Source organism: Chelonia mydas, chromosome 7 (genome assembly GCF_015237465.2).
Source record: "Chelonia mydas isolate rCheMyd1 chromosome 7, rCheMyd1.pri.v2, whole genome shotgun sequence".
NCBI lineage: Eukaryota > Metazoa > Chordata > Testudines > Cheloniidae > Chelonia > Chelonia mydas.
Window position 1 is genome coordinate 113,520,891 of NC_057853.1, and position 72,089 is coordinate 113,592,979.

Here is a 72,089-nt window from a genome sequence, read left to right on the forward strand (position 1 = left end):
TTCTATGATTCTGTGAAATACCTGGCGCAAACAAAATATGGCACGGGATGCTGCAAAGCTTTTATCTGGGAACACCACAGAGCCTGGTGAATGATCTGGCCAGGCCATTTTATGGCCGTTAAAATCTATCCATCACTTCTCACCATCGGGGCTTGCCTCATTCACTGCATTTAATGAATGGAGTTAGCAGTGTTTCAGCAGGCTTTTTGCACATGTGTTCTGCATGCTGCACCTCCAGTGTATGTACCCAGGTTACAGGGGAAAGCAAAGTAGTGTGGTTCGTGAGGGGAACACTGCTTCGGAGGTTCAGGACACAGACGCGTGACCGAATAGATATGGTCATGAGAATTCCCTTTCAACCCTGGCAGGTTGGGGCTGTAGGTAATCTGTGTGGAGTTTGCTCTTTCTTAGATTGTGACCACAGATATTATAATAAATGTGCCGGTTCAGTGAATACTGTAAATAAAGCAGCTTAAGGCATTTCCTTAGCTAGCATTCTGAACAGCAGCTGTAAAATGAATGGTGAAATTAGCACGTGCTCCTGCTTTTGTTAGTTTGCCTGCTGCCTCAGTATTTTCTACCAAACTCTTCTTGATAAAGAGATTTGAGATCAGTAGATAATTGTATGGCTATTAAAATGATGTGATGATCTCTACCTACCCACTTAGGGCCTGTCCTCCTCTCCCTTCCACTAATGTTGTGCTTTTTTGTCCCCAGTAACTCACTCTTCATTTCCATCATGGTGAGGTGAGCAGGACGTAGAAGAGGACCCTGGGAAGGTAAGAATATTCTGATGGTGATGATGAATTTTTGCATCTATGGCATCTTCGATTGAAGAGTCAAAAAGAACTGTACAAACATTCTTCATTGACTTTAAACCTCCTGCCACCCCTGTGTGCTAGTGAAGAGTTATTCTCTTCTACAGAAGGAAAAGCTGTAAAATGAAGCTTTGGTTCTGCAACCATTAGCAATAGGAGGGCTTGCACGATCTGGGTAATGGAGTCGGGCCCAGGAGATTTGGGTTCAATTTTTGGCTCTGCTGCAGACTTTCTGTGTGCCTTTGGGCAAGTCATTAAATTTCTGTGTGTCTTTATTTTCCCATCTGTAAAATAGGATTATAATTCTGCTCCTTTCCCCTCTCCTGTGGTCTGCCTGGCCTGTTTAGATTATAAACTCTTCAGGGCAGGGACATTTTCTTAACATGTGTTTGTCCAGTGCCTAGCACAATGAAACCCCATTCTCAACCAAAGCTTGTAGGAAATATTTTAATACCAATAATAAATAATAATACCAAATTTGCTTCTTATTTCAAACTTGGATTCATCAAAAAATTCAATTATTTTTCAGTTGCTCTGGCACTTTATTTATTATTGATGGATTTGAAAAAAAACACCCTACAAATTGATCAAAACCAAAAATCAATAGTGGTCCATTGCCTTTGTAAGCAATTAAGTCAGGCACAAGAACCTACACCTGCCTTTTGAGACTTCTGTGTTTTGTTGGCGACTTTGTATATACAGCCTTTGATTAGATAATGTCCTTAATATTGCATTACCGCAGAATTACCTTTATTACAGTAGCCGTTTGCGGCAAGTATGTTGACAAGACAAGCCTCCCATGTGAACATATTCTGGTCTTTCTAATCTCTTTAGCATCATCAGCAGGGCATTTTATTTGCAATTGATTTTTAAATTTAGGAGTAATTGAAGTTTAAGCGAAGTTACCGCCTTGCAACAGGGACAAGTTGATACTGTTTAAATCCTAATTAAACACTGATTAAAAGTGATTGCATTGCTAAAGTGAGCAGAGGCCACAATTTGCCTCATTCGTAAAGGCCTGCCATAGGGAATTGATTGCATTTCCAGTAAAATGGGTCAACATAAATAGGAAGCAATTAAGAGTTCATTGTTGCATCATAAATTTCCTAACAATTTTTGGAAGTTACTCATGGTCCCAAAAGCAGATATTTTCCAAATCAGACTCCAGTGGTGTCCTTAAAGTGGAGAGGATATTAGTCGTCTGAGGCTGCAATTAATAGTTTTCCCATCTGACTCTGCATTCTTTGCCCATACGAAACTCCCAGACACTTCAATGGGAGTTTTGCCTGAGCGTAGACTGCAGAAGTGGACGCATTATTGGCTTGTAAATATTCAGTATCGCAGTGCTCTAGGTTTTGTTTTTGTTTTCCAAATTTAATAATGAAGTGACAGCCTGCTGATAATTCTCGTGAAGTAGGAAAAACAAAACCTTTGGGTTTTTTCACATAAACAATCCTCATTTCGTAACCTTAAAAAAACCCATAAAAATAGAACAGCAAAATATGTTTATATTAATGACACTGAGAGATGAGCCTGAAGCAAATTCCTGCATCTGGACAGCTTAGAGTTCCAGGTCCGGATCTGTGCTTTCTGCTTGGCTCCAGCAACACCAAACTCCAGATTGAAATAATCTCAAACTTTGAGAACGTCCATATCCAGATCTGGACCTGAACTGGGGGAGCTCTCACCCATTTGTAAACACATTGTGTCAGATCCCGATTCCCATATTCACAGAGAAGTCCGCAGATATCATTTGGGTCTGCTTGATGCTCAGTGTTCATAAGAGTCTCAGGATCTGGCCCAGTGAGATTGTGACAAAACAGACAAAAGCGTTTGTGTTTCTCCTCTCACTTATACCAGTTTTGCATTCACTGAACAGGAGTTACTCTTGCTTTACAGCAGCATATGTGAAAGAAGAATTATGCCTGTGATACACACATGATACTTGACACCCTTTGGTGATTCTTCTAATGACCCATGAAAGAGGGATGTGTTAGCTATTAAAGATGAACTACAAAGCTCACCCCCCTCTTCCTCTTCAAGGTGGCAATAAAAACTTAGGGTTGTGCTGGTAGGCTTCTGCTGACCTTTCCAGAGAAGTGCTGAAGTATGGAAGGTGGGGTTTGGAAGCTTCACAGCTGAGGTACTTATTCCCCGATGTAATATATTTACTTGCAGCATATGATTCTGTCACTAGATATCTCTGTGTGCTATATGTGTATAGAGTTACAGCCAAAGTGTGGTCCTGTGGTAAACAAAAGAGACATCGCTGTCACTCAAGCTGTGTGGAAGTCTGTGTAATTGTAGCTGTTTTGACAGACACCACTTGTTTGAGGTAGCCTGTGAGTCCATAAATCATGACACCCCCTTGTGGGTGTATTAGTGGTTATTGTTCGAGGAGGCAGATAGGGAAGTTGTGGGGAACAGCAGGTCAAGGGATGTAATGTGAATCTGGGGACTGAGCTGCTCCTTAACCCACTCTGTTTTGCAGAATAAGAAGGCTGCAACCTAACTGCGGCACCATTTATTTGTCAGAGCAGTCAAAGGGAGGTGACTGGAATTTACTGACCTTGCCAGTCCTAAGGTCAGCCCAGCTGCTGCTGTTAGTTAAACAAAGCTGTGAATGTTGTTAACCAAAGAGGTGGGAGGAGCAAACCAATTCAGCTGAGGGGGTAAATAGCACTTCGGTCTCCTTCAGCTATTTTCCCCAGCCAACCACCATAACCTCTATCTTGTCTCGATTGAGTTTGAGCCAATTTTCCCTCAGGCCCAAAACTACAGAGAATACCAAGAGACTGGGTCTGATAAGAGAGACATTTATAGCTGAGTGCCATTAGCATCTAGACAGCAGTATTATTATTATCATTGGAATACAGTATCAGTGTACCAGGAATTGTCGCTACCTCTGAACTATTGTTGGTTGTCCCTGTGTATTGTGCAGGCGGCGTAGGCGAAAGTCCTGGCTGGAGACAAAGTTTCTTTTCCTTCTGTTTTGTTTTTCTATACAAAAAGTGCTCAGCTCTTTTCACAGCTTCCACCAGCCCCCTATTCGGGAAAAAGGCTCCTGTCAAGTATAAAGACGGTTGGCAAGCTGGAGTCAACAGATATTTTCATGACTGAATGAGAAATTTGGTGCAGTAGGCAGAACACACAAAAAGAGGAGGTTGGACTATATGACCTCCTGAGGTCCCTTCCAACCCTGATATTCTATGTTTAATACCTTTGAAACAGATACAGCAGACTGTAAATAAGAGAGGCTTCCTGAGGCACAGGGGCGGCTCATGAAAGGAAGGGACTGACGTTGTGGATCAGCAGGAGCGAGGAGCAGCCAAATCAACATTCTTTATACGGCAATAAGGAAGCAGAGAGAGATTAATACGAAGAACTTTACATTGCTGTGATGTTCTTGCTTTTTTTTTTTTTTTTTTTTTGGCATGCATTTTTTTTGGCATTATTCAGGTGCAATGTCATCAGAGACCCTATGCAGAGCCGGAGCCCTCCTGATGCTTCCTGCATTGCTTATTTTATTTCGCTAACTTCCAGTGACGCTATGTTACTCCTGCTGGGGATTAATCCTGTCTCCTGCAATCCAGTGAAATCAATGGGAGTTTTGGGTGTGCAATGAATACAGGAAGTGGTTCCTACTGATTAGATTCTCTCTTTTTTGTTAAACTTTGTGTGTGGATCCAGTAATACAGTGCAAGTCACTGATGTGTTAGAACAACCCTGAGGCTCTCAAGTGTGGTCTACTAAGGAGGAGTAAGGGGTCAGAGGCCTAGGGCTGGCCTGGTTGCCTGATTAGCCCATCTCTGCACCTGAGGAAAGAAGTGGAACTTAATTAGCTGATCCTTATAAGATGAGTGGGAGGGGAAGGGGAAGAGAACATGAGACTGCAAAATCCTCCAGGAAGCAGAAGTGGCTGGGTAGTGCTCCCAAGAGTCTGCCACTGGAGTTATTGCTCCAGAAAATCAAATGGACAACAGAGGAGTCTGACTGGGAAGCCCTGGTGAGTTCAGGCTCTGATGGAAGAGCCAGGAAATCTTGTTACAGAAATTACTGGTGCAAGAGACTGATGTGGGGAAGGGACTGCTGCACAAACTTTGAAGTAAGAGGCTGCAAGGGGTGCGATTGTTTAAGAAGGCTCAGATAAAGAAACTACCCCAGCTCATAGGTGCTGGGACTAGGGGTGCTGGGGTTGCTGCTGCACCCCCCTGGCTTGAAGTGGTTTCCATCATGTACAGGGTTTACAGTTCAGTTCAATGGCTCTCAGCCCCATCACTGTACAAGTTGTTCTAGCCCCCCTACCCCAGCTAAAGATGGATTCCTTGAGAAGCACAAACAATGGTTACCCCAGGGAGTGAACTGACACAGCAGAATAAAGCTTCTTCTGACAGGTGGAGGGTGTTGTAAGGGAACCCAAATCTATTATGTCTACAGAGAGCTGGCGGGTCACATGGTACTGGCTTTTGACACAAGTGTCTCTAATTTCTTTGTAATGTTTTAACATTATTTTGTATGCTACTAATACCTAGAGGCCTCAGATGAGATTAGACCCCTATTGTGCTAGGCCTTTGTGTATACACACAGCTAGAGATGGTCCCTCCCCCGAAGAGTTTACAATTTAAATAGTGCATCACCCAGACAAAGGGTGGGAGAAAGGCAGTATTATTCTTCCTCTTTCACAGATGAAGAAGCAATTTGCACAAAGTTACACAGGGAGCCCCTTGTGGAGCCAGGACTTTAGCACATAATTACTACTCAGTGCATCAGTGAGTGGTACTTAATTTATTCAGCTATTCTTCCTTTTAGAGTAATAAGATATACATCCTCTTGAGCCCATATAAGGAGGAGGTGTCACTATTTACAGGTGCAGGACAGGAGTGTAATCTTCTTTATACCATCTGGCCAACCTAAGTCAACTGGTGGTCTATACTCCCTACCACCCTTACCCTTCTTCTGTGACTGCCAACGAAGACAGCAATTAGCGGCAATTGCAATGTGGTGGTTTTATCTGGATACCTGTGAACTAGTTGTTGGACTAAAATCACCAGTTTAAGGTCACTGGGAGTATTCCTGAGCAAGGACTGAGTAAAAATCTTAGAACTGGACCCAATAATAATGACAGTGTAACCTCAGAAAAATAAGCAATGACCAGAGTGCAGCTCAGATTCAATGGGATTCTGATCTCAGTCATGCTGGCCTAAATCCAAAGTAATTCTACTGAAGTAAGTATCTGGGACAAACACAGAATGATAGGATGTCAGTCACAGTTCCAAACACAATGTGCCATTTTCTGCTCTGTGTTGCCCCAGTTTTAAATCCAGGGTTACTCCCTTGTAGTCTGTGGAGTGACTCCAGTTTCATCCTGGTGTAACTGTTGAGAGCAGAATTTGGTCTGATGGGTGTGAATTCTGAATTTGAATGGTTGGCCAATTGATTTCAGATTAGAATTCATTTTTTCTCCATAGCCGTTTTCTATCTCAATTAAAACATAGACTTTCCCAGTGGCACTACACAAATTGCTACACCATATCATTCCTTATTTGTTGTTAGTGATGGACTAATCTTCTCCAAAGCTATCCTTGAATAATAATGATCAGTTTGCGGGAGTAGTGTCTGTTATCTGGCCTGGGCTTTGCCTCAGGATGTTAATTAACAAATTGATCCTGCCAGGATGTTTTCTGTGTGCATTGTTTCTTAATTGTGTGATTTCTGTGATCCCTCGGGCTCAATTAATCCATTTGCGAAGATGCAGAAAAAGAGAAGGACTAGTGCAGATGAAAGATGCAAGGAAACACAATAGGTTTCCTTGTAAAGGGGAACAGAGCCCAAAGTCATGAGAGATTCCTTTGTCTTGAAGAGTAGATTTTTCACAATTCAGGCTGAATGAGGACCGCTCCCAACTGGGGTTTTACATGGGGGTTTACAGCCATGCGTTCAGATTGAGGGCAATGCAAGTTCCTTAGACAGAAGCTTCTTCAGATATAAGAGGACAAGTGGAATAACACATGTAAAATGCAAACTTTCTTAAGAAAAAAGTGACCTCTCTGACAGCTGGGAATCAGGTTTGTTTACCACTCATTTCAATCTAATATGCTACCCCACCTTGAGTGTCTAAGGTGAAGACCTCACCAGTTAATATTCTGGTCATAAAAAGAAAAGGAGTACTTGTGGCACCTTAGAGACTAACCAATTTATTTGAGATGAAGTGAGCTGTAGCTCGCGAAAGCTTATGCTCAAATAAATTGGTTAGTCTTTAAGGTGCCAGAAGTACTCCTTTTCTTTTTGCAAATACAGACTAACACGGCTGTTACTCTGAAACCTGTTCTGGTCATGTTAGTTTTAAGGCTCTGGGGAGTGAACTTGCTCCAGTTTCTGAATCTTCCGGTTCAGGGTATGACAATACTGGGATTGAGCTTGCCTGAGGAAGGTGACATGGTATCCTTTAGCCTGACCTTCTATCCTGGGAAATACTACAAGTGTGGATTCGCTCCCAGGTCTCAGCCTTCCTGTGATTCCAGCACTTCTGGATGGCTCTGCTGCTGTTCATATTGTTCAGAAGAGACGGTCAGGAGCAGCTGGCATATCTTATCTAGCTCACCCAGTGACCTTGTAGGAAGCATTCAAGGGCCTCCAGAGCAGGGGAAACTTACTAATAAAGTGGGGCTTTAAAAGGACCCTAAGGGATTTAGGCACAAACTCTCATTGACTTTCACTGGGATTTGGGCACCTATCTCCCTTAGGCACTCCCAAAAATCCAAGCCGTATAGTTTTACCTTTGCTGCACTAGCTCCTAAAGCCCTTTACAATCTATCAATCTCCTACAGGTGTACACAAAGAGCACCACTTTGGCTAGCGGGATAGTCCTAGGTATTTTAAAGCCAAATACCCCTGTAATAGCTAAGCTCCCTGGCCCTTGGAATCCCAGGAGAAGTTTACCCAAAAGGAAGGCAGGTGGTGTTGCTGAAGCCTGTGTCCCACCTCCCCCAAGGTTTTTCAGCCAGATGAACAGAGCTTTAATTTCTTCTAGGAACTCCATAGGAACTCTACCATCATCAGATGCAGCTGAGCGATGCACTGAACTTGTGCATCCCTGACCACAATCTCATGATGGCCAGCATCATGCACATTTTAGGCTCTGTTGGCTCCCCAGCAGAGAGGAAGTTGTGGCTGGTTTGTATATTCACAGTCTCTCCACCCTGGTTGAGTTTCCACTGCCAGAGGTCTCCAGGCTCTATACCAGCTTCTGCCAGTATTGACCCTGTCTGATATAAATGCCTGTGCTCATGTGCACACTCGCTCACCAATGGCCTCTTAAGCTCTCATTGGGCTATCCTGCAACTGCCATGTGGTCTAGTGTATGAAATCCCAATGCGTTTAACAATAACACACATCAGGCGAAGAGATGGGAGGAGGGAGGCAGTGCTTGCCTCAGACTTTACGAATGCTCCCATTCATGGTAGTGGTTGGTACTCCATGTGCATAAAGGGAGTAATATGGAACCCATCATTAGTTCAGAGAAGGCTTGATCCAAAGTTCATTCAAATGAATGGGAATCTTTCCTTTGACTTCAATAAGCTTCTTATCAAGTCCAGAGCATATTTGAAAATCTCATGTTATTTTGGTTTGGAACCACAGAAATATTGATAGTTAGGACAGAGGGACTAATAGGCTGGAGGGTATAAACAAAAAAAAAAGACAAGGCTAATGTTTTTCTGTGTTCTCAGAATTAAGAGGATTCCAGCACTAATCAAAAGCCTTTCACACACTTCTTTTTTTTCCCACAATCGCAAATGGACCAAAAAACTGAAAATACAATTCCAAGGTTATTATGTCTGCATTAAGATTTTACAATCCATAAACAAGACCTTTGCTTTGTAAGCAATTTCTGCATGGAAAAAAAAACTGTTTCCCATGAAGAGCTTCACTTGAACAGCATGTTCAAAAGCCACTTTCTATTTATTGCACCTCAGAAGCAAGTCTGACCGACTTCCTTTTAATGAAGAAGGATAAATGAAAACACATGCTTGGACATTTTGAGCGTGGCAAGCGATATGTTTTCACATCTTAAATAGGGAATGGGAGGACAACCTTTGAATCTTTGTAACCATGCCTGACATAGAGGAACTTCAAATTCAATTTCAGTTTAGATAAGCATTCAATGTTTTGTATGTCATCCACAGATTTTCCAAACCTTTTGAATCTGTGAAACTGGTCTGAAAGTCTTGTAACAACAGAATTTCTTGTAGGCTTTCCTGAACTTCTCTTTCTAGTTCTGGTTAGACACAGAAAGTAGTGAAACACAAACTAGTATCCAGATTATTGATGGTCTGAAGAGAACCACCTCACCAGCTGTGAGATTTTTTTATCATACTCAAGAGTGGTTTGGAGCCGAGTTTCATTTGAACTACCAAAATTCTGTATTGGAGAATACACGCACACACATCAATGCTAAGGCCACAAGGAACCATTAGGTACCATATGCTCTCATAATTACCACAGGCTGTAGCATTTCATCACTAATTCCAATAGCCTGTCTTTGTACTGGAGTATATTTGTGTGTTCATACAGTGCTTAGCACAATGGGTTCCTAGTCCCTGATTGGGCCTCCTGGGCATTACCACAATATAAATAACAGACTGCCAGTTTTCATGTAAATATTCTCAATGATCGGAGAATCCACCACATCCTTTGAAAAGGTGGCTCCGTGATGAACTATTCTCTGTCTAAAAAAAAAAAATGCTGGACCAGTTCAAACTGGAAATAAGAGGCTTCAACTTCCAGTTGTTGGATCTTGATATGTCATTGTCAAGTAGATTAAAGAGCTCTCTAGCGTCAGATATCCTCTTCCAATGTAGCTATTAGGAGATGTGTTTAGACAAAAAAAACTTTATCTGTGGCCCATCTTCAATCCAAAAATGCCAGACACACACACACAAAAATTGCTTCAGGAAATGGATGAAGATTCAGGGAAGGCAAGAGAGTCCTTATTTTCTTCCAGCCATCTTGCCCACCCTTAATCCCTGTGTTCTTCTAAGGACAGCTGCAAAGAGGGGGTTTGCTTTTTAAATGTTCTGTAGCTTTTACACCACATTCTTGAGTAGCCCCATTCTCTCAGTATCTTCACTTTCCTCCCTTCAGTTCCTCTCTTTCTTCTCCCTTTCCCTCTCCCCCAGTCGGCTGATCAAAGTACAGCAGATCCCAGAATTTCCCGTTATTTTGAGCACTGGCCCACAAACCTGGAGCACTGCAAGTTTAATGGGTCTAAATGTTGACTTTGCAAGCAACTGAGCATCACCTTCCCCTGTTCTAGAGATAACCGCAGTCACGATGTTGGGGTCTGCCTGCTGCATTTCATGGATGATGCTTTTTGCCTCTGCAGTGGGGACTTATCTAAAATATGAGGTTGACACTCACACCGGATGAATATATAAAAAGCATCCACAGTAATTTTGTAAACTAAAATACCATTTTGTGACTAAGTAGTTCTGATTTACTGTGGCGGTTATGGGCATTATGCTGATAGTGATCTGATAGTCAGATTTTGTGCTCCTCTTATGAAATCACTCTTCCTGAGCGGTCTTTGGCTGCTCTGTACAGAGAATCTGTTTTACGTTAGAACAGTTGAGAAAGCAACTTCAGTCCCCTTGGACTGCCACCAAAACTTCTCAGAAACCCTTGACTACATGCTTCCCAAAGCATTCCTGAACCGATGATGGGCTGTAATCATGTCCATGCAGTACTTAAAATGTGGACGGGAAGGGGTCACAAGGAATCACAAACCTGAAAAAAAAATGTAAATCGAGCCTGGTTGCTGGGGAGCTGGAGGGAGGGATGGACTTTAGGCACTGTCTGACCAAAGTTGCTGCTTCCAGAATGAGAGACCCCCCGCCCCACACCATTACACTTTTTTTCAGATCACTTTCAGCAATTGTTTCCACCTAAGTCCATGTAGCATAAAAAGGCAGCTGAACTTGGACACACATGGCCAAATTTTCAACCATCGCTCTCAAATGCAAACACACACTGGTAGGTTGGGTGGAGGTGTCTTTGGAAATATGGCCAAAAGGGTGTTTTCTTTTGAAAAAACAATGAAATAGTCACAATGCTGCTCCCTTGAAGTGTATGTTCAATCTCATCACAGCATCTAGGATTGAGTGAACTCATTACTGTACCTAGAGCTGTTCAACTATCTGGTTTTGATGGACCTGGCTCAGACTCTATGGGATGCAGTGTGGAGAACAACTCCTATTGTATAGACAATATGGCCCAGAATAATAGGATCCCTTAAAGGTCTTATTTTGCAGTTCTTGAGTTAAATCAGGTAAAGATTTCCATCTGCTCCTTCAGGGTTTCCCCTCATTCTCAGAGCTGGTTTAGCTGTAATTAACAGTTTGTTCAACAACTATAAAACGGTTGAACAGTTTTACTGATATAATTATTATTCATAGTTGATCAATAAGTTTTGGTGCCACCAAACCTCAGCCTATGGGATGTTTGGAAACAGTTTGCTTTGACAACTTGCTAGTCAATGTATACAGTGTGAGAATAGTTGACAAGATAAAATATGGCAGAAACCATTCACAGACATTTCTTTGAATACTTGACCATCTCTATGCACCTCTTTATTCTCTGCTTGTGAAATGTCACACGAACACTGTTTGCAGTGATGTTGGGAGAATGCATGTTCTTTGGCTGAATACCTCCATTTGTCTCTGCACAAGAATATTTGTGTGAGGGGAAAAAGTCTATTTGCTATTCTTTACTCACTATACATTGCTCATTATTATGTTTAAAAACTTTCCATCATCCAGTTAGGGAATAGAAACAATATCATGTGACTTAAGTGATCAGTCACACACCAGGGGTAATGAATAACAACTAGTCAAGGTGAACAATTCACAGACAGCCCATCGACAGACTTTGGAGGAACAATTTTCAATGCTGAAGACTTACCACCAAAGAAAATTTGCAAAAAGGGGGGGAAAACTCCCTATATTCATTGGTTACCTTATTCTCAACAAATAGTAAAACTAGTACTCCTGACTGGCCTTTTTGTGGTATGGTATTTTTTCTACTTGCTGCTTGGATAACTCAAAGTTTATAAACTGGAAAATAACAAATAGTGCATAACATGTCCTCTTGTCTCAGGGAAAATATGGGTGTTAGTATGAAAAAACTACCATTCCCAAAGTGTTCATGAGAACAAAAGTTTAGATGTGCATATGTTAATGAAAAGATGCTTTTCACCCCTGTGCAGAGATCCAACACAAGGCCTGTGCAGCTCTTCTGTCCCACCCTCGAGGGGTTAACTGGGGCATAGGCTGTGTGTTTTCTTTCTACAAATAACAGGGGAAATGAGCATGTTCCAATCAAACTTCTGTATGGAATTCAAACAAATATTTACACACGTCATTTTGAAGAGTTCACCTGCTGTAATCATCGTCCTGTGTTTGTGACATCACATTAGCTACCATGGCAACTATTAGAGCATGATAAATTGAAAATTACGGCGTCCAGTGGAGAATTAACTCAAGCAGCAAAATAGCCTGTTTTTAAAGCAAATGTATGAGCTCCGTGAGAGAATGCCAAATGAAAGTAGAATTATTTCTAAATGGAAAGTTTTTCAAAGCTTTCCATCAAATGCCAGCTTTGCTTTACGGATCTGATCCTGTGCCCATTGAAATCAATGGTGAAGCGGGGACACCCAGATGCAGGAGCCTGATGACATCAGAGTCATTCAGAGACACATCTAATTTATTATAGTTGGAACTGGTAGGCAGCTGGCGGCGGTGGTGGCAGGAGTAGACTGGGACAAGTAGCCTGTAATTAAAGAGTCAATAATATAATTAAAGACTATCATTCAAAATGCATATGTACAAGGGGTTTAATTAATGTGTTTCAGCAACTTTGTCAGCATTTCCTAACTTTTGGGTTCTTGACTTTGTAACCTTAACATTCTTTTTATGTAGGTTTGTGTATGTAATATATAGATAGAAGGAGAATCTGTATGTATTTATATGTAACCTATATATATGATTGTGAGTGTGTGTATACATAGACTTTATATATATATAAAGGCCAAATTCTTTCCACAACATTGGCTACCATTTGTTCCTGATTGTTATAGTTATAAACTCACAAAGAAGGAGAAACCACAGGATTGTGTTTCTTTTGTCCCTACATTACATGACACATCAGAGCTTGGAAAAGGAAGAAGGAAATAGCTATTTATCTGCTAAGCCCAGTGGAAAAAAGAATTAACAATTTCCCCCACCCCCAATCTTGTAATTAAAACCTGTTTTTGACAACCTCCTTTATTTTGTTTTTTAGCAACCCAAGGAGCAAAATAGTTTTCTGACAACAATGTAATAATCTCAAAGGAGATATTATTTTAAGCCATTTTTATTGCCAGATTTATAAAAAGACAAAAGTCAAATATTTTTGGTACATCAGCTCTTAAACTAATAGACTAGATTAAACATATAATTTTGTTTCAAACTATTCCTGAAGAGCTTATATGCCTAAAAATAAGTATTTAGACAATCTCTGAGGTAGAAACCAACTTAAACCTCTTGACTTTTGGCGATAACATATGTTAGACAATAACCTCATTTGAAACAAACATGCAATGTTTCCTTTAACTCTTGTGTTCAGAAATGCAGCTGTATGTCAGGGAAATTCACAACATGAGGCGTATGCACTGGGAATGAGTTTCTGTTTAACACTTATCTCTAATGAAAATGATCTCTTCATTATAATTATTTAAATTACTGTTGCACCTAGAGGAGCAACCTAGATGAGGTTACCATTGTGCTAGACACTGCACAAACACATAGTGAGAGACAGTCCCTGGCCCAAAGACAGACAGAGTGGGAAGGGAAACAGTCACAGATAAATGTAGGAACTTGCCAAAGGTCACACAGCAAATCAGTGGCAGAACTGCAAAAAGCACCTAGGTCTCCTCACTCCCAGCACCATGGAACTATCTGCTTCTTTGCTTTCTTCCAGTTCCCTGGAGTGATCATGTGCTGTTATTGATGTTCTTTAGAAGGTTGGAGCCACTGAGTAGCACCTTCATGGAATCATGAGTTTAAAGCCAGAAGAGACCACCAAATCTTCTAGTCTGACTGTATAGCACAAGCCACCAGTGTCCTGCTGTCTGGTGTGCATCACAACCATGAGCCAACCTCAGGGCAGACTGTCAAGAAAAAGGGCAAAACCCCAAACTGCTGTGTGTTCTATACTTAGATTTCTCCAACCAAGTCTCAAATGTGAACTCCTAATACACTGTAATAGCCCTAAAATAGTGGTCCTCTTGGGCACTGTAGTCTATCTTACCACTCAGGCAAGCCTGCCTTTTGTGGTAGATGGTCCATGACACCAAAAATCACAGCAATATCCAGGTTACTCCCAGTCCCAAAGGACCAATAACTTACCCCAGGTGAACTGTACTTCAGATCTCAAATCAAAGACAACGCTTGGAGCCAATCCTGTAATAAACTAACTGCAGATTTATTAATTAGGAAAAAGAAATAGGAAAGTTATTTGCAAGATTAAAGTAGGTAAACACACACACACAAAAATAATTAAAGTCAGGTTTCAAAAGGTAATAGAAACTGCTGTAATATGCCAGCTCTATATGTCCTTTAGGGCTAACCCAAGCTAAACAGCTGGGACCCTTTGCCTGTGCTTAAAAATCTTTGTCCCTCACTGTTCAAAGAGCATAGGAATTAAGTTTCTTCTGGTCAGCCATATTTATTCCCTTCCCCCAGTGTTCAAACTGTGATAGGACAAGGCTTTGTGCATGGACTCTCTTCAGGGATGTTGGGGGAAGCACTCAACAAAGTCTTTTGTTCATTGCTGTCCCACAATGGCTTGTCTGGTATCTATAGGCATTCTTTTGTTGAGGAGGAGATAACACCTCCTGTAGTAAACTAGTATTTTGCACCTGATAATTCTTCTCCCCTGAGTGGGGGAGGTGAGAGTTTACAGTTTTAGCAAACATTTTTATAGTTACAGAGCAAAACACTTAATTATTACCTTATACCATGGGATATAGCTATTATAAATAAGATTAATACATTCAGCATCTTACACATATTTCATAAAGTCTAAACACTAATCACATTCTTATAACTCTAATATCTCTTTTAACAATACTAACACACAGTTGAACCAGACTGGTTTCCAGCTATGCATTTATCAGAGACTGGTGAGGCCCAGCGCCTTGGCATGAGCTGGGACCTGGTCTGCCAGCGTGTATTTCTTGAAAATATGTTCTTTAGAAGGTTGGAGCCTGATTCGGCCACCTTTACTCCGATTGAGCAGCACCTTCATGGAATCATGAACTTAAAGCCAGAAGGAACCATCAAAGCATCTAGTCTGACCTGTGTATCATGAGCCACCAATACCACCCAGCCACCTGCTAAGCTCAGTTACTAAACTCAGCAACTGAAGTTTGATGTTAATTCCCAAATAATCCCTCCTGTGGGCCAGAATCTGATTCCCTTACTCACTCCTTTCTCTCCAAGTACTCCTATTGTCACTGGTGTGGAGAAAGGGGAATCAGGCCCATTATTTCTGATTTAATACATTATTTTTAATGCTTTCGTTGGTATCCAAGAGCAATTGCTTCTTATCTTCATTGTCACATTTACCTACCCAAATCATATTCACCCTTCATCAGTCTCTTGTACCATGCCAGTTTAAATTCTTCTGCTCTTTCCTCATCGTCATTCCCTCCCATATCATGTCAGTTGCTCTTTTATCTGTTTCTTTCTCTGTGTTCCTCAAGTGGGTTAGTTTGAATAACCATCCAGAAAATCATATTCATGCTGACTTTCATCTAGGATTGAGCTGAAAATGTCCAACAAACAGTCTCCCTTGCAAGATGCATCTTCCTGCCTTGGGTCAAGTCACTTTCTCCCAGTGGCTTAGTGTTTCTGCTTCCAGTGCTGGATAAAGGCAAGATGTGCAAAGACAAAGTGGAAAGATGGACTTTTTCTAACATCAAAAATGATTTGAGTTGAGTTTTGAGGAGGGGGGATAATTACTAATATCTGTTAGTTGTTAAGCATCAGTAACTTACTACGGCTGTAGATGGCACTGTGTAGACTACCATTACCTTGAAAAACATTACTGTCTAAAGGATCAACATGCAGAAAACAAAAGTACATTAGCAAGTCCAGATGAAGGGCATTACTCAAGGACACATACTTTATTCAGCTGTATTTACATGTATTTACTCATCCTACTGTATACTCTGACTGCACACTACAACTAAAGCTAGGCATTTTTTTTCCTCTCTTTTTTCTTTTTGTCCAACAGTATCAGATGGAAGCATGAATTTTTTGGTCAATCAAAACTATTCCGTAATTTGGGTCAATTTCAGCAAATAACTTCAGCCAAATAAACATTTCTTTAATCATAATGGACCATTTCAGCATTTTCAAAATGAAAGACTTCAGATTTTTGTTTTGAAGTGATGTTTTGTTTTGAAATTTAGCTAGATTTGTGTTAAAAGGGTAAAAAGCACCTGAAAATGTAACAAAACAATCAATTTTTTTGTTTCAAGTGGAACAAAATATTTTGTTTGACCCAAAATTAAATGGGGGAGGGGACGGATAATGAGGAAGAAAAATAAGTTTTGGTTCAACCCAAAACAGTTATTTTTTTCAGATTTTTTGGATTGGCCACTGACCCAGAAAAGTAATTGTTTGCTCCACTTTACCTATGGCACTAAGTCCTTTCAGAAGTGGAGCAGAATGCAACAGTTTAAAGGCTTTGTTTGAAAATGCTTTGCAACCTTTATTAGATTGTAGTGATTTAGCAGCAGGATTCCTCCCTCTCCGGGTCCATGGGAGGCCACTCCGCCTCACTACATCTCTGTACGTCGCCTATCGTGGGGAATTAGTGGGGCGACAAGAGTCCATAGCTTGGGTCTGTGTTCAGAGCCAAGCAACAAACACAGTTAAGTAGCCCGTATCCTTAGTCAGGGCAGGGCAAGGAGAGTCTATAGCTCAGGCCTGTGATCAGGGGCTGAGCAGCAAGGGGTTCAGGCATCCTAGCTCCTGTGGATAGCCAACCAACACTGGCTCCTTGGCCTAGAGAGGGGAGACAGCCATCAGCAGGGATTCTGACCACAACACATTGACCGGATCTACAGCAATAATGCAACCAGACTAGGGTAGGCTGTGCCTGGGCCACTTCCTAACTCCCCCTCGGGGTGTGCCTGGGTTTGAAGAGGGCTGTCCAGATCATCAGGGTAGAAGGCCTGCGATAGTCCTGGCCACTCCTCCATGGCCTGGTCAACATCTGGCTCTGGCCGGTCCTCAGCTCCACAGGGGCCTGCAGCAGTCTCCCAGCTTGAGAGCAAGCAAGAGGCATCTGGCTCCTCCAGAGGCTGCAGCACAACTGAGCGCCTTTTATACTTCCTGTCCCGCCCACTGACTTCCAGCGGAAGGGGTGAGCACGGCCTGGCTCCGCCCACCATGGCTCAGTGGGGGGTTCCTCCATCTCTGGGTCCGTGGTAGGCCATTCTGCCTCACTATATATATCTTCCGCATTGTATATATCGCCTTTGATCTCAGCTAGGACTTCACTGAAGGGAGCCTGGCTGTAGTGTGGATGTTATCCTAAAAGAGCCAATAGCAGGGGTTATTTGTGGTTCCTCTGATTATCTCATCCTCCCGTGATTACACCCAAGCTTGATTGCTGCTGATGTGAGAAGCCGAAGCTTGACAATTCTTTAAAAGTGCACTCTCTTTAGATTGCTAATTAGGTTTTGCTTTCCTTGCTCGGGTGATTTTTCAAGACTACAGCATGAGTAGCTTTTATCTCCTTGGAAAATGAATTTTAAAACCCATGACTTATAAGGGGAGCAAGTGAAGCATTACCTTACATGGATTGTCAGTTTCCAGAACAAGAAGTGTACAAAGTTCTCAGTCAGTCTTGAACATACTTTGTGGGTTGTTGCACTGCCTGTGTTCAGTGGTACTGAAGGGTGGCACGAGGTAAAATTGTTGAACAAACCAAATGCTCTTACTTGACAGCAGCATTGCCCGGAAATTAATAGAGTCTCAGAAGGACTGTCAAATAAAGACTTGGAAAGTGGTGTTGTAATAATCGGGCCTATAAATGTGTCCCACTTGTAAACTTAACTATGTGAAAGTGAATAAAAGTTTATAAAGTGTCATAATAACCTACAACAATAAATGTCAATGGGAAAAGGTGCAAAAAGAAAACAGACTGCATCAGTCCAAACAAAAGGGCCTACTAATATAACTTAAGGACTGTGTTAAGATCATGGCTGATAACCAAAAGAAATGTGGAGCTGGAAATCAGTGACTCAGAATGTGCGTGTTGGAAAGTAGGCCTGGTTGGTTGGCAAATGAGAGCATGGGCTATTCCACCCAACATTATGTTTTAGGGCCCTTAAAAGAAGAGACTCTGGGGGACAAAGGAGGCTATTGCAACACTGGCTGACTGGAAGAAGGAGGAGGAGCAAGCTGCCATCATGGCTATCAGCCCTACCATCCTCTGGGATCCTGGACCTTATTTGTCCTAATCCTGAGAGAGATTCTCAAGCAGACCAGGCCACAGAGAGGGACCCAAATGACACCTCCCAGCTCCTGCTAAATCCTGGAATGTGAAACTTTATCCCTTCCCCCACCCCAAATGTGTCCTTTTCCTTCCCCATCATATTTCTTCTCTTTCCTATTTAAGAACATAAGAACGGCCAAACTGGGTCAGACCAAAGGTCCATCTAGCCCAGTATCCTGTCTTCCAACAGCAACCATTGCCAGGTGCCCCAGAGGGAATGAACAGAACAGGTAATCGTCAAGTGATCCATCCCATCGCCGATTCCCAGCATCTGGCAAACAGAGGCTAGGGACACCATCCCTGCTCATCTTGGCTAATAGCCATTGATAGACCTATCCTCCATGAATTTCTTTCTTTTTTCTTTCTGTCTAATAAGAGTCTGGCTTAGCTGGTCAAGAGTACATATTTTGCAACATTGCAGTAAGCCTGGCAGCTAAATGCAATGCCCTAAACTGCCCAACACTGGTGCAAATTTCCCAGGACTTGGAGTGGCTGATAAGACTACGTGCTGGGCCTGTGTTTTTCCAGCAGTGAGGTTGCACGTGAGAGTCACCACCAGAGACAGAAGCCACGTTTTCTATCTTTGCTGGCTTTTTCTTTCCCTTTTTGTGTGTGTGTTTGTCTTGTTTTGTCATCTATGAAACAGTACTGGACTTTAACAACAGCAATAACAACAGCTCCAGCTCATTTCAACTAACTTTTCTTTTCCCCAAAAAAGATAGTTATTACCATCTTTAATGCCACCTAAAAACCTGTCAGACAAGGGGGTTTTATGTCTAAAAGCTCTCTACTGCTAAAGGGAGAGGGATCAAGGAACATTGATAAAATAAAGGCCTTACTTAATTCTTTATATTTCAAATGCTTTAACTGATTTTCCTGTACCTTTGACTCTTTGAGCCTCTTTATTCCATGTAAATTAACACCACAATTTTGTCAGCAAATCCAAGACGTGGCAAAATTTCCCAAAGTACATTAAATCTCTCTCTTTAATTGCTTGTTGAAGTAGGTGACCAATACCTGGAAATCATGAGCACAGACAGGAATCCTCTGTGGAAGTCAGGTGATAGGCATTGTGCTCTGGCTGGTGAAGATCTTAAGTTCTGTCCTTTCTGATGACCATGATGCAGCCACTCGTTTGTTATAAACTGCTGCTTAAACTTTTATGGTCTTCAGTCACTCAGGACTAGCCTCAAACATGGGATGTATGCAATAGATTGGCCTAGAGCACAGGCCAAGTAATTTTTAGTTAACCTCATTGTAATCATCTAGGCGTTCAGATACCATGGTACTGAGCATGGTGTAAGAACCCAAATAGAATAGAAATGTTGTCTTCTCCTTCTTCTCCTCCAAGACCTTGGGCTGGAGGACACACCTTTGTGAACAGCCCATCGACTCTAGCTAGTCAGCCAGCTCTCCAACCTCCGTCAGGGCTTCTGCCATAAGATGGATAAATTACCATGGCACAGTTGTAGCTCTGTGCTTTTGTTTTGCTTCTTTTAATAGAAAAAAAATTCCTCCACTCTCTGAATTAAAAAGTTTTTGGGGAATGAATTTTTTATTAGGAATTTTTCACTGTCAACTGCCGTTCTCCATCCCAGTCAGGCCTGCCTGTCATTGCATCCTTCCTGCAAGCCTTAGAGATAACGCAGTTAGCACTAAAATAATCCCCCCACACACACTCCTTTCCCAGAATGCTCCTGTTCTGGCCAAGCTACTTTCACAGGCCAGAATGAGCCTTGAAACTGATTCAGTGAGATCAGCTAACTAAGAAGAGAAATAACTACTGCAGAGTTTCCTTTGCTGACTTGCCTGAATTTGTATTTTGCCTTCATCCTGTAGGATTGTGTTGGATTTCAATGGTTCCTTACTTTTTTCACTGTGGGTTGTTGTTACATGGTGAGATTTCCACACGCAGGGCTGTGTGTTTCTATGGCAGTTTCTCTGTGTGTCATTCTGAAATGTAGAATCTATAGAATTTTTCATTTGGATTGATCATTATGTCTTGAATTTTATATGCAGTCCAAAAATCTCTGCCCTGTGTTATGCAGGAGGTGAGACAAGATGATCAAAATGGTCCCTTTGGCTTTAAAATCTATGAGCCTCTTAATTCCAGGTTAAAAGTGGTAGGGTGGTCCCAACTAATTGGTTGAAGGGATACTATTCTTGGTTCTAATGTAGCCCAGGTCAGCACTGAACATCAGTTACCACCATCTGTTGACCTATGTGAAATGTGATAGTGGCCTCCAATCCAGTGTCTACTGGACAATTGTTCACGTCACAAAAATTACCATTACAACTGGCATCCTTATTGGCAATATCAATAAAGGAGTCAAGGACTCATGCTGGAGGATGCCTCTGTGGCATCTTAGGGCTTGACTTCACTATCGGGTAAGTCGACCTAAGTTACGATACTCCAGCTATTTGAATAATGTACCTGGAGTTGACATAGCTTAGGTTGACTTACCCCAGTGTCTTCACTGTGCTGCATTGAAGGGAGACGCTCTCCTGTCGACTTTCCTTACTCGTCTCAGAGAGGTGGAGTACCGGGGTCAACCAGAGAGCGCTCTGCTGTCGATTTAGCAGATCTTCACTAGACCCACTAAATCGACACCCCCTGCATCAATTGCACCACTTCCCCATAGTGAAGACAAGCCCTTAGGTTCTCCTATGTGGGCATGGTCCTCAGCTAGCTGGGTTAGCTGATTTTAAAGCCTCCTTGCACCATTAGAGCATCACAGAAGGGGCTGGGACCCTGTCCCAGATGGTCTAGTGCTCCTTACGGCTACTCACCCAGATGGCTTTCTTGTCACAGTCATTAATTCCAGTATATATATTGCATTATAAAGCTTAAACATTCAGTCAGACACCTGTACAGCCTGCCATCATTACTTATGGGGAAAGACTAATTATGACTCTAGTTGGCTATAGGTCAGAATTCAGTGCAGGAAAGCCCCCCAAAATGCTAGGCTGTGAGTATTAATTAGGTAAGGGGGCAGGACTGCAGAGCTTTGAGGACCAGAGTGAGCAGAATTTTCTACCACGTTACTTTCATTTCCTGTTAAATTAGGCTGTAATATTCAACAGCATGGGCTTCCATCTCATTTAAAACTACCAGGCCTGAAAAGCATCAAGTAAGATCCAGAATCAAAGCAAGGTTTGTATCCCAGGAACTGTCAGTGCGGTTTTATTCCTCAGCCTTTGCTGCTGTTAGTGTTCATGGTGAGGAAGGCCTCAGATCACAGTTGCCAACTTTCACGCCGTGAAGAAGCACCCCGACTTTCACAATAAGCCAAAAATCAAGCGAATCCCATTTCAAAACAAGGCCAAAACAAGCCAATCCCTAAGAACCCCAACACTCTTTGTGACTAGATGCCCCAGTGTGCAGTCTGGGACTGTGGTAGGCCCGGTGTGCACCCCTGACTCTCTCCCCCCCTTGCCCCTGCTTGCCGGGAGCCGATCAAAAAAAAGAAGCAACAAGCTACAACAAGCTACAAGCCAAAAACTAGCCAACAAGCAACTCACAAGCCTATTAAGCCAAAAACAAGCCCAATTTCAGCATTTTTTCCCCCATGGGTTTGGCATGTCTGCCTCAGATTGATTTGTTCTGGCCTCCTTTAATCGGGCGTACTGTGAACCTCTCAGCTCCATTGTGCTGGGTGTCATTTCCTTCCCGGGGAATCAGTCTAGGGAGACTTGCTCCACAGAGGGTCTTAGGTGTAAAGTCATAAGACAGAACCTCGCCTCTCCCTCCTTGGCCTCAGAGGGTACCAAATTCAGCAGAGCTGGTGCCGTTCTACTCCAAGTGGATGGGGAAGGATTTCTGGGCCACACCACCTTTAAGTATGAAGCTCAGAGCCACATGCTCCCTCCCATGTTCCCGCACAGCACAGTTTCAGGGGAGGGCCAGGGAGAATCAGGGCTCTGGGACCAAAAATTCCATATCTGTGTGGCTGCTTTGGCTATATAGTTATTTGTATTACAGTAGCACCTAAAGGCACCACTCCAAGTTTGGGCCCCATTGTGCTGGGCGCTGTACAGACCCATAGTAAACCAGCTCTTGTGATTTTAACCCCAGCCATGCAATATTTAGTGTTTTTCTTAAGCCCCAGCTCCTGAAGTCATGTGATTGGGTACGAATCTCAGCTTTCAGTAATACATGAAAAAGGAATTTCTGCTCCTCATGGTGGCAGAGAAAAGCTAGAAATAATGCCCCTTAAAGGCTCCAACCAGAAGCTCATGATTTTGGAAAGGGTGCGCTCAGCAATACAGAATAAGTGACAGTCCCTGCCCAGAAGAGCTTACAATCGAAATAGTCAAGGCACACAGAATAAAGATTACTTCCCCCAGTCTACAGACAGGGAGAATAAGGCACTGAATGATTAAATGCCTTGCGTAGGTCACACAGGACTGGTGGGTTTTTTTTGTTTTTGCCAGAACTAGGGCATTGAACCCACAGCTGTGAAGTCATAGCGCAGCGCCTTCACCATGACACCCTTTTGCCCCCTGTAGAACAGATGTATAGCTTCAGATGGAGCTAATGGAGCCTCACTATTCTGGCAGATACTCTGCTGCCTCTCTGAACCTTGTGTGGAGCCTTTGTGGATCCCAGCCATGCCAAGCTTAACTGCTCTGGTTTGGAATGGCTAGGAGGGAAAGAAGATAAGAGGTTGGCTCCTAAACAGGGTTTCCAAGAACTATAGAGGACTAATGGACAAGGATGCACGATGATAACTGGCCGCCTTGAGCATTCCTAAGTCAGCAATTCCCAGAAGTCATGGAAATCTTGTTTGCATTTGATACGGTCGTTTCTGTTGTGGTTCTGGGCCAGTCGCTAGTGTGCACTCTTGCCACTCCCTTGTGTCTCTCTCCCTCCACCTCCTTGCCTGTCTCCCCATCCTATTTGCATGTACGACTCTCTCTCTATAATATAATAATCCTGATTATCACTACAAAAGGTTTTTTTTCTCCTGCTGATAATAGCTCACCTTAATTGAGCACTCTCATTATAGTGTGTATGGCAACCCCCATTTTTTCATGTTCTCTGTGTGTATATATATATATCTTCCTACTGTATTTTACACTGCATTCATCCGATGAAGTGGGCTGTAGCCCATGAAAGCTTATGCTCAAATAAATTTGTTAGTCTCTAAGGTGCCACAAGTCCTCCTCGTTCTCTCTATCTCTGTGTTCCTTAACGACTTTGATTCTATAGTGGCCCAAACAAAAGAGCTGTTATTAGGAATCTAATCGCTCCTTCTTCATACTCAAATTTTCAGGGTGCCCTGGGAAATCTTTGCTTGAAACTAGTATGGTCCTATGGGGGATTTTTTTATTATTGTTGTTTTCCTTGATAGGCATGGAGGTAATTTCTTGTCGGGGACAAAGCTGCCCAGCTGTGTTTTTTTCCAAGAGGTTAAAGTATGTTTGTTAGGATAAAATTGAAAAGTCTTTTCATTTTTCTCTCAAGTGTTTTTTATTTTTTTTCTTAGAGCAACGGGTGAAAGTCAATATTCCAACACAAATGGACATTCATGGATTGTTTGATTGCTCCAAGCAAAGGTGGTTTTCCTACCTTTTTCTACCTTTTCTTATAATTCCTGGGTCTTATACTTTCTAACACTGGTGTTTTTGCAGTTTTCACTTCTGGCTTTCAGTCTACGTGTATCCACCAACCTCATTTCTATGCATGTGGCCTGTACTCCCTTAAGAGCCCCTGAAGTGGTTTGCAGTGGGCCCGCATGTCAGGGGAACATGCTGACAGTTTTAAAAAAAAGTCCCCAAAGTTGTTGCACTTTCCATTTAACCTATTAAAAATTCAATCCTAAGTGCCCTGAAAACAAGGCACTTGAATAGGTGGATCAACACTGCAAAGAGGGGGAAAAAATGCTTTCCTTGACGTAGGGCAGGGAAATTTATGCCAAGAAAACTGAGGGCAATGCGTGAGTCAATACTTTCATTGTCAAGAGGGATGGTGTTGCTGAGATATCAGATGCGATATTTGAGTCACAATGTAATTAAATAATTTAGGCCCCAATCCTGCAAATTGATCCATGTGGGCAGAGTCCAGCAGGGGTCCATCTGCACAGATCAGCTTGCAGGATTGGCCCCTTTGCGTCTCCCATAGAACAATGGTGCATTTTATTTTCAATTATTATAGAAAGAACCTTGGAAAGAAAAGAAGAGGAATATAGTGCTTCTATGCACAAGAGGAGACTTTGGCCTTACATAGTGTCCTTCACGCTTGAGGTACCTCAGTGTTTGAAGCAGAGCAACAGCATAAACACTAATGGGCAGATTTTGAAAAGCGCTCAGCACCCAGCGGCCCCTACTGTGATGCTTATGGCCAACGTGGTGAGCTCTCTCGAAAATCTGGCCACAGTAATGCAGCTACTGGTCAGACAAATTTAATGTCAATTATACACGTAACAACTCCTGTGACTCCGTCGTAGCTGTTAGAACCTATTTAAAAGGGAGAAATCCCCATCTTTATAGAGTTTGCACATGAAGCTTATTCACCAGTTAAGCCCCTCCAGGCTTAAGAGGGATGTAGTGAACAGGCTTTGGGGCAGGACTTCTGCACAGGGGTTAATTTTACCCTATCCCATTACTTTTATATTAAAGGGAAACAACATGAAAGAACAAAACTAAACCAAGCAGAAGTTTTCTACGATTCTCACCAGCTTTAGGAGCCTGACCCAAAGCCCATTAAAGTCAGTGTGGATCTGGGGGGTCTTTCTTTAACATGGAGAATGGTGGGTCTGGCTGAGAAAATCTAGGTCAGTTTTAATAGGATTAAAAGGGTCAGCTGATTTGGATAAAATAAGAATAGAACTGAAGCCTTGCCTGGAATCTGAAATGAACTGAATCTCCTTTGAGGTTTCTTTGAAAAAGTTGAGTTAATTTCTTTTAGCGATAGGCATAGGCTACACCTCTTGAATTCCAAATCAAATTTGCATTTTCCTCCCTATCAGATATAGCCAATTCCTTACTCTGATTCAGGTCCGTGCTTGCTTATTTTAAATGTATCCATCTTTATCCAATTTTCTTCAGTTAGATTCATAGATTTTTAAAGCCAGATGGGACCACAATGATTATCTAGCCTAATGCAGGTGGTTGAATTTCTCTCTGTGATTCCTGCAGTGGAAATAATTATTCATCCCTATTACACAAGAAGATATTTTCAAGCCCAAAACCTTGTGACCAAACTAGAGCATATCTTTTTTCTGGTACAGGAACTAAGTGAGCATTTGAATATAATACATAGAGCCCCACAGATGTTATTTTAAACTTCTGTGCACCTCTATGTGTCCTAGTTTCAGTCAGATACAGAAATATCAAAAAACCAAAAGAAAGGCAGCTTCCATGGCATTTGCAGCCCAGCTGAAACCAGGAAGACCTGAAAATCTCACCAGGAAGTCTATTCCTGCAAGATTTCTAACATAATTTGAAAAGCAAAGAGACCTGAATATGTCTAGATAAGCTTTCATGTGGAGCACATCTCAAATGGTTTGAAGGTTGGTTTTTTTCTGAGATAAGCACCCAATCAATTTTGGATGTTTATCCATACTGGGAATGCAAAATTGAGCTGCAGATATCATAAAAACTGGTTTCTTGTAAGATTTCTGGTACTTCCTGCTCATGATTAGGCTTGGGATTTGAGGATAACTTTTCTCATTGCATTTCCAGTTCTGGGTCCCAGATGGAACACACAAGTGTCAGGGCAAGAGTAAAATTAATAATTGCTTTGCAATGTCAAAAATGTTTATGTTTAGAGCTGGTTGGGAATATTTCAGTGGAATTTTTGTTAAAAAGTACCGATTTGTCAAAACCGAAACTTTTTGCAGGAAAGAGTCAGTTCAATGAATTTATCACCTCAAAAAAAGTTGGGAAATGGTCAAAACATCCCACTTTGACATTTTCTAAATGGAAAATTGGGGTTTTCTGGTTCAAAACCATTTTTTTTTTGAAACGTAAGCTCATTATAGTATAAAACCTTTTAAAACATTAAAATATAGTTGAAATCTAAACAAAATGTTTCAAAATTATCAAAACATAACATTTCCATTGAGCCGAACAAAAAAAAATTGCCTTTTTATTTTGCAAAAATGTTTCAGATTTTGACTTTTCATCGTGATTTCGGGGGGGAAAATTCTGAATTCTCGAAAAATTTGTAGCACGGGCAAATAGTTACTATTGAGTGCAGGTGTGGGCCAATCCTTATTTGATCAGAACCTTGATTGCCCAATCCCTATGTTTAACAAAATACTGCAACATTTTATCAATTTAGTCCCAATATCAATGTCTACAATGAACTTCTGTCCGTACACTTCCAACAAAAATGGATGGGGTTCCAAGCAACAGGAGATCAAAAACATCAGACAGACCCTTTTATGAGTTTTCAATATCATGAGATCACTCCAGAGTCCATTCCCTTCTCCATGCCAGCATCTAAAAATGATGATGCATTTCCGTGAAAGCCAGTGAAGGCTTGAAGATGGGCATTCCGAGCTGTTTAATTATTCTCTATGCCACTGTTGGTTTCCAAGGAATTTCAATTTCCTCCTTGCGGCACATTAGACTCATTTGTAACATCTCAGCAACTTGGTTTTTTTCCCCCACTCTCCACTGTCTGTCGTTCACATGTGATGCCTTTCTTGCCATACACAGGGATGTTGTTCTCTCTCTTTGATTTACAGATTTTAGTTGGCAGGGGCAACCAGGACATTACATTTTATACACAAATGGCAGAGAGAGAGTCAGGTGAAACTTTCAATTATGTTGCTTATCACGTTGACCGTGACAAAATATTGCTCAAATTACAGTTCGTTTGGAGGAAACATCAGAAATAACTGCAGTTGAGAATTTATTCCTGCCCTCTGCCATCAAGTGTGCTGTCTTGAGATATACTGATGCTGACATACCTTGCTATGCAGTTACTTTTGGCCCAATGGTTTGCTTTCGCAGTACTTGTAATCTACTGAAAACCTCATCCTCTTTCCAGTAATGACTTTAAATGCGGTAAAGACCTGGAAGCAAAAGGTGGAGAAACGTTTCCATAATTCAGATTTATAGAGCCACATAGAATATATTTTAGTTAAATCTTGGGGTCATTACTCATTTTACATCCACTGGTTCAGAAAACACTCAAAGTTTCCTTGAGGACTGAGGGAGTTAAAAATTAGTGAAGACTTTAGGCTTTGACGTATGGTTGATACACAACCAGGCCTTTCAGACACCTTTTGGCTTTGAGCTCCATGACTATGAACATGACTCTTGATTTATCTCTTTGTTACAGAAGTGGGAGGATATAATTCAGATCAGACACACAGCCATTTGAGTTCATTAGTATGTATTATTTCTACAGCTCTGACTCCTTCTTAGCTCATATCAACTCTATTGCCTTGCCTGGAGCTTTCTATTCTCTTTTAGGCCCTGATTCAGCAAAGCACTGAAGCACGCGCTTACATTTGTACAGTCGTGACTACTTTCTCTTCCTGGTTACTATATGCAGCCAGTAAAAAAAATCCAATTAAAAATAATTTAAAATAGGATATTAATCCTAATTAATAAGTATTCATAAATTAAAACCTCTATATAATAAAGGACAGGTGACTAAGTAGCCAGTGGATACAGAGGTACTAAGAACCAGTGATCCATCAAAATTAAAATATGGAGAAATAAAAGAGAAATAAATAATAGTAGGATACACGGAATGGGAATCCGAGATCTCTGCTCGTCACTGAACATGGCCATCATGTTAGCGGTGGCATATAGCACGAGCCTGCATAGATTTTCTTTAAAATTCTTATCTCTCTCAGTTCCCAGGAGCTTTAAAAGATCATTATTACCTTCATTCCACTTGTCACGAGTGCCAATTACGAGACCAAAGAAGTGGACATTTATATTCCCGGATATCTTTTTTTATATCTTCTTCCAACTCAGAGGAATAGTAGTCAACCTTCTCCCTGTGGGCCCTTTCCAAACCGTCAGAATTGTCCTCCCAATGAATGGTAACATCTACTACAACTGCAAAATCACCCTTCACAAAAACAACATCCGGCTTACACAAATTCCCTTCACTATTTCTAAGTTGTGGTTCCACTGTTGTCTTCCGCCCCAAGTTTACTAACTTTATCAATTGCAGCTGAGACTACCCTATTATGTCTCTTAATCTGAGCATCTTTAGTTTCACAGCACTGCCCAGATATATGTGGAATGATCTCCCTAACCTTTCCACACCATCTACACATAGCATTAACTCCTTCTTTTCCTCTTGCTAAAGTCTCCCTAGTTAGATAAACGTTAGCCCCCATTTGTAATGCAGCAATGAAGGAGGAAGATTTAGCCATAGAAGGTCTCTTCAAGAATGATAATATCATTCTTAAAGTACCTAATACCCACCCCTCTGACACCTCAGACTACACCATCTGGAAAATTCCTCATCTCTCCATTTTGTCGGGTTAAGAGTAGCAGCACTATACATCAAAATCTTATCCACTAAATTTTATCCATCATAAATGAAAGATAAATCAATCCAATTATCCCTCAAGACTATATGCCTCCTCCATTTACTAATCAACATATTGGGAATCTGCACACTACATTTTGTTAATGCTAACGCTCCATCTCTTCCCCTAACATAAAGTAACCCATCTGTAGTATACTGTGGGGGATGTAAAATATTTTTAACAAATTTCCTAACAAAAACGTCCAATCCACTTAAAATATAAAAGGGAGGCTCGACTAAAAGCAAATTACACAATAGCCTAGGTAAATATATATGTCTGTAAAATCACTAATTTTGGGGCAAGCTTAAGGGGACCCCTGCATAGACTATCGCACCAGTCGGTCAATTTAACCTCTAGAGACACATCATGCACCCCAATCCAGGGGTCGATTCTCGCCCCCAGATATTTCTCAAACTGCCCTGGTTGCACATCGTTGATACTCTCACTACCTAACTTCCAATTCTCCTTAGGGTTAATCACATAAGTCTTATGTTTAGGTAATATGTGAAACCCTTTTGTCTTCTTGACATTGATCCATAAACTAGTATTCATACAAAGGCAATTTAAAATCTCAAAATTTTTACTCATCCACTGATAAGAACCACTTGATATAGCCACATCATCAGCAAATGCCAACAACGTAATGCTATTTCCCTGAACATAAAACTCAAACCCCTCCGATTCTAATTTAACTAATGAGGGATCCCTAGCTATCTTAAATAAAATCAGATACAAAGGATATCCTTGTTTAACCCAGTGCCATATAAAAATGGACTCAGTACTATCATAGCCAACCCATACCTTAGTAGTACAATTACTATATAAATCCCTAATAACTTCTATAAAATGGTCACTAGCCCGCAACCTCTTAAGGCCAGATATAATATGCCCATGTCCAACAAAATCAAAGGCTTTGGCCAAATCAACAAAAACAATAGCTAATTCGTCCCCATTCTGTTTTGCGTCCGTAATTAAATGATCTAAAATAGAAATACTCTCCTCAGACCCTGGAGCTGAAATAAATCCCTTTTGTTTGTTACATATTTTAACTCCAGTAGTCAATCTCTCTGCTAAAATTTTTGTATACAAACAGATCCATAGTCAACAGTCTCCACGAGGACAGTTTAACTAATCTTTTCTCATCCTCTACCTTGAGGATTAAAATAGTTCTATTTTCTTTTTAAAAGTCCAGGATTTGCATATTTTAAAACCATATATTCAATTTTTTGAGAGAATCTGAGAGTCCAAATTAAAAATTTCCCATAAATCATTAATAGTTACCCTATCGGTGCCTGGGAAACTAGTTTTACGAATAGTTCACAAGGCCTCCCTAACTTCCTCTGTAGAGATCAGACTCAGTAATAAATCATTATTCACAGTCTCAATGGCCAGGGGCCATCCTCTCATACTGCCATGTCTAATATTATCTAAAATACCTACATAATATTGTTCAGTCTCACTCAGGGGAATGCTACATTTGGCTTTATCTGATTCTCCCATAATTATCCATGGCAATCTTTTCTTATCTTTAATAAACAACTGTTGATAGAATTTGTAACGGGCCTTTTTAGTAGCATACCTTCGAGTAGAGATCAACTGCTTCTTCCTATCTCCATTCCCTTTATTCCTTATCCTATTTTTATTCTTCACCTCTTGTTCCTCAACACCACCATTTAAATCAACATCTATCTAATGATTTAAACAGTTCCTCTATCCATCCAACAGAAACTGTACGAACTTATCTCAATAACATTTCAATTTTCCCCAGACTACCTAAAATCTGCTCAGCCTTTTTACCTCGTCTACCTTGCCTACACAATCTAATCACATTATTCACTAATGGATGCTCTCTTAAAGTTCCCTCGGGGGCAGAACCACACTCACCACTGACACCTTCATTACTTAAATTATTAAGAGTATCCTTACTAACGCTCTTCTTAGCCAATTCACTTCTTTTGTCTGAAATTTGTTAGTTTTGGTCCCTAATTCACTCTCTGTACATTTATTTATATTTCTCTTAACCACATATTTAATCTCTAATTGGGTAAGAAGTTCAACTTCTTGTTCATTCCATACTCAAGAGCAAGTAAACTCACTAACAACCTTCCTTACCACCTTATGTTTCTTCCTCTGCTCATTTCTAACTGTAGGATGCCTATGCCTAATATGCTGGCTCAGTCCAGACTTAGTGTGGAAAGCTGACCCACAAAGCAAACAGGCATAACCCATCTCCGTGTTGGCCACCTCCTTGGGCGCACACTTGGGGTAGTGGCAAGCTATATTATGGAACCGAGAGTTCCATATTTTTTGCACACAACTCTAATGGCCTTACTCTTATGGACAACGTTGATATATTTAGCCCACGTACCAAAGGCTGCTAAAATCTGTGGGCATATAGGACAATTATAACATTCAATGGGATATTCTAAATAAAAAATTCCATCCTTCCATGAGCTGCTATTTTGTAAATTATCCGTATTAGTAAAAACAGTAGTTAAATTAGTGCAAAAATGTCCAATCTCATCAAAATATGGCTTATCCAAAGTATCTAAATACTTAAAACTGGAATTCAAATTGTCCACATCCAAATGATTAAAAAAGGTATTAGTAAAAACCACAGGTAAAGTTGACAAATCATTATCAACCTGGTCCTCACCTAACCAGCCAAAATTCTCCACTCTCATATCAGCTCTGACAGGGAGATCACATACCTCAGTCTCGTGAGGTAACCCACTCATGCAAAAATGTTTTACACATTGGTCCAGCAACCCGAATTAGTTCCCTAACATATTTAACACTGCCAGCCAAGGCAACAAAACCAGCAGCAGGGGCTATCCAGCACCACTCCAGAATAAATATTAAAATTCCTTTTCTCCATAACTAACAAGATGTAACCCTTCACAGGCTATGCCTAACCCCAGGGGGAGACTACCCTTACCTGGGGAGCAGATTTTTGGGGGGATGCCCACCCCCCAATAAAGCGAGGGGTTCACCCTCCGCAGTCCGCCTGGCGATCCTTGCCAGTAACTGACTCTCACCATGAGGTGGTGGCGGTAGGACTTGCCGTCCAGAGGCTTTCCTCACTGAAGGGTGCCTGTCAGCTTAATGTCGAGTCCTAACAGGAGTGTGAAAGAGGGCTCAGATCTTGGTAGAGATAGCCCCTTGTGGCAGGGTTTGCAGCCTTCTCCACCTCAGCAGTCAGGCCCACCAACAGCAATTCCAGGCCCCAGGGCCAGGGCCATCTCTAGGGGGAGTGCAGGGCCCGGGGCAGACGAGACAAATCTGTCACTTCTGGGACTGATCACACTGGCCAATTGCACTGGCCCCTGGGGCCCCCCAAAGTGTGGGGCCCAGAGTAGTTGCATGCACCTAGGAGCCCTGTGGCCTGCCCGGGTGATTTTAAATCACCTGGGTCCCTGGGCAATTGCCCTCTTTGCCCCTCCTTCCCCCCGTCAATGGGCCTGTCACCTATTACCCAATCCACCACAACCTCAGGTATTAAAACTGTCCAGACTGAATAGGGTCCAGAGACGCATAAATGGCCTTAAGAGAATCCCACTTACTATAGTGAGATTTCTTGTATTCTTACAGTTAGGTGATTTTAAATAACTTGGGAACTTAATTAGGCTTCTATGTTTTAACATAATAAGAGATTCCATTTTCAGTAACACCTATCTATCTTCAGTGTATTTACATTTTATACTGCTGCCCAACACCGTAGTACCAGAGCACCTTCTGTATCAAATCAATAGCAATAGCAAAGCTCCTAGTGGAGTTCATGGAGTCGCCGGTATTTCCCCCTTTTAGGGGCAAAATCTCTACTTGGGTTTTTTATTTTAATATTTTAGATGTAATTAATTTTCTTTTCTTTTTTTTTTTATTGGTTGGCTGGTTGGGATTTAGTAGGTAGAGTGGAGGGGTCAGTGTAATAAATGTCATTCTTATGGTGCAAAGGCTTTTGAAAAGAGGAAGGTTTTGCAGCATTTCCTAAAGATGGTCAAACTCTGGATTCTCCTGATCTCTGGAAGATTGTTCCATAGCCGGACCCCTCAGCAAAGAATACTTTGTCCTCAGCTGTCACGTGCTTTGTCCTTGGCTTTGTGATCTGCATTGTGCCGTTGTCACAATGGTTCACAGATCAAAATTTGGTCTTTAATGTTGCTTTGACCCATTCACTGCCAAGGCCTTAAACAGGGAGTACACCAGTCCCATGCTCAAGTCTCTCCACTGGGTCCCAGTTTAAGGCCTTGGCAATAGATGGGTCACGCGACATTAAAGGCCAAATTTTGATCTATGAAAGCAGACAGCCACATTCTATACCAGCTGGAGCCTGTGCATTGTCCTCGTGTTTAGCTTCAGCACCTGACCTTGGCTATAGAGGATGCTTCATGTTATAACCATGCTGATCTCCCCTGTGATCAACAGTGTATAAGAAGAAATCATTTGTCTCTCTATTATTTTAATTGTGGCGTGCCTCCTGCAGAGATCAGCTCTGTACTGCCCAAAGACACTACCCAGAGAAGAGGCAGTTTCAGGCTGATAAACAGATTTTTATCCTGTTTAATTGGAATTATTCATTTAGCCACTTACCTTTCCGAAACAGAGGTTAATCAGAAACACGTGCACAAAAGGCCCTAAATCACAATCTGAATAGAAAATGTAAAAGTTCTTAGAATTAAAGCTGTTAAGGGGCCATTCTGATCTATCATCTACAGTCTATCCAGAAAGTGCTTGAAGGATTTTGCTTTAAAATTACATTAAAAGGAATACAGCCAGAGAGCTGCCAAAATGTATAATTAAGGCTGTGCTCTGGTTTGGTCATTTCATGCAGTCCTGGGGCTGTAAAATTCCATTTGTTTCTCAAAGAGGATTTCCTGCACTGCACAATTGCCATTGAAAAACACTGAGTCCCTGTAAAGAAAATGTCACTTATTTTCTGCAGCAGAGGAAGAATTTTAAGGCTTAAAGGGCCACGACCTTGCATGCTTAGTTGTTTTAACTTTAAAGACTAATTGCACCCTTATTTTTTATGCATTGTGACAGAGTGCAGGAAGTTAACAAATGAGCCTGCACTCTGATCACTCTGGCACTAATTAGCTCCCCCAGAGAGGTCTGACTGAGGGATGAAATGTAATTAGTTAATCAGGATAGCATGCAGGGTGAGCTAAAGGATTAATTAGCCCAGCAGCTGAGGACTGATTTAAATAAAAAGGCACAGGAAAGAAGGGCAAGAGAGAGAAGGGCTGGGCTAGCTGAGTTCAGAGTCAAATAGATCTCCAGAAAGGGAGCTCTCTTCTCCTCTTGGGCCCTGGGAAAAGGGCTGAGTTTACGAGGGACAATTGTACATAGTATTGCCGCACAGAACTGTGAAGGTGTTGGTGGAGGGCTCTAAAATAAACAGTACAGTCTGGATATCCAATCCGTGGAGTCTGAGCAGTACCAGAGAGCAGGGGCAGCATGTTGCCCTGTTACATGCAAGCCTATTGATACTTTATTTGCTTTTTAATTTTTATGCCAGGGCACATGGAGCAGAGGTTGTCAAAGAGCAGTCCACAATGATGCCCAGGTCTTTTCCCTGAATAACTGCAGTTCGTTTAGGACCCAGTGATGAGTATGGATAGTTTATATTATTCCCTCCAATGTGCATGACCACAGTGAGTTTCATCTGCCATTGTGCTTGCCTTTCACCTAGCTCATTTATGGCCCTGAGGCGTTCCAGGCAGTCTTCTCTAGTCTTGTGATTTTGTGTTTGAAGAGAGGCCCATCCTGATTTAACAACCCACTATAGTTAGCCTGGCATCTCAAACTTCATTGGACCATGACACGCTTCTGACAACAAAACTTACGACATGACCCAGGAATGGCGACTGATGCCTGAGCCCACCCACCCAAGCTCCACTGCTCCCACGGGGGTACCAAAGCCAAAGATCAATGGCTTCAGCCCCAGGCGGGGGGCCTGTAACCTGAGCCCTGCCACCCAGGGCTGAAGCCCTCAGGCTTTGGCCCCAAGCAGTGGGGGTCGGGCTCAGCTCCGGGTCCCAGCAAGTCTAATGCCATTCCTGGCACCCCATTAAAACAGGGTCACAACCCAATTTGGGGTCCCGACCCATAGTTTGAGAACGGCTGCTCTAACCTCTGACTGCGTGTCTATCTTTAGCTCATGAGCTCGTTGGTGCAGGGGCCATCTTTCATTAGGACCTTTTGGGTGACCCTGTACGTTTCTGTTATTGCCATTTCCTGTGCAAGAGCCATTAAAAATAAAAGTGCAGTAATTTGGTGGGCTTCATGATGCCTAACGTTTTTCAAAAGAGCAAATTTCTCCATGACCTAACCTTAGTTATTACCAGCCATGTTTCCAATTTAAACAATATGAAACCAAACTTACTTCTAATGTCTAGCACTGCTGCCCTTGTTTCTGTTTGTACATGGAACTTGATGTTCTGGACTTGAGCAACTTCAGGCCTGCATTAAATTGATCACTTCCATAATTCAGTTTTTATTAATGAAATATCATTGCCTGGCTACCAAAGAAATATAGTGTGCAATATCCCCGGTGTGGATGCGTAAGGAATATCTTTAAGACCAGAACTTTTCACAAACATCAACCAACAGATCATTATTTCTCCTGCTTTGCTGGTTCCCAGGAAACTCTCTGACAGTGAAATACAGTTGTGTTTTGTTTTTCTCCTTTTGTTATTAAATAAGTTTCCTTGACATTTCATTGTATTATGAGCTTCATTATGTTACTCAGACAGCTTGCATTGTATTATGTGAAATACTAGGAAGAGCCCTGTACAATAAATACTAAACATCCAATCAAAGTTTATGATGAAGCAAAGTAACTAAAGAAAGTTACAATGCACAAACAGTTCAATTTTCAATAAAACACTGTTTGCAGTCAAGAATACTGTTGATGCATCTTTTTTGTTGTTTATATTGCTAATGTTCCATGTGAGTTAGTCTGTCTTGTATTCTGCCAGTTCTTCAGAAGGCTTTTACCCATATCTACCTCTTATTCAGTGAAATTGAAGGATGGGTTTTAATATGACTGCTAATGAGTTGAGCCTCGAGAGTGTTGGTATTTTCCAGTCTGGCTAAGAAAAGTGGATAGCTCTAACCACTCAACCAGTTGTTCAGTGACATATAGTCATTCTTCAGAAGGGTGGGCTGGTAGTAAGGCACTGGAATAGGACCAGGAACTCGTAAGTTCATTTGCCAGCTCTACAACCTAATTCCTATGTGACCATCAGCAAATCACTTCATTTGTCAGTGCTTCAGTTCCCAGCACTCAAATTGGGATAGTAATACTTCCTTTCTCCTACCCTTTGTCTTCCTTATCTATTGAGCTTTTCCAGGAAGAGATGGTCTTACTATGTAGTCATACAGCAGCTGGCAAATTGGGGTCCTGTTCTCCAGTTGTGTTACTATCATACAAATAATCGCCATAACAAACCAGTTTTTGGTAATTGGCCACAGGCTTATCAGGAAAATGAAATTCTGAGGGATTGCTGATTTTCTTGGGGCTCACCTAGTAATATTTGCTCCCATTTATGGTGTCCATGAGGTAATGAAGGCAACAAAACACTTGTTCTTTTAAATTTTGTAAAGAGAATTTAGTACTGTGTAAGGTTGCTGGAGTGAGGGGTCAATATTCAAAGGTACACAACTCCTTGTGATAGTCACTTCTACCTTTGCCATTTGTATCTTTGCAAATGTACCTCTGAATTTCTCTTTGGTGAGGCATAGATCTGGTTTGGGGACGCTCAGTCACAGTGCAAGCCTCCTCACATCCCTGTCCTTCGTCTCAGTTAAGTAGGGACAGTCTTCAGGGAATGAGAAGGTAAGCTGCTCTCCATGACCCAGTCAGTCTTCTTGGTCGAGACTGCCAATACAAGTGCCAATGTTGATATAGATACTGGTCTGGATTCCACTACGAAACAGAGACAGATAAATAACTTTCAGATTGCAATGACAGTCAGTTCGTACTGACCTGGATTGTCTTTGAACTGATGACCCAGGGGGAAAAAGTCCACCTCCTCAGCCAGCCAATCCTACATGTTACTATTCTTCATTCTCTGTCAATAAATTAATCCTTTCTTTATTGAATAGGTTTTCCAAGAGCTTAACTTCCCAGGCTGCATGCCCCATCATTCTGTTAGTTCACACTGCCAAAAGCATAGATTGTTGGTTTATAGTGTGCGGTGGGAATACTTCAGGCTCTTCCTGTGAAAGATATGTACTGCATACGGCCTCATACACAAAATGCCGCAATTTGTTAAATAAGAAGCAGTTTTATACTGACTTGCAAAACTATAGAGGTAATAAATAGATACATCTATTACACAGGCATTTGGGTATTTCAGGGCATAAACTAATTGGCTGCAGGGGTCAGGAAGGAATGGGTTTTCCTTGTAAGTGCATAATCAGAGAGGTACGTGTTAAGTAGACTTTCACCTTCCTCTAAAGCAAGAAGTTTCCTGTGGGTAGGATATCAACCTGGATGGGCAAACTGTCTCATCCAATATGCTTACTCCACTATTCCTAGGACATTGAATTTGCTTAGATTATTCCATATATATAGATTGGATTGGAGTAATAATAAACACAAAGATAAGTTAGTGGTGGAGAAGGATTAAAAATAAGTGACCCGAGAAAATCAGCTTAAAAATTACTTCAAAACTATAGCTGGTTGGGAAACTTCCCTGTGAAAATATTCAAAACTAAAAATACTTATTTTTTGTCAAAAAATGTCCTTGCATTTTCTGGGTTTTCATGAAAAAAGGTTTCAGCTACTGAAAACTGGAAAAAAATATATCATTGTTTGATTTTTGAAAACCATGACTTTTAAATTCTGGGGGTTTTGATGAAAACAGAAATTTTGTCACAAAACCATCTTTTGTTGAAAATAATGTTCAGCAATAAGTTTTCAACCAGCATTATTGAGAGCTTTGAAGGAATCAATCAAGCAGTCAGATTCTGCCCCCGAGGGTTTGGCAGAGGGTGTGAGGAGGTGGTTTTGATACTGGTATGCCTGGATGCATGCATTGAACTAACATATATGTCAAAGGGAATTTTGTGCATTGTTCTAGAGTGGTATATGGCCTGTCGCTGGGAATTATTGTTAGATGGTAAACACCTTATATGAGCTAGTGGTATTAAGGCTTGAAAAAGATAGCACTTAGAAAACAGAGGGAATATTCCAGCCTTTCCCTAGTAATAATTAGAGATGGCTCCAAGCCATTAAGTGCAGACCTGGGTCCAAATTTCTTCTAAGTACAAGGTGTTTTGGATTCCTTGTTCCAGTTTGGATCCATCTAATGAACATGGGCCCATGTCACAAAGTTTGGGTCCATATCCCAAGTTTGGTGAAGTTTGAGGGGGTTTAGGTCTCACTGTTCCACTCTGGGCCCAACTCCAGTAATAATTGTAATATGAAGTCACAGACACCTGGGGCAGTAAGCCTGTGGAGAGAAATAGGAGGCTCTTAGCACAATCTCTAGCCCGTGTATCATGTGAATATGCCAATAAGCTACTTTGAAGTTCAAGAGTAAAATGTGGAGGCTGTAACTACAGGCAAAAATATTCAGAACTTGGGGGAGGAAGGGGAAAGAAATAACACTAATCATACAAATCTTGTCTCGGACCTGTGGTGTGAACTGAGAATGCTGAATATTCAGATAATTCGCTGCTTGCTCGGCATTGTGCATGAGCAGCAAAATCTGTCTGGATTAATCATAGAATTTCCGTTTTTTACCAGACTATGGATGGCAAAAGAGGAAACTGGGGGTGCGGTCTTTCTGCTTTTGTTTATAATAATAAACATTCCAGGCTTTAGGCTGCTTCTCCCTACCTCTATAGGAGAGCCTCAGACAAAGTCCATAGTTCAGGTTTGCCTAGGGCACATAACCCAAGAGTTTGGATATTTAGCTAAATCTCTCGTGACTGGAAATCGCAGGAGACTAGATCAAAGTGCTTCCTCCCTGGTCCCAGATGAAAATATCACATAAACAGGCTTTTGAAGGGAACTTCAGCTCTTTTGTTTCCAGGATCTGAATACGTAAAGACATGAGGCAGTGAAAAAGAAAAGTTATCCAAACATTGCAAACATCTCTATGCTAGAAGTAAGTAGCTCACAAGACTCTTATTTTATCTTAAATATTTCACCAGTCCCTAGCCTAGTGGAAGAGGCACCGTGGCCTAGGAGTAAAAAGATCTAGGTTATGTTACCAGCTTTGTCTCAAACTTCCCGTGTAACCTCAAATGACTCATTTAACTCTTCACTTCTCCCACATGCCTCAGTTTCTTTGCTGGCAATATGGGGATGATAGTACTTTCCTACCCCATAAAGGAATTAGGCGGTTTAATTCATCCATGTGTATAACATGCTGTGGGCTTATTGGATCGGTTGTGCTATAGAAGTGCAAAGCATCTATTTATTCATTCATCTCCAGTCACGGAGTAGTGATGAGGAGGCCAGCTCAGACCAACCTTAGCTCACATAAAGGCACTCAGGGATAAATGTATCGTTTGAGCTTCATTCAGTGGAGCTGCAGCTGATTATGTAGGCCCTGTTAAAGGATGTTTTGCCAACGTGTAGGCTACCGCAGCCCGACTAGATCAATAAATCAGAGGAATCTGTGTCCAACTCCAACAGTGATCGGGGGCGACCTCAACACCGTCAAAGGCATTCTGGCAAGGAAGCTTTCTATACAGACTAGTGCAGCCTTCCCAGAGCGGAGGAAAATGAACGCTTGTTTTAGCAGCTGCACTGAGCCAGTCTCCTTCTGCCCAGGGGTGAATCATCTATTTCTCAGCTTTTGTGAGGCAACGAGGGCTCCATTTGCTCAAAAGAAATCATCCTCATGAGATGCTGTTGTAGGCACTCTGACAAGTGAGCAATTCTCCACTCAAGTTCCCACCAACACCTGCATTTTCCAGACTAGGGGGGGTGGATTGCAGAGAACAAGGCAAAACAATTCAACCGAATGACGAACGTTAAAATGAGCCCTCACCAGAGGGGATGGAATTTCCACAGCACCCAGATACATCTAAGAGCAGAGGAACACGTGATGGAGAAGGGGCAGACGGAGAGACAGGAAGGGCAATAAAAGGCAGAAGAGTTTTAAATGAGAGGGGTGAGGAAGGAGAGAGAGAAAGAATGGAAAATTCTGTAATGAGATAAGAGAAGGGGAGGGAAAGAAAAGGAAACCAGTCATCACCCTGCATATGCATATCAGTGTAACCACCACATAGCCTGATCACGCTGGACCTCAGGCCCTTCTAAAATCTTTACTTCATGGCAGTCCTACAGCAAAGCCATGCACAGTCGTGATCACTGGTTTTCCATTTTTTGAAATTCCCTTCAGTTTTTTGGAAAAAATCATTTAAAAATAGATGGAAAGCTCAAAATCAAAACAAAATGTTTAATTTGACCCCCAGCCAATTTGCATGTAACTTTTCAGAACTCTCTGTGAACCAAAATGTCAGGCAGCTTTATCTCCTACCTGCCCCTCTCCCCTCCCCAGTTCCTTCATCTGTTACATAGCGTTATTAGCAGCCCTGCAAATTGCCAGCAACCCAAGTATTTTTCCAGTTAGTTCGGTATGGTTCCTCAGTGCAGTCAGGACCTGATCCAATGGAAAGCCTCTCACTGACTTCAATGGGTTTTGGGTCACATTTTTAAAGAATGGTGCTTTTAAAAATGGCATAGGAATTAGGAGTCTTGGGGATAGAATATCATGGTTGGAGGGGATCTCAGGAGGTCATTTAGTCCAACCCCCTGCTCAAAGCAGGACCAATCCCCGATTTTTGCCCCAGATCCCTGAATGGCCCCCTCAAGGAGTGAGCTCACAACCCTGGGTTTAGCAGGCCAATGCTCAAACCACTGAGCTATCCCTCCCCCCCTTAGACATTCTGGCATGCACATTATTCCTTCCATCTGTGATGCTGCAGCAGGTTATGTGGCTAGGAATAATTCCTCCCTTCACATTATCATGGCAGCTACCATGATAATGCAAAGCCTTTGACCAGGGTTGCTAGTTGTGGTATTAGATCGTGAACCTGAGCCTGCTCTGATATTGTAATTACATTAATTTCCCTATTAACCAGCCTGTGTCACACCTGAGATGTTACAAATATAACACTGGGGTCCAAATGACTTTGATCAGCTCATTTTTTCCAAAGTAGGTAGCTGGAAGGGGGCTAATCCCTTTTCTCCAATTACCACCTGGCAAAATAGACTGCACAAACTCTAGTATGTCATTGATTAAGGAACATCGCCCCCTAGAAGCAGAAGCCACCTTCTCTACATGGATCTAGCTTCTTGTTCTTTTGCTCTTTTGATTTTTTCTAGTTGTGTCATGGTTTTTTGTTTGCTTCAAACAGGTGATGTAAATCAGCATTGTTCCGTCTACTTCAGTGGAGCGATGGCAATTTACACCAGCTATATATATGTACATATTCTCAGAAGAATAGACTGGCTGAATTTGAACGTAGACACTTAGAATTTCTCCCCAGGCTCTTTCACTTTATGCATGTAAAGACCACCCCCTGGGAGAGCCTATTTGCTGTTAAGTTACAATAAGCATTAAGTCAAAGAGACTTTATTAGCAATAGACCCCTGCACATCTCAGTACTATCCTTTCAAAGCTCTTTGGTTTAATCAAGTATCGATTAGGTAAGTCATTGCCACTGAAGAAACGAGTCCAACATCTAGGCTGATTAAATGGAATTCTTAAAGTGATTAAAAAGCTTCTCCTTTTTTGGCAGTGCTACAAAACAAAGCAAAATGTGTCTGTTTGGTTTTTTTGAGAAAAACCTTAATTACAAGTTAGCTGAGTTGTGTCCTTTCCTTCAGCGATAGAACAATCATATTACTTCACACTGTCCAGAGATGTACCACCTGAGATTAAGCTTTAACTATCTGTTCTGTTCCAAGCTCTGCCACTGATTCATTAGGTGACTTTAGGCAAGCCACTTACCCTCTCTGCCTCAGTTTCCCTGTCTGTGAAATGTTTATGTGGGTTAAATAATTGTAAAGCTCTTGCAAATCACTGGATACAAGGAAATTCATTGGTACAAATGGGAGTTTTGCCTGAGTAAGGACTTCAAGGCATATATTCTAGAAACAATTTGGAATCAATAAAAAATATTTTCCTAGGCCCGCTTGGCATTTTTATTCACCTATTTGACTTTGATTGATTGATTGAATTGAATGATGATCTGTAAATTCACCCATCTCTGGGTCCCTTACTCAATGCAGTAATCCTCAGGAGGATAAAAAGAACTCTTGTCTCTCTAAATGACAGCCCATGCAACATGCTACCCCTACCACTTTGGGATACATCATGTTATTCAGCAGAACTTTAAAGATACCAAGAAGTTCATAGGAAAGAGAAAATGAAACTTCTATTTTGCTGTAGTTAGAAAGTATTGAGGGTTCTCCCCATTCCTTGAAGCTTGATCTATGCCCAATGAAGACAACTGGAGTTGTGCCATTCATTTCAGTGGAAGCAGAATCAGACCCTAACTCAAGACTTTGAACAGCTTGACACTGCAGTAGGCTCTTGCTGACTGGTGGTAGATTGGTAACCCAATAAAACCACCCTCTTCTGTTGAAGGAAGCACTATAGATGTTTACCAGAGCTGCTATGAGGCTTTGTTTCGACAAGGAGAAAAATAAAACCCTTTATTTGTAAAGATAGCCACGTTCTTTGTTGCTGTGTGGTTCTCTACTGCGATCCATTCCATACTGGCTGGTTTTTCAGTTTAATGAATTAATTTAATTTCAAGGAATTATTCAAACCAGGAAACAAAGCTGGCTTTTGCTTTCTGCCCCCACCAAACAATTCCTGTTGATTACTGCACATACACCCTCTCTGTTGACAAAAAGGTTCCAGAACTGAATTAGAACTGAATTAGAACAGAACCTGTGAGGACATGATCCAAAGCGCATTGAAGTCAATGGAAAGACTCTCATTTGACTTTAGTGGGCTTTGGATCAGCCTTCCCCCGCCCCCTTGTACTGAAATAGAGAATATACTACCTCACTCCTGGGAGGTTGCTTTGAATTTCAGCTTGTGAGTGCCGCCTTGGCTCTGCTGACCATTCCTTTTCTTCTTTCCACCGTGTGAATAGAGATCACCATGTGCTGGCTGCTGTAGGCTGTTGTCTCCCCAAGGGAAGTAGCAAGGAGGGAGGTGGATCGTAGAATGGCTCCTGAGGCAAGCTAGCAGAGGTTTTCTCCATGAGCCAGGAGACTTTAGAAGCCCATCACAGCTGAGTCGCTCTGCTTCACTGAGCCCAAAGGTATCTACGAAGAGATCCACACACAGAGAGAATATTCTGCTGTGGTGAGACGAGACTATTATGTGAAGACCCATGCTCACTATTCTGTCAGTACATTGCATGTGTTTGCAAGCTGCCCCATGGATACACTTGTCCCTCACTGCACTGGTACGAAAAACCAAAGAAAACTCCTGTTTTAAAAATGCTTAATTTTTCCCCATATAAGTCAGGTTTTCTAAAAGTCCTTCTTTCAATGCAGCCTACATCATATGATTTTTATTTTGTGTCAATCAGCTATGAGCACCTCAGATCTTGAAGTTCAGATAATAATTAATAAGCTCTTTGATTTTAATATCCCATTTTCAAAGTGCTCTGCAAAGGAAGCAAAATATTATTTCCCCAATTGCACATATGGGGAAACGGAGGCACAAATAGATGAAGTGACTTGCCCAAAATCACACAGCATATCAGTGGTAAAGTTTGAAATAGAATCCAGGTTTCATGCCGTACTGAGTAGGAATAGGGTAGTATTCCTTTCATTAATTTGTGAGGACTCCCCAAGAACTCAGCGTTTTTTGTTTTAGAAGCTGCCAGAAAGCAGCCAGAGCAGCAGTCTGTATATAGCTAGGCCTTGCTTCTTTGTGTATATTCAGTTAACATGGGCATTTGGAATCCAGCGTACTCTTGGGGTGTCTTCATGTTGTTTTTGTTGTGTAAAGAGCAAATGATACAACACCTGCCTTCCAGTCCAGTGTCTGGACCGCATGGGTCATAGATTGCAGGACATAAGAGATCATTGGATCATTTAGTCTGACCTCTTGTATAACATAAGCCATAGAATTTCATCCAGTTACTCCTCTTTTGAGCCCAACTTATGCTTTAGCCAAAATATATCTTCTAAAAAGGCATCTAGTCTTGATATTAAGACTCCAAGAAATGGAGAATCCATCACTTTCCTTGGTAGTTTGTTCCAATGGTTAACCACCTTCACTGTTAAAAATAGATGCCTTATTTCTCATTTGAATGTGTCCATTTTTATCATCCAGCATTGAATTCCTGCATCCAAACCACGAACCTCTATTGTTTTAGTTAACGATTAAATGGTCTGCGTACCATTTAGATGTGGCCAAAGATGGCAGAACTCTCTTGTCAACAGCTGTTCCTGCAAAATATATGCCATTTTGAGTTGAAGTCTCATATGAAAATATCATGAGATTTTAGCACCATCAAACCTTCAGGCTAACCCTTGGTTAGGCCTTGAATTCAACACTTAACTTAAACCTAAGCCAAAGACAGATCCACACACCACCTTTACAGTGATGGAATCAGTCATTGAACTGAGCACTGGTGTTGGCATTACTTCTTACTGAAGTCCCACTGCAAAGATATTGCAAGTTTGCACCAAGGTGTTTCTTTCTGAATTTCAAAATTGCATTCTGAGCTTTTACTGGAGTCAAATCAGTTTATGTCCCTATCCCTACTGAATAAGTTACTTTCCTCATTTCCTTTTTCTGCTAATCTGTTGTCAGAATAAATCAGTCAGTTCTTCAATTGGCTTGTAGGAGACACAGTGTTTGCTTTGTATTTCTGTAATGGGCAAACAGAGAGAAATAAATAGGACAAAATTAAATTCACGCTGCTGGGAGTTGAATGCCACAGGAGACTGGTAATAGATATGGAGCCTCGTCCCACCTAAATCATGGCATCAAATTCATCCCAGGTCAATAGAAACTAAAACTCCTTGCCACATGATGGATGGCTCTTTCGATGTCCTCAATAACTTAGTGGTCTCATTCTAGTTCTTAACCTTGCACACATGAGTCTACAGCAGAACTGGCACCCTTGGTGGTAGTTTCAGTAAAGGAGGCCAGTTGTTCTCAGATGGAGAAAATAAGATGAACTGTTTCAATCAGTACTAGGTAGCAGCTGCCCTTAATGATTTTAAAAATCAAATACATTTAAAATAAATAATAGAATAAACTATTATCACTATTACATAATATGATATTATGACGTGTCACGTTATGACATTATTTAACATGATATGACGTCATATTATGCACTAAAACTGACATGTCATGAAATAATATAAACATAAAAGTCATTAAAAATGACAAAACAAAATAAAATACATTTTAAATGAAAATTTCATTTTGAAAAGGTTTTGAAACTTTTCTAAAACAAAATTTTCAATTTTTTTTTAAATTTATGGAAAATTTTGAAAAATTCAGTTCAACAAAAATAAAATTTAAATTGTTGACATTTTCCCACAAAACAGAAATTCTGCATTTTGACCAGCTCTGTCCTTAGCAATAATACTAAGGAAAAAGAAAAATTGTGAAGAAAACCAATAATCTAAAAATAGTAAACATTTTACATTTTACATCATTAGGTGTCTGATACAATGCCTAATGAAGTCAATGCATATCTTTTCTTTGACTACAGTAGGCATTGGATCAAGGTTCACAAAGCATTTCACCCACCTGAATTGATTAAGCCTCACAACACTACTGAGGGCTTGTCTTCACTACAGGGGTAAGTCGACCTAGGTTACGCTACTCCAGCTACATGAATAACATAGCTGGAGTGGGCATAGCTTAGGTTGACTTATCCCAGTGTCTTTATGGAGCAGAGTCAACGGGAGACGCTCTCCGGTCGACTTCCTTTACTCTTCTTGGAGAGCTGGAGTACCAGAATCAACCGGAGAGCGCTCTGCCATTGATTTAGCAGGTCTCTACTAGACCCACTAAATTGATCCCTACTGCATCAATTTCAGCCGTGTCGATGTCCCCGTAGTGGAGATCAGCCCTTAGAGTTAGGTAATATTATTAGAGCCATTCTACTGGTTGGGAATCAGAGGGACAGATTTTCAAAGGTATGCAAGTGCTTAAAGATTCTGATAGGCACATAGTGGGAGTTTCGAGATGGGTTTCAGTGGGAGCTAAGCAGTTAGGAACTTTTCAGAATTACACAAGGCACCTATCTGCTTCTTTAGGTGCCTAACTACCTTTAAAAATCTAGCCCAGACAAGTTAAGTAATTTGCTCCAAAGGTCACACAGCCAGAGTGAGAGAGCAGAAATTAGAACTGAGGAAGTCTGAGATTCAGCTTGCTCTCTGCCCTCTAACCAGGCATTCCACAGAAAAACTGTGGTGGGTAATTGTGAGGGGGTGAGGCCCCCTGCTGCAAACCTTGTGGTCCTGCCACATTCTGTCCCAGAAAGGGGCAGTAGAGATGTCCTCCAAGCTGCCTAGAGCAGCTGTGTAGGGAAGCAGCCAATCAGGGCCCAACAGGCTAGTATAAGAAGAGCTGCAGGGCCAGAGTGATTTCAGTTCCTTGCTAGACCTGAAGAAGAGTGGATGGTGCTCTGTGCTGGCTGCTGGGACTCCAACAAGACAAGGCCCTGAGGTAAGGGAGAAGAATGTGCTGAGCCAGGGGGAAGTGGCCCAGGGAATTGTAGCAGCAAAACAGTTTATTTAAAGGGACATGTCTGACACCTATTATCTATAGGGTCCCTGGGCTGGGACTTGGAGTAGATGGTGGGCCTGGGTTCCCCCCACCAGCCACTGGGACAGTGGCCTGGACTTTGATACATCCCAGAAGGGGAACAGAACTTTCTTAGTGGCCCAGCTGAAGAGCTGTGGCCAGGGAGGCCCAAAGAGGTGAAGAGTCTCCAGGGAGGGAGCCCTGGGGGACATGGCCCCACACAAGAACCAGGACTGCTTAAAGAGGCAGCTATAATTCGAGGGAGCCCAGAAGGGTCTGAGAGACAGTTTGGCCAGGGTACTGTGATAGGCCCTGTTGGACTGATTGAAGGGAGAGTCCCAGGATAGGGCTGCAGATCAAAGGACCTTACAGAGGGCACTGCAATAGGCCCCCTGTTGGACTTATATCCCAGAGGGGGTTTGCTTTATTTTTATCACACAGACAAACTGTGTTTGACTCGGCCGGAGGGCTGAGTCACCGAAGACCCACCACAAACAGAGAGAGAGAGAATGCAAGCACACACACTTGGCCAGGGGGCGCTCGTGAGCGGTGAGTGTGACCCCATTGCAGTAATATATTCAGGTTTTTTAAAACAATTAATATTATCTTCCCAGAATTTATGCTAGTTTCTTGCCATTCTTTTATGATGGCTGAGGCAGAGTCTATTTGTCTTGTTAATGCAATCATTCCAGTAGCTGTGGCATTAGAGCAAGACATGAACATGAAATATATGAAGAACAGTTAAGGTTGACACTAACCCCGCAGATTTGAATCTAAACTATCTTGTTATATTCTGCTCCAGCTCCAGAGGTGGAATTTAGAAGCAACTGAAGCATGAATTAGCAAGCATAAGACGCCAAAGCTGTGTCCTTGTAATACACAACTAATTGCAGCATTTGAATTATATATTTTCCCCCAAGATTATTATCTTATTCTTTTATTTTTTCTAGTGCATGTAAATGAGTTTTACAAAGTGTACTATGAATTAAGGTTAAATCTGTCAGATTTCCAATATGAAGGAAGCTAGATCTATAAATATATGGGCCGAATCCTCCTCCTACTGTAATTAATCCCAACTCCCATTGATTCAGTGGGATCTGGCCTTATATGAATGCCAGTCATATATAATCCTTCTTATATTCAGTCCCGGGTCATGCCAGTTTCCGCTGCTATAAGCCTCCTGTCCTGTTACATACACACTTCACCTGTGGAAGGCCCTTCTGGAGGGGGATTATGGCAGTGTGAGGAGGATCGTACAGCTGCTGAATAGTGGATGGGGCTGGCTAGGGGGCTGATGAATGCACTGATTCAGGACATTGCCTATGGAGCCTCTGGGTTCAAATTGAAGCTGCTTTCACGTAGGGTGAAGCCTTTCCTGTGGCAGAGCAGGGCTGAACTGAGACCTCCAGGTTTAGAAAGGTGAAAAACCCTAAACATTACCTCTTGCACCCAGAATCCTCCTTCCCCCAAGTACCCTTGTCTGTACAGGCCCCTTTAAAGTGAGAGCAATGGCTTTAGAAAAATCTTATTGCTGCTTTGCATTCATTCTGCACCCACACCCATCCCCTTCTGATGTGAAGTACTCAGATATCACAGTGATGGGTGTGGTACAAACACACAGATAGCTCCGGAGATAGATCATCCTAGGGTATTGGGCAGAACTGTAGCCTCCTGACAAATGGTATGGTGATTAGATGGAGACAAATCACTCTGAAACTTGCTTTTGTGTGAAAATGTGCAAGAATAACTTCCCACGGGATATATTGGTGGCTTTCTGGCTAGTTTTGTTTAAAGGTGTTCTTTCCAAATATACCCTGAAAGCACGTAACTGGCCATGCTTGGCTCTAGTTTTACAGTGCTGACTCAAATTTATCATTTCCAATAGCCATGTTTAGCTAGAGGCAAGTGTCTGACCCATTATTAGAGAAAGTTGGCTGCGAACTCTGGGGACCAACGAGGATTCGTAGAGCTGGAGACATTTAAAAGACATTTACATTTCTTTCATATAATTAAACCTCATTTATTTAAACAGAATGGGGAAAGGTTATCTTCTGACACCTGTGGGACTGACCTGTGTGGCTCTGAATGTTTCCCAAAGGTATGGCTCTGATCCATAATGATTTGAGGAGAAAGTGAAGCTGCCCACTTGAAAATGCTCCAGTTGGTTCAGAATGCAGCAGCCACCTACATAGTGCATGTGTGAATACCTATCCAATCCTTTTGTTTTGATTGGCAGGCTGGGCTAGTGGCTATGGCACTATTTTAGGAGATGGAAGACCTGGGTTCAACGTCCTACTCCGCCACAGACTTCTTTTATTTGACTGGCCTGGCCAGATTTTTTTATGGATTTGCCAGTTGCCAGAAAAATAATTTTATCTATTGGTTTTTTTATGTGGGTCTAAAGATTTGCATTATTATCACAATACACTGAGATATCTAATGTTAAAAGTTTCTGTGATGCTGCAGAGTTCCCACTGCTGCAGTTTAAGTGACAGATCAAAATTGCTGGAAATACAGCAGCTGACTGCCCACCAACACGCAAGTCCACTGCACGTGTGTGAGGGGGTTTGAGTCACTTGAGAGTGAGGAGATGTGTGATGTTGTCAATCTCATCTATGTGTTATCTCTCTAGTTACAATAATTCCGTTGAATGATTGCAGTGTTGCCTTGTGGTTGGGGCAGCGGTGGGCTTGCCTTGGAAGGGTGCTGAGTTTTTTGCATTTCAAAGGTGGTAACCCTAACTATAACAAGTCTGTTCTAATTGAACAATGGAATTGTCCACCAGAAGGGTGAGACTCCTGAGCACCAGAGAATGAGTTTTCCCATCAGCTGGACTAGCTCCAGGAACACATGAGGATGAGCACGAATCTCACCATGTCCAGAGCAAAGTGCAAAGATCACTATCTTGAGACAGACCACAACTGGAGCGGTTCTAGCAGGGATTGTATTTCAAGAGGTACAACCCCTCCCAGAGCTTCTGGGAGAGCAGGACACTGTCTTGGGGTAATGGCCTCTAAGTGAAAGGTCTTTGGAGCCAGGACCTTGTCATCATGCATTTGTTTGATCGTGCATTTTTGGCACTGCAGAAATAATAAATAAAGGCAAAAATAATGAATCAATGAACTTCATTTTCAGCCTCTTCTTAATCTCTTGCTGAAATATGCATCCTGTTTCCAGGCCTATGTCCATGGTAATTAACACAAACAAGCAGCAAAAAAAAAAAAAACCAAAGAGGGGGGCAGGATTGGGTGGAGAACAAAAACAGAACATGGAAGACATAATAACAGAACTGCCTCTAAACAGAATTTATCCCCAAATGTACATCAGCTGCTCTCAATAATCTCACTTTGGAATCAACAGTTGGAAAAGGGTGAGTAGGAGAAAGATTTGACAAAGATGTTAACAGATCAGAAATGGCAGCCACAATTCTGAGACTATTAAGGATGTGAAGCAATATCTATGTGTAGGACATGGTACTGCTTTCCATGATTAGATGATAAATGACGAGAAGCAGAGCGGGCCCTGTTGTCAATGTCACCCTTTTCATCCATGCAGGACAGGGTGCTATTTTCCACACCGTGTGCCAGGTGCGTACATGAGGGAGGATATTTTTAAATTTTAATGAGTAAGCAATGTCCACACTTGTCATTTGCTCCTTTCTGAGATGGAACAGAACAGGATTGCAATAATTAACTATTTAGCTTATATTTGTAGAAGACCAGCTCTTCATAAATCTCAGTCGGTCCTATTTTATCTACAATGAAACCTGCCTAATGCAGCCCTTCAAAGTCTCTCCGTGTCTTCCTGGAATAAAAGAAGGTTCTTCAGGGCCTGCTCTAGCTTGTCAGCTGCCTACGATTCCTAGGTTGTATGCAGAGTTGTTGCAGCCATGTCGGTCCCAGGATATGAGTGAGACAAGATGGGTAAGATAATATTAAGCTTGAAAACATGTCTTTCACCACCAGAAGTTGGTCCAATAAAAGATATTAACCTCCCCTACCTTGTTTGTCTAGGATGGCTAGGAACAGAGATGGCAGCTGCAGATCAAATGGCTGTAGCAGCTGCCTCGCCATACCACTTTTTACCCATCCACAACCCTATCCTGGACATAGGAGCTGCTGTGCCAGCCCTACGGTGCTAAGGCTATGGAGGGATCCCTCTACTATAGTAGGCAGCGAAGAAGGATTTCCATTTGTTTTCTTTCTGTTGGGCGGCACAAAGTTGACTGAACAGAGCAGTGCACCTGTCCCATTGTTTTTAAAGAATAACTATAGAAATACCAATGAAACTTTACCCTGATGGAAAAGCTCACCCATAACACTAATTGTTCGTGTCCTATTAGAAGGAGTGTATTGAGTGCAGGGCCGGCTCTAGGTTTTTTGCCGCGCCAAGCGTGGGGGGGGGGGGAAGCTGGAGTGCCACCGAAGGGGATGGGGGGGAAGGTGCCAGAGTGCCACCCCTTGAAAAGTGCCGTCCCAAGCACGTGCTTGGTTTGCTGGTGCCTACAGCCAGCCCTGATTGAGTGGTAAGAGCTGAGAGTCAAAACTCCTGGCTTCTGTCACTTACCCATTGTGTGACCTAATTCAGATAAATGCGCTGTGGTAGGTGGAGAGCTGATCCAATACAGACCTGGGTTCAGTCCCTGGGTCAGCCGCAGTGTTCAAAAGTACCTCTGCAAATGACTGAACATTGCCTTCTGCAGTGACTCTGAACTTCTATTCAAACTTCATTATTTAGGGTAATATGCTTAACGGCAGTACAATTTTCTTATGTATACTTTTTTCCTTTAAAGGTGTCTGACCTCTACTCTGTTTCTTTCTCACCTACTCCCCTTCTTTTAGGGAGGCAGTGCAATCTAATGGTTAGCAGAAACCTGGGAGTCAGGACTTTTGATTTCTATCCCTGGCTATTGTCATTATTTGCTTGTCTAGCTTTGGGCAAGTAATTTGGGCCCCCCCTGCAAGTACTTACCTACCTCAGGGGGTAGGAAGGATGGTCTAGTGGATTGGCTATTGGACTGAGACTCAGAAAACTGGGGATCAATTCCCTGCTCTGCCACAGAGTTCCTGTGTGACATTTGGACAACTCATTTAAACTACCCTGTGCTTCAATCCCCCACCTATAAAACAGGGACAAAAGTCCCCTACCTTGTTGGGTTGATAAAACTCCAGTAATGATTAGGAATGGCTTGGCCACTACTGTGATGAGGATGTAGATAAATAGGTTTGACATTTGCCCTGCGGGGGAATAAAAGAGCATAAAGCAGTTAGAGTACAAGCTTCTACGGGGCTGTTAACCCCCATGGAGGTATTGGGCATGAGGCAGAGCATGACTATTACCTATTTATTAAATACATAACTAGCTACAAGAGTATTGGGTGGTTTAATTAAATACTGAAATATTCTTTGCAGCGGTCTTCAGGACCTTGGCTGAGAGAGGCTATAGTACTACAAATTACAGCTATCTCTGGGCACTATCTCATAACCATCAGCTACCCAGCATGGTGCTGTCTACCCCAATAGTCCCATTGACTTCACTGTAGTAAGAATTACAAGCGATAGTGTACACCATAGGTGCCGACTCTGTGGGTACTCCAGAGCACAAGCACCCACCGAAAAAAATAAGGGGGCCTCAGCACCAGTAGGGCTGGATTAATCTTTTCTGGGGGCCCCGGGACCTGGACTCTGGCCTTGCTCCCTGCTCCGTCTGCACTCTGCCCTGAGACCCCGCCCCCGTTAGGCCTCTTCCCCCTGAGGCCCCACCCACCCCTCTCATGGGGGTGGAGAGGCTGAGAGGACCACCCAGCACAAACAAAAGTCAACGCCTGTGGTGTATGCAGTATAGTTGTAGCCATGATGGTCCCGGGATTTTAGAGAGACAAGGTGGATGAGGTAATATTTTTTTATTGGACCATCTTCTGTTGGGGAGAGACAAGTTTTCGAGCCACACAGACCTGAAGAAGAGCTATGAGTGGCTTGAAAGTTTCTCTAACCAATAGAAGTTGGTCCAATAATAGATATTACTCACTCACCTTGTCTCTCTAATCGATAGTGTATGCAGGATTGAGCCTAATCACTCTTACCATTATCATTATTTATTAATACCCCTACTCCAAAGTACTGGAAAAGAATTCTCATTCAACCATCCTTACCTTTTGTAGTTCAGACTCCTTAATTGTTCTCGAGACAGAGAGAGACGAAGTGACAATATCTTTTATTAGACCAACTTCTGCTGGTGAAAGAGACATAGAGCTCTGCTTCAAGCCCCTGAAGCTGGGAGAAGTTGTTTTCTAAGCTACTGAGCAGTGGAAGAAGAAGGGCTATTAGCCACCAATTCATTTAATACCAATACCAGCACTCAAGAATGATCTCACTGTGACATTTTCAGGAGGCTTCCTAATTAAGTGAATGTATTATTGTGGGATGCAAATTCTAGCCTCTGGAAGATAACTAATCCCATGGTACTGGGAGCAATGCCCAAACCATGCAAGCAGCAGCATACCGGATAGGGCGGTCCGGGCATCCCCCTGTTCAGGGAGGCTAGACCCCTGTCCTGCCCCTTCAGCCCGAGGCCGTGCGCCGCACCACCCCCTCCGCTCAAGGCACCCCCCTCTTGCTGGAATGCCCCACCAGCACAGCCCCAAACTCTAGCTGGCCTGCCAGCAGCCCCCAACCCTGGCTCGCCCAACAGCTCCTGGGACAGCCTGCCGACACCCGGAGCAGTCCAGAGGAGCCCCGAGCCCCAGCCCTCCCTGGCGGAGGAGCTCTGAGTCCCACCACAGCTTGGCCCCAGGGCTCTGGCAGGGAGCATTAGCAGCGGTTTGGGGAGGCTCAGCCTCCCCCAGAATCCACTACCTGTGGCCCATGGGCTACACCCACCTTTATATCCTGCCCTCTAGCAGGGAATGTGCATGTTATGACTTTAAAACTGCTAGAAGTTGCTTCCATGTTGAAGCTGGCCTCGAGAGGAAATCTGATATACAGTATCTGCCCTTTTTATGACTTTTATGATTTTCAAGAGTAATTGCCCATCATTAGCATTAAACTGGCTATAAAAAGGGACTTAATGCAGCATAAGTGAATAGGGTTTTTTGATGGTTCGCAGGTGGTATGAAATAGATAGTGGGGAGGGGAAAACAAAAAAGAGAAAGAGAGTCCCAAGGTCTGGGAGTTGTTTTATGTCAAGGGACTGTCTGGTGTCCAGAAAAGTGCTATAAATGGTAATAGAGTCCTAGGAGAACTCATTTTTTCCCAAACCCTGAGTGCAGTATTGCACTGATAAGAGGACACAAATCATGGTTTGTAAGCTGCAAGGTTGTGGCAACTGGTCATGACATGGGTTAGCCTTAAACGCAGTCAGGTTTTAACTGTGATACACCGTGGGCTTTTACAGCCATTGGTACTTAAAAGAGAGGCAATGCATCCGTGACAGTCCCCAGAGACATTCCGACGAAAGAACAGAGGCCGGCAGAATGCCTCTGGGAGCAATGGAGGAGAGTGAGCATAGGAATGAAAACTGTGGCATAAGGAGTGCGTCCTCCAGAACTGGCCTCAGTCACCTGGTGATATGGAGGGAGGGGAACCAGGGCCCTGCCCAGTTCAGAGCTACACCACACCCTTCAGCATGTCTTCATTGTTCTTAGGCAATGCCAGCACCAAAGCCCTAATCCTGTGACTGGATCTATGTAGACAAATTCTTGCACCCACATAGTGTCCAGCTGAAGTCAGTGGAGCGTCACATGAGTGCAAAAATCTGCCCGTATGGACCCCATTAAGAATCAGGGGCCCAGGATATTGGTGCTCTCAGCATACATTCTGCCCTGGATTCTCTTTGCTAAAAACACATGGGCCCCTACCTTTCTCTTCCTCGTGCAATAGTTAATCCTGACTCCTAGAAATATGCCTTAATTGCAGCCTGAGTTTTTAATTCAGTATTCTTTAATGTCAATGTATTTTTTCAGGAGTTCTAAGTCTACTTAACCTATTGAATTTGCTGTATGATATATATTTATTGATCAAACATTGTAGTAGGTTTCAGAGAAGAGATTAGATGTTTTTATGGCTGAATGTGACTTTTTAAAAGCCACCCAATCAAAGATTTTATCTCTAACCTTCCCATTCACCACATAGGCCTTTCTTTCTTAACCCTCTGCTGCCAAATGAGAAAAAGTAGCTACCAAAAGGTTTATAATAACATCATCCAAACTAAAATGAAATAAAATATTTCCGTACAGAAAGGAAGAACAGAGCATAACATTTGCTTATAACTTAAGGTGAAATTTGTGGGGAAATAGGTGGTGGTCTTCTTATAAACTCCTCCCACAAAATAAGCTCTGTCCATGTGAGTCACCAAAATGAAACGCTGCTCATGGTAGGTTGTGCAGCTGTTCAAAGCAATATTGTGCTTTGTGAGCTTCACAGGATTCCTTGGCCTTGGCATATCTTCAGTGGAGCTTCAATATGTCCATGGTGTCTACTAGGGTCTGCAGGCTTGGCTGATTGTTGAGTCAAATTCAAGGCTCCTGTCCTTATCTTCAAGGTGTTCAATGACCTGGACCAAGCATATCTAAAAGATCACCTAAATCTCCCAGATGAGGGATAACTCCACACCGCAGGCACAGTGGAACTTTCTAGCACAAGGGTAAAGCTCGTCTGTGCAGGAGACAGAGTTTACTTGGAGGCTGAACTCCCACAGGAACTAAGGACCGTCACACCACCTTTTCTTCCAAGTGCAAGGTGCACTTCTTTGAGCTTATCTTCACTAATATAAACACTAAACAGCCTGTACATTAAAAACACTACACTGTGTACACAATTCTCTGCCTGGGAAGAGGATGGGAAAAAAAGAATGAACCACGTGTGACAAATGTTAGTCCCATTGCTTATTGCACTGGAAGGTACTCAGATGGTAAGGTGAGAAGGGCAGTAAAGGAGTTTATTTAGAATAGTAAATTGTGCAAATCTGTGATCTTCCTTTTCCTATCTTAAATAAGGAATGAAATAATTAACAATGGTGATATTAAATTATCATTGAGCATCTGAGTCAACACGTCGTTTAGATGAATGCGGCAGTTTGCACAAAGGCTATTTTCTAGGCTCTCTGCAGACTCACACAGTCATCACTGCATACATCACACTCACTTCACAATTTTGAGGTTGTCTATATGCTAGATTCTGGCAAACAACACAGCAGATTGAGTGTGGTGCCAGTACTCCCTACTGCCACGTACTGGCCCAATCTAAGCCCTGCCTATGGGTACAAATGTAAAATCATGGATACTACATGGTGGAAATACTCCTCTTTTTCCTGACACGTAGCAAAAGGATGCTGATTACAAGCAACACTCCAAGCCTGCAGCACACATTTCCTAGAATCCTTATACGCTGGCATGCGGGAGATCTGGGTTTTATTCCTGACTCTGCCACTAGCCTGCTTGGGTGACCTTGGGCACATCATTTCAACACTATGTCCATCCGTTTCCTCATCTCTAAAAGGGGGATAGGGATACCAACCTCTTTTGTAAAGCACTTTGAGATCTGCTGATAAAAAGTGTTATACAAGAGCTCGATATTATTATTACTATTATAAAAACCTGCCTCTCTTCCCCATCCTTCACACACATTAAATAAGGACCCAGTAATCCAAGCTGGCATTGAACCAACGACATGATGTTGAACTTCATTTGAATTCCAATGAAAGGCAATAAAAAAAATAACTGCCTCAGGAGCAGCTGGTTTTTCTGAATTGTAACCAGGTGAGTTGTCCCATTGAAGCTGCACCCATGGGATTGTTCAACCAAGGGACTACAAAGAGGGGTGAGATGATTGGTCAGTCCTCATGACCTTGTCAGTCCTTGGAGTCTCTGCTGAGACTGCCACGAAGGGTACCAGTCAGTGCCTAATGTGGTGGTGCGTTTTATGATTTTGATACTTGTCCCCTGCGGACTGAACTGTGCCCATCCTACTCATTTCACACAGGGCACCAAACATTAATAGTGTCTGGTGGAGCATCTTCGTTATCCCGGCTTTGTTCACTGCATTTGGCTACAGTAGCTTTGAGAGGCCAGAATCACTGATGGAAACCAGTTTGGAGAATACGCTTATTTACTGAATGAATATATTTTGGCTTAGCTTCAAGGTCAATGCTGCTGCTACCTAATAGTTAGCGATGGTTTAACAACTGATCCATAAGTCCTTTATGTTAAAGCATAATATAAAATAAGCTTGAGCAAGCCTTATATATATTGTGGATACTGGAGTGTGGGGAATATGATGGTAGCTGTAGCCTATGGATGGACTGGGGAGGAACAAGGAGAAAAGAAGAATCAATGAAAATATGCTAAATAATACAGTGATTCGGGCTGACTTTGCCTGCATTCTGGGCAGTCACCTCTCTGATTGCAAAAGGCAACAACCATGAATATTAAGGAATGGAGCGGACAGGAGCGCACGACTTTGGGTGGCTGCTCATAGCGTACAATGTGTAGAGCTGGTTGGGAAATGCTTTTAGCCCCATGGAATAATTTATAGAAAAAAAATAGTTATTTTTTAGTTTTTCTCCTCATTTTTCCTCAGAATGTTTCAGATTCTTATCAGAACCCTGCCCTCCCCACCCCCACCAAAAAACCTTGAAAATTTAAAATAAAATTGTCAGCTGCAGAAAATTGTGGGGGAGGGTGTATGAAAACCAGATGTATTCAACAAAAGGGGGAAAATGGTGAAAATTTCTCTGTCATCAAAAATTCATGCTAGTGTTGACTGAATATTTTTGGCCAGTTCTAGATATGTGTTCTTTTGGAGAAGGTTATGATGAGCTGCCACTCTGGAGCTATTGGTTTAGAGTCCCTTTTTGTAATCTGATATGTCACAGTCCTAGGGAACACTAGACTGATTCTAAATGAGTATTGACACTATTCACCTGTATAAGAGAGAGAGAGAGATATACATACATACTAACACATACAACTCACATGCACACAACCAATATCTCACATATACAGTCATATACACTTGTACAGAGTCACACATATCCCGCATGCATGCATGCGTGCCTGCACACACATGAACACACACAGCATCACAAACTACAAAATAATTCTTTCTTAGCCACTGGAATTGCTATTAAACAAGCACCTCTTCTCATCCCAATTAATCACTTGGCTTGATCATTAGAGCTTTTTCTTGTCTTTATTTCCTCACCTCTCCTGTTCCCACTGTCCTTCTCTGACTGCTCACCTCTGACCAATCCATTTCTCATTGCAATTAACAGTCCAAAACATTCCCAAGACTCTCAAGAGTCAGACACACAAGCATAGAGTGGGGATGCAGAAATCTCACTAATATAGAAAAGTGTATTCTGATAGCATCCTTCATTTGCAGAACCTGAACACGGATAGGTTTATTTTATATTGTGCTCTCGTACAAACAACTTATGATTGAAAGCCGAATTATCTAGAATTATCTAATCACATGAATACACATGACCCAGAGACCAAGAACACGCAGGGACATGATAATGTGAAATTTCTTGACACTGGGGGGAGTTATTTTCTCTATTAGCCCGTCTATATAGTGAATCTGTTGGACTCACAAATACCATGATCAAGAGGGAACCCACAGCTCATCAGGGCGTGGCTCCAATATGTAGCCACGGCCTCTAATTTAATAATGGGGGCTGCTGCTATCAGACTTCGTTGATCAGCACTTTGCTATAGTGCCTAGTCTTAGAAAGAGTGGGCAGAGTGTGGAACAATATATTTTTATGGCCACTCTTCCTTCTCCCCCATCAGCCTCCCTGTTATGCCTCTGCAGAGAGCAAAGATATAACAACTCACATCTGGGAAGGAAAAAGCAGATCTAACATTCCCCTTCTCTCTTAGCTATGGATGTGGGGACAGCAGGTAGAAGTATACTGAGGATAAAAAGAGAGGGATGCCCTCTCCTGACAGCATCTTATGGAAATCTCCATCCTTTGTCCTCATATGTTGGTAGCCTTCTGCTTTCAGCAGAACCAGGAAATGCGCTGGCATGTACAAATAAAAATCAATAATTCTGAGGTTCTAGAATTCGGGGCAATAGGCATATGAGGGTTATCGACCGGGTGGTGCAACTAAATAGAGGGTGTTTTAATCAACTCACATTTCTTATACAGGTTTCAGAGTGGTAGCCGTATCAGTCTATATCACTAAAAACAACGAGAAGTCCAGAATTGCAAGGGAATTAAACTAGATAGTATTATAAGTTAGTTTCTCATGCACTCAGAGACAGATCCAGTTAATTCTTAGCTGGTTTTCAAGGGCCAATCTGTTTATCTTCATTGTCATCTTTAGTTACCCTAGATACTCCAAGTAGTCAGCACATAAATATTTCCATGAAATAAGCTCAGTGGATCTATAAAATGGACTGTGGAAAAATCCTAAGGTCAGTAAGAAGTGAATCCAAATGCTCTAGAGTGATTTTGGAGATGGTGTTAAAGATTGCAGAAAACAAAGCCAATAAACTGGTCACACTTCAGTCTATTGGTATGGTCAAGCTGCCCCATAAACACTGAAGTAGCTTTTGCGTATGAAAACATGCACAAGCATACACATAGAGAAGAAAAACCAAGAGCCCAAGAAATCAGAGAGATTTAATCATAACTTTCATGGCTGATAAATGTGTGTCCTGCAATGGACGATTATACAGCAAAAATTATAAATGATCAAATCTTTTGGGATGCTGAACCTTTCTGGATTAGGCTGAATTCATTGTTTCAAAGGTAATTAACTGACTCACGGCCTGTCCTTTCAATTTGTGTTCTGAATGGTGCAGTAGGAACTGAAGAAACTTGGCAGAGAAATTGAAAGCCCTCTTCTATTTTTGTTGCTGGGCTGATTGGAAGGAAAGATAAATATATTAGGTCCTTTTAGAACGTTGCTATAATTTGCTATCAGTTTGAAATGCTACATGCAATGAAATTAAAACACCAACATATGTGAAAGACTTGGAGATATAGATTGTAAGTAAAGCATGTTTTAGCTTGACTTGTACTAAGAATTAATTTTATTCTATATAATTATGGCTGTACTGTATTGATTTAGACAGTAATTCAGTGATAGACATTATGGTAGCACTTCTAGCTTTCTTTTGTTCTGTTTTTTTTGTTTCTGCTAGGAAGCCAATCATTCCAGGTCATGCTTGAGGGACATGTTAGGGATAGTTGTCCATGTTCAAGATAAATTGAGACCTTCATTAATATGAGCATGGACATAATTTGTATACTCTTCTCCCAACACTTCCCTCAACCCCTGACTCTGATCTTTAGGATCAAAAGATATATTCAATGTCCACGTTCATTGACTCTACCCCACCCCCCCCCAGCCCCTGCCCCGAATTGAGGCAATGTGGATGCTAATTAATGCTGGTTGTGGTGATATTTTTATGAGGTTGACATTTTTCTATTAGGAACTGGACTGAAACCACCTAGACATATAGGCTACTGAATAACCACCAGTTGGATACAACTTTCCGTCACTACTAATCTGAATTAGTTACAAACCAGTGATCTAGAGATGAAAAGTCTGTTGACAGGCCTTGAGCCGTCCATCCTCTTTTTGATGTTTTTTTTCCAAATAGGACTTCTCTGAATCCATTAAAACTACCAATTTTCCACATCCATAATCAGAGGTACTTCCTTACCCCCCACACTTATTTTTTACCACTTTCATCCATCGTTGATAAGCGCTAATTAGCTGAAGAATCTTTATCTGATGTCAGCAGCTCATGGATAATGCAAGTCGTGTGATCCTTTCATGCTGCTAGTGGTGTTTTTGATTATTCTCATGTCATTCAACATGAAACACTGTGATTCAGAGTCTGGCATTGCATGCCTTTCAGCATTTTGACAAAAATGATCCTTCCCTTGGGCCAGGTTCTTAGCAGGGACAGGTGAAAGGATCTGGGTAAAATATGGACTGATGCGAATATTCACACAAAATTCAAAGTGACCAATTTTTTTTTGAAGTGCAAAAAAGTTGTGTATGTTTTTTAAAAAGTATGTTGTTTTTCTTTTCATTTTTGTGAACTTCTATGTATTTCTGGGAACCAGCCAGGAGTTGAAGGGCTCAAATACAGTGTTTGCAAGGCACTTAGGTCCACTCCCTAATGAAGTCAATGGGACTTTTTCCATCGACTTCAGTGGGCACTAGATCAGGCACTCTGCAAGATTCAATGTTGTAGGTCTCACTATCCAGATGTTAACTTCATGAGGGTTCAACCATCCTGCCCAGTAGAAGGATAAAAGAGTATACTTTTTTGCTGATGATAAATTACTACCAAACAGGTAAGAAGTAAAATTGAGAGGCCTACCTCTGCTTCCCATTCATAAAGCGAACACTTAAAAAGTAATCAAAAGAACCAGTTTTCTAAATATATTTCTACCAAACATGCACAATGAGGATTCTCTTTCTTTCTGTCTGACTCTGTCCTCTTTTCAAGGTAGAAAACATCAATATTGAAGGATAAAGTGAAAGAATTCTAAGAAACTCTGGACTCAGACTTGAATTTCAAACACTTAAAAGTCTGAGTGAATTGTGATCTATGGTTTTGATTTGGTCCTATCTATAATTTTAATGTATGATCCTAGTGGTAGAGAATACATTCAGTTGCATCTTTGTTTGCCATCACTTTGCTAGCAACAACATAATGTGGCCCTTCGTTTTTAGCCTTTAACTGAGATAAACGATGATGACAGGTAGCTGCCTTTAAGTGAAATTAATGCAGTTGTTTTCCATTCTATAGGAGGTCTTGTTTATTTGGATGAAGGAGAAAACAAGCATAATAAGAACATTTTTTCTCATCCAAGAAAAAGGGTAATAACCTTTGCTGGTGGGGTAGAGAGGCTGATTGCTAAACCAATAAATCTAACAATTATGCAGTAAAATACACTCTGTGCGAAACAACAGGTTGCTAACATTTGGCATGCCAAAGCATGCATATAAGAAGAGAATAGTCAGCAAAAGCTTGGGACATTTAAAGACAATTGCATTGAAACCTGAAGTCTAATTTTAATGAACCATTTTTAAAGACATCCACTGATTTGTATCGAGTATGTGTTTACTGGTGTATGCCAAGAAAATGAAGGCTCCCTAAGGGCATGAAACCAGGCTTCAGAATTAGCAAATGTAATAACGAATCCCATCTGTGACCTGGAGACACTGAGAAAAAAAGAAAAAGAAACGACTTTAGTGTATTTACATGAGATATTGTATTGAAAGAAAGTCTATGGCAGTGGTTCTCAACCAGGGGTACATGTACCCCTGATGGTATGAAGAGGTCTTCCAGGGGTACATCAACTCATCTAGATCAGCGATTCTCAAACTGAGTGAGTGAGTTCATTTTAATGGGGTCACCAGGGCCCCTGTTAGACTTGTTGGGGCCCAGGGCAGTAAGCCAAAACCTGAGCCCTGCCGTGAGTGGCTGAAGTCGAAGCCCAAGTTTCTAAGAGAGGTAAAACTTGGTGTATGCAGGACAAATCAGACTCCTGAAAGGTGTAGAGTAGTCTAGAAAGGTTGAGAGCCCCTGGTCTATGGCCACAGTCTGCTGCATCGCTGGGACCCCCGTCCTATTCCTGTTGAAGCAAATGAGAGTTTTGTCACTGAGTATAATGGCAGCAGGAGCAGGTTTCATATCCTTGAAGAGCCATATTAGACACCAGAGCATCTGATCATTTGGTCAACCCATCTGGGGCACAAAAAGTTGGCTGATTTGTGACTACACATTTATTTTTATTTACAGTGCTGCCGGCAATGCACTGGAACGCATTGATATGTGCAGGCTAGCAAAATACACTCTAGCTCTCAAATGTAAAATTGAAAAGCTAACGTGATAGCATTTCATAAGAACTAAATGACCATTTATTCATAAGCTGAAGAGGAATTGCATGGCACCTATTCTTTGCTGCCAAATGGTTTTCCCCAAGATGAATGTTATTGCTGAGAGTATTAAAGGAACTAATGATCTCTGCTAATGTTCGGTAACACTTTCCACTAAATCTGATGTTCCTGTTCTGTAAATAACTGTTGCTAAATAAGCTGCTGTGCCCTCTGCTCCCAATCTAGACAGAAACTTAAACACATGCTTAATTTTCACCATGTGAGTAGTGTCTAGTGAGACTGCTCACTGGCTTAAAGTTAAGCATATACTTAAGTCCCTTTCTGGATCAGGGTCAGAGTACTGAGACTCTCACAAGAATGAGTCCTAAATATGTAATACATCACTAGAGAGGAAGAAATAATTGACCAACAATTTCTGAATAAGGTTCCTTGCACAGTTAACTGTAACAGTTAACTGATATTTATGCCTGATTAAGTGGGTATGAAATAATTAAACTTTAATCAACTACAAGCATGTTGCAAAACCACTGCTAAATGTTTAACATGTTATTGAACAGGATAAACTAATTTCTACATCCATAGCCTTGTATTACTATCTATTATTATACTCTGTATTAATGTGATACATTACACTTATTGCTGACAGGTATATAGGCTAGTATTTGGATCCAGACTATAGCAGTGATTTTTGGGATGCTAATTAGAAATCTATCTGTTAGACGTCCATTATATTAGTGTCTGGGAATCCTAATTAGAGTATCTATCTGTCTAGCTATCTGTCTAGCCTACAAACCTGGTAGCTAAATGCAGACGATGAGATACAAAATTCAGGTACAGATTTCAGATTCAGATACAGATTTCCTTGAAAGTTCAGCAGTGTTTTCATTTGTGATTTTGCTCTGAAGCATGAGCAAGAGAAGTGCAACATATGAAATTCACAAAAAGAAAAGGAGTACTTGTGGCACCTTAGAGACTAACCAATTTATTTGAGCATAAGCTTTCGTGAGTTACAGCTCACTTCATCGGATGCATCCGATGAAGTGAGCTGTAACTCACGAAAGCTTATGCTCAAATAAATTGGTTAGTCTCTAAGGTGCCACAAGTACTCCTTTTCTCTTTGCGAATACAGACTAACACGGCTGTTACTCTGAAACCTGTCATATGAAATTCAGATACAAACGCTGATAGATTCAAAACCTCCCCAAAGTTTGTTCAGATCTGGGGTTTTGGTTCATGCCCATTTCTAATCTCTACAAGTGGCCTGCTAAATGTCTTATGAATATCAGTTGTGCTCTCTCCCACCTCTCCAATCCCAGGCAGACTGCTAGAGCTTCTAGGATCTCATTTTTGGTTTTTACAGGGATCAGTGCTAGCTGTCACACCTTTCACCTAGATGGTAGAGGTGCTTTGGAGAGTGATGTGGTCTTTGGGAGCTTCTCCTCTGAGCTCTAGCTGCTTCTCTCCCAAGTCCCAATAAAGGGGATTCAGTGTGTGCTTGTATCTACTAGAGATCTTCTTCCTCTCCCAGCACTGGATATCCTGCCTCCTGGTCCCGTCAGAGGCAAGTGCAAGGTGCTGCAAGAGAAAAAGCACCTGTGCGGTAAGGATGTGTCAAAGAGCTTCTTCTACCACTAAGCTTGTTTTGAAGAAGGGCACAGGAGGACTCTGAGAAGATGAGCAGCTGAAAAGACAGACATCCTGTATATCACCTCAGAGTATTGTATATCACCTCTTAGGCTTCTTTCATCTTGCTGAATAGGGTCACTACTTTTCATATATGGGACATTTGAATTTTGGTTCTAATCGATCATTTATTTTAAACCCTGTGGGCTAGATCCTCACATGGTGTAGCTCAATTGGGTACAACCATTGCCTCTAGCTGAGGATCTGGCCCTAACCCTACCTGTAGCACTGCTTACGAAAGTCAGTGAAAATCCCAAGGCAACTGTTTGACTGTTCATAATGAATAACAACACCCAGAAAATGACAGTAGTTGTTCCTTATAAATTATTGCATACGGTTCACAGTGTTGTTCTATTACACAGTTTAACCTAATGAGAGATTATTTGAAGGGCTGTAATTAATACAGATTGGAACACGAATAGCTGCACAAATGAATTAACTAAATTAAAACCCATCCTCTTCCAGTTATTTATTCCTGCAGCTCTTCATGGATCATCAATGAGTGCCATTTTAAGAATTATCACTAGTGTATTGGATGGATCACAAAAGAATTGTATCATAAAGATGCCATGATGATGCCACATTAGAAATGGATTGTCTACCAGCACAGGGGCAGAGCTGAAACTGCTAATGGACTGTGCTCTAGTGTTAAGAGTAGGGGACTGGCATGCAAGAGTTCTGGGATTTATTCATGGCTTTGCTACTGACTTACTGTGTGACCTGGGCAAGCCTTTTAACCTTCCCAGTGTCAACAACATGTATAACAATAGCTAGCCACCTCATATAAGGTGTTCTGAGGCTTAAATAACCAGTGCTCATGAATTGTTTTCTTCTCATGGATGAAAGGAGCTATAAAAGTACCAAGTATCAGCCCCTAGCAAGTTCTTAACTCTCAGCTTCCCCAGATTTCAGTATACCACTCAGTTCTACAATAGACATTTCTCTGTAACATTTAGGCAATGACATACTACACCTGGCATATAGCATTTTGATGAAAACCAAACTCAATTCTTACCCTTAAGGACTATAAATGAATCTCGATATTCTATCTCAGTGCTTATACGGCACCCATCGATGTAATATCTGAACACCTTACCAGCATTTATTAATTTATCTTCATCAGACCCATTTGAGGTAAGGGAGTTTTTATTAGCCCCATTTTACAGGAGAACGGAAGTAGAGAAGAATTAAGGACCTAACCTAGACACCATTGTATTCGATGGAAAGACTCCCATTGATTTCAATGGCCTGAATGATTTTTCCACAGTTACACAAGAAGTCTGTGCCAAAGCTGGGAACTGAACCCAGATCTTCTGAGTCCCAGTCCACTGCCTTAACCACAATGCACAAAATATGAAGGCAATGTAAATGTCACATGGCTTGGTTTAAATGATTTAGAAAAATGTCTGTTATGGCCATGAATTTTAAAGGCGTAATAGATTTTTCCTTCTAAAATAACATATTCACCAGCAAAGACAAAGGGTTTTTTTATACTCATCATATGACTGTCTTCAGCCAATCATGAGTCAGATTTTTCTTCTTTTTGTGCGACAATTTAACTCAGCATCAATATTGTGCAAGCAGGACACACTGTTCATTACACCTGCACTAATGGTTCAGGTGTGATCTTATGTTCTCAGTCAACGTGCAAATGATTAACTAAGACAATTGAAACATCATCCTTCGTCAAAATAAAGCTATTGCAAAGAGCTGTGTCTCTGTCCTACAGCAATCAGTCAAAGCAGCTGAGTGTGCATGCTAATAAACATGTCACTTTCATTCTGTTTTCCATAGGAAGATAGGGCAATACCAGAGTAAAGACAGGAACAGGAACAGCTGGAGCAGATAACACACTGTATGCCTGTTCATTGGCTCCACTTTCACGCTGGGTACAATAATACATAGTACTCGTGGGCAGTTGGTGAACCACCACCCCCGTTCGGGGAGGCTAGCTCACCCCGCCTGACCTCTTCCGCCAAAGGCTCTGCCCCCGCCCCCAACCAGCTAAAGCCCTGAGTGCCCTCTTCCCCGCAGCTGGAGAAGCCCCAGCCTGCCCGCTCCAGCCAGCCCTCCTGAGCACCAGGCTGGCCCCAGGACCGAGCTGCCAGCCCAACCCCTTTCCCCCGGCTGGCTTCAGCACCACCCTAGGCCGCTCCTGGCTGCCAGCAGGCCTGAGCTCAGGGCCGCTGACTGGAGCTGAGCCCCTACCGGCTTCAGGTGGAGAGGGAGGGTGGGGCCTTGGGGGCACAACATGAGTGGGGCACAGCCTCGGTCAGGGGAGGCTTAGCCTGTCCTAGCCACAGTCGCCCAGAGGCGGGGGCGGAGGGGGGGGGGAAAGTGGGGCAATTTGCCCCAGGCCCTGGGCAATATACTATACTATAGTATTGCAACTTTTTTTTATGGAAGGGGCTCCCGAAATTGCTTCGCCCCAGGCCCCCTGAATCCTCTGGGTGGCACTGGTCTTAGCCTATGATACCTGCTGCCCATGGTAGTAATGTAGTAAACAGATTTTTCTTCAGTGATGTTGGAGATTATTCTCCTCTCTTCCGAGTTTCCCTGACAGACCACCTAGTCAGGAGCCCACTGAAAACATCCTCCTCTTTTGGGGATGGCAATGGAAATCATGCAGGCCACCAGGGCACAGTAGAAACTGCTGCTAACATGTCTATTTCTTCACTCCTTAGCTCTGACTTTCAATCTTTCTAAAGTGAAAGTGAGCTCTATTGTCATCGGGTGCTGTAGGATTAATGTCCTGTTCTGGATAAATCCCCTTTGTTCCAACGAAAGAGAGAAAGAAATGTTTCTAGAATGTTTCGTTATTGGAATTATGTATGATGCGTATTGTGGTTGTACCTAGAGACCTCAACCAGGCCAGAACCAATTCTGTTAGGCACTATGCAGAGCTGTGTTAAGAGAGAGTCCACGCCCCAAAGATTTTACAGTCTTAATTTAAAATAAGAGGTGATGAGTGACTGAAAGGGGAAGAGAGGGAGAGGATGGGATAACAGTAATTTGAGCATGTGTTATCATAGATTATCTCAGATCATAGAATCATAGAATATCAGGAGTTGGAAGGGACCTCAGGCGGTCATCTAGTCCAACCCCCTACTCAAAGCAGGACCTAATTCCCAACTAAATTATCCCAGCCAGGGCTTTGTCAAGCCAGGCTTTAAAAACCTCTAAGGATGGTGATTTCACCACTTCCCTTGGTAACCCATTCCAGTGCTTCACCACCCTCCTAGTGAAAAAGATTTTCCTAATATACAACCTAGACTTCCCCCATGGCAACTTGAGACCATTACTCCTCGTTTTGTCATCTGCTACCACTGAGAACAGTCTAGATCCATCCTCTTTGGAACCCCCTTTCAGGTAGTTGAAAGCAGCTATCAAATCCCCCTTCATTCTTCTCTTCCGCAGACTAAACAATCCCAGTTCCCTCAGCCTCTCCTCATAAGTCATGTGTTCCAGTCCCCTAACCATTTTTGTTGCCCTCGGCTGGACATTTTCCAATTTTTCCACATCCTTCTTGTAATGACCCTGAGGCTGGCCAGGAGCCAGCATCGTCACTGGCACAAGTCAGAGAAGCCTCCAGGCTGCTCTAATGTCTTTAACCCCCCCAGGGCCATCACGCCAGCTGGAGAGTGCCAGAAAGCAGCAGTGCTCCAGCCCAGTCCCTTTCTTGATATGCTCCATTACAACAGCGGTGGGGGATGTAGCCTAGAAACAGCTCTGCCAGCTCTCTGTTACCCAGGGAAAGCCAGCTTTATGATCTCTTCAGGATTCGGGGAGCTCAGTAGAGAGAAAAGTGAAATGCAACCAGGGCCGTCTCTACAGTTTTTGCCACCCCAAGCAGTGACAAAAAAACTGCCGCCATGGACGGCAAAAGGGAGAAGCTGCCGCTGATTTGCCGCTGCGTCCGGTGGAACAGAGAAGCTGCCGCCGAATTGCCACGGCCGCCCCTTTCTAACGGCTGCCCCAAGCACCTGCTTGGAAGGCTTGTGCCTGGAGCTGGCCCTGGATCTGATCCGGAAGTTTGGATCTGGAGCGTCAGTTCAGGCCTGTTGCTTGTACTCAGGATACTAAATCAATATCAATTAGTCCCGCAACGTAGTTATCCTTATTACTGTAATCATTACTGTTTAGCTGAACAGGCTCTGTGCTAATTTTCATAGGCAAAATGGAACTGAGATTCAATCCTGACTTCCAAAAACAACATTTTTCAGTGGCAACCTGCTGTGGCTCTCTTAGCAGACGTCAAATATTTATAGTCATTCATTACGCAAACAGAGAGCCGGTTGGTAGAGGAGGGAAACAGCATGCAAATTTGCTATTTGCTCTCATGGAACCAGTGAAACTGGTTTCTGCAGCTTCATCCTGAGCTCTTGCCTTGTCTGTTGAAAAGCTGATCTTTCTGCTGAAAGTCCCACTTTAGTTCCCATTTCTCCAGTAGGAGCAGGGCTGGCCTTAGGGGTTGGCAGGCTGGGTCACCGCCCAGGTTGCCATGCTCAGGGGTGCGCCTCCTCCCCCCCGCTGCTCTGCTCTGCTGCCATCTGCAGCTCTTGCTCTCCCCTCCCCCCCATCTTGGAGCCACCCCTGGCCAAGCTGCTTGGGACCAGGAGCCTCCTGTCTGCTGTGCAGAGTGTGGGGAGACTGATGTCGGGGTGTCCCCATCCCCCCGCCCATATACCCGGTCTCGGCGGGGCTGGGCTGCGGGAGACAAGGAGACTGTGTTGCTGCCCCTGGGTCAGGAGTGGGAGCTGCCAGAGTGAGTGCTCTGCTTAAAGACACAGTGCACTGACACACACTCCCCCAACACACACACTCTGTCTCTCTCTCTCGCTCTTTCACACACACACACACACATAGTGCCTCTCACACTCCCCCAAAATACACTGTCTCTCACACTTCCCCCAACATGCGCTGCCTCTCTCACACATATACACTTTCACACACTCCCGCAACACACACTCTCTCTGACACATTCCTCTAACACACACACTCTCCCCCCGCCCCAACGTGCACTTGTATTATTACTGTTGTTGTTATTACTTCTGGGTACTTCCTCCTGTTAAAATGTGCAATGCGCATATATTCTCTGTCACTGTATTCTTTCAAAGTTCATTAAGGACGACAGTGCTGTTGTTTTAGTGTTTGGACTGCTCTGTGCATTTCATAATTATATTTCTCTCTTATACTTAAATTTAATTCTTTCAGTCGTGAGTTCTAAAATGCCTAACCTGTCCTGGCTGAGGCAATTATCATTATTACTTTTATTACCATATTGTGCTTTGTCATTCTTTACTTAAAGTGGTACAATCAAATAATAGTAGCCTTCTAGAATGTAAATTTAGCTTATACTCATTTTAGCAGTGGCCAGCTTAAAAAAAATAGTTAAAGACATAACTTTAAACACTGTGCAGATGAAAGTCGCTTTTTTCAAATGGTATTTTAGTTATATTTGTAAAATAACTTAAAATTCATAGAAATATAAATATAGTTCCAAGTATGATACTAATAGTAATGATGGGGTCAAATGTTCGTACATGATTGTGATTGGTAAACATAAATGCCAAAATAATTAGAAAAATAAATTCCCTTTCTTAATAAAAGAAAAAAAAACCTTAATCATATGTGTTAAAATTAAGAAATACTTTTTTTAGTGGAGTGAAAAACAATTGACTAAAATAGAGTAGGTAATGGCAGTAACAGAGTGTGTCTGTTAGAGAAAGTAAGCAGATTTTATTTATCTCTACTAAAGATAGTACACAAAGTATGTTTCTGATATCTGTGCTAAACCTCCAGAACTCATACCTCAAGGCTTGGGATTGGGAATATCTTGCTGTATTATCTCCTGATTGTTCTACATGTACACACAAAATTAAAATATGGCTTTAATTGGAGTTTGTATATTCTTTATATAGGAATTAGATACAGTGCTCCTGTCAGCTAAGTTATTATTTTCAAAAAAACCTAGAGTTTTCAGGTGCTTAAGTAGCCCCTGGAATCACAGTTAAAGTTGCCGCCTCCCAAAAAAATCTGAAATGGTGCCCCTCGTGAGCCAGGAGTGGCCAGAGGGCTGTGGGATGCAGCCCTCATGCAACAGCGCAGAACCTGCCTTGAGCTGCAGGCCGAGCGCCAGGCACCATAAGCAGCAGCACAGAAGTAAGGGTGGCAATACACCATATGCCATGCCACCCTTACTCCTCTGCTGCTGTTGGCCGTGGCGTTGCCTTCAGTGCTGGGCGCCCGAGCAGCAGCTGCTGCTCTCCGGCCACCCTGTCAGTGCTTAATTTGTGCGGGGCTGAGCTCTGGCACCTCTTTCAATACAAATTAAGCCCTGAGGGAAGGCAGTGGGGCCTGGAGGTGATGGAGGTGGGGGTGGGGAGCCTGGGAAGCCCGTGGTAAATGGGGCAATGGGGTGGGGTGGGGGGCAGCACCCACAGTCTGGGGGTGCCAAAATGCAAGTTTGCCCAGAGCAGCATTTTCCCTAAGGTCGGCCCTGGGTAGAAGAGTGTCTTTAGTGATTGATTTGTGAAATTTCTAGAGGTTGAAGAGTCACATAAAGGGTCTCTAAGCTGCAGCTCAAGACATGCAGTGTCATCACACTGATACAAATCAGAAGAGAGATAAAAAATAGAGATAGGAGGAATCCAAACACATGCCCTGCCTGGGAAGCCATTGAACAGGGAATAGACAGTTAAAAAGAGAAGCTTGTTTGTCTGAACACATCACCTGTGCCTTCTTCTGGAAAGAATGTCCTCCCTAATCCTTCTATAGATAGAGGAGATTCAATTCTCCTTCAGCTGAGAGAGTAGAACCCTGTTTTTCTGGTCCTTGGTTTTATCCTGGCTGATGAAAGTAACACGCATGTGTGGTGGCTGCCATCTTGTCCCACATCAAGGGACTAAACCACAGACCTCTAAAGCAAAAAGCAGGAGTCTTCACAGCTTGAGCTAAAGAGACAGGGTCTGTAGGTCTATGGATTCTGCACACCGTGGGCTACATAACGCATACTGACCAGTGGGTTATATGGGCAGCAACAACATGCAGAACAACTGACAGTCATGAAGCCATAGGTACCCAGAGATCTGTTACACAAGCAAGACAAAACATGGGGCTCACAGCATGAAGCTGTCTGAGTAGAGAACTCTCGGTACTTTACAGTGGTCAAGCGTAGGATGAGGTAGAAAGAGTAACGAGGCTCACTTGGAGGTTGTGAGGGGGAGGGCAGATTGGGCTCACTTGGAGGTTGTGAGGAAGAAGGATCTACGGGGAGGATGCAGGTGAGGGAGCGCATCACCCTTTGTGGATGCTTCACTAAGGCAGCAGCATGGAGCAGGAGATAATTATACCTCAGATAACTCTAGGAAGCAGGATTAAGAGGGCAGTGCCCTGCTTCTCCTCCTCTCCTGCAATGCTGCTGCATTCATTTTTAATCTCTTCTTCTTGACCCTAGTCACCTGGTTCATTCTAATAAAATAGAAATGACTTTTCCCTCCCCATAACATTAGCTTCCTCAGAAAAGAGTGTCAAAGCAAACAAAATAAAAATAAAAAATGGATCTTCGCTGTATGTCAAGGCAGGGGTGGAGGAGAATGACATTCTCTAAAAAAACGGCTGTGAATAATTCAACCAGCACATTCTAATTCTGTGCAGGTCCTGAGCTAGGCAGAACAAGAGCGTTATATTTGCCTTTATATATAATAAAGTTTCATTAGTCATTATAGAGATGTGCAAAGCAAAGTCATTAAGCTTATTACCATGTTGTATTAGCACTGCTTCATGGTTCGATTACTGTACAGCAGACAATGACTACAGAGGATTTCAATTCCTC

The 72,089-nt window shown here is 42.2% G+C and overlaps 1 long non-coding RNA gene across 1 annotated transcript; it reads left to right on the top strand.

The window, feature by feature from the left end:
* The first annotated feature begins 46,567 nt into the window (after positions 1 to 46,567).
* LOC122466649 lies at positions 46,568 to 50,028 on the top strand. The gene is made up of 3 exons (XR_006292334.1): positions 46,568 to 46,623; positions 47,143 to 47,250; positions 49,487 to 50,028. It is a non-coding gene; the product is annotated as an uncharacterized LOC122466649 (long non-coding RNA).
* Positions 50,029 to 72,089: the final 22,061 nt, after the last annotated feature.